Source organism: Prosopis cineraria, unplaced genomic scaffold (assembly GCF_029017545.1).
Source record: "Prosopis cineraria cultivar Desert tree isolate PC_DT_omini unplaced genomic scaffold, ASM2901754v1 PC3, whole genome shotgun sequence".
In the NCBI taxonomy this organism is placed as follows: Eukaryota; Viridiplantae; Streptophyta; class Magnoliopsida; order Fabales; family Fabaceae; genus Prosopis; species Prosopis cineraria.
The window spans coordinates 17,435,331-17,507,419 of NW_026555334.1; positions in this window are offsets into that span (position 1 = coordinate 17,435,331).

Below are 72,089 nucleotides of genomic sequence, written 5' to 3' on the forward strand. Positions count from 1 at the left end.
AATAGGTGTTTGCCATCACAATACAACTCTTAAGACTTAACTTATCTTGAATTACTCAAAAAACCTTGCTGTAATCCAGCAAGTCATTATAAACACTTGAAAAATACCTTTTCAATATTTCTAAAGAATGAAATAAACTTTCATGGAAAACTCTCTTAAATAGTAGATGAAATTATAATTGAAAGCTTATAAACTTATGAGAGATTTTTAATAATTCTTTTTAAGAACAATGAATGAATGCAAGATGTTAAAGCACAATTTGAAAGATTTTCAAATGCTCAAATAAAGATTGATTCACTCAAAGATCATTAGTTCTCTTTTAAGCTCAAAATGAATCACATATATAATTTTGGTAATTGATAGACCGTTAGACCAATGATTCTATCCATTAGTGCAATTTCTTACTAGTGACTAGTTGAATCATGTAACATCTAAAAACTTCAAATCTAGAAAAATTAACTATTAAGGGATACATTAGTTAACAAGATGATTAATTAATTTAATTATATTTTTGGGTTGCTAATTAGCTTTTTGGGTCATATTTGGCTTTAAATTGAGTTAAGATGGAATTCGAATCAAGTTAGGTGACATCAGGGGGAGCAAAATTGACATTTTGCTCACTGCATCATCAGCTATGACTTGTGTTGTGTGCACTGCAGCGTACGACACACTAGGCAGATTAAATTTTTAAAAATCATCAAAAAAAGTCAGTTTTTATGGTGGGAAACCTAGAACACAAAGGGGACAGCTTTAGGAACTGCTAGGGCATCATTTTGGGAGGATTTTGAAGAAAAATTGAGCCTTCAAACTCTTGAGTAAGTTTCTTACCTTTCTCCTCTACCTTTTCATCTCATTTTCCGTGGGATTTAAAAGTAGGAGAATTTGCTCTGAATAGATTAAGCTATGAGTCTATGTTTTAATGGTTCTATTGACTCTAAATGTTTAATTTAGGTTTATTACTCTTGGATATGTAGTAATATGAAGCTACTTTTTTGTTTGGTGGAAGTTGGATCAAGCCTTAACTTGATTATAGGGTTTTGAAGTGTAATAAGTTGAGATATTAAGTGTTATGTTGTGATAGAGTTAGAGGGAGGCTTGAAGGGATTGTGTGAACAAATTGAAATCTTAATAAGCCTCTTTATTAAGAATATGAGTGAGAAGTAAGAGAATTGAAATCTTATTAGTAGCTAATAGTGCTTGTGTTAATTGAAAATTAATATATGGTACTTGTTGATGTAAATTGTGGTGTGGGAAGATTTGCCTTGACAAAAGAATAGATTTAGTACTACGGGTAACCCTTTTAGTAACAAAAAGTTTGAGGTAACTAAATAATTTACATTATTTATTACCTTGTATAAGTTATTCTCAAGTTGTTCCTGCATGATTTATTATGTATAGATGTATGAATTTTGTAAAAGTTAACTATTTTAGAAAATGAGTGAACTATTGATTTGTAAAATGTCAAGTTTTTGAAATAAGTAGTAATATTCATATACTGGTTTAGAAAGTGGTTTATGCATGGTCAAGTAGAGAAATGTACTGAAATGTGGCATATTAGAGGATGGGAGGTCACCCTAGTAGAGTTTGTCAAGATTAAGTCCATATGGCATAGCTGGCACCTCGAGACACCAGGTGCAGCACATGTTTTTCCTTAGTGCCTAAAAAAGGGTGCGGTATTGGAGACTTACTTTCCTTAGTACCTAAAAGGGTATGGAGTTGGTGACTATGCTCCTTAGCATCTGTAGGATGCGGTGTTGGAGTAACGATACCCCAATTACTTGTAATAGGGGGAACCAATAGTCTAAAAGTGGTTTAAGACACTTTGGTCAGCAGTCCTACCATGGATTGTGAGTTTAGGGACCATATATGTGGTTTGGTTTCATGAAATAGCCTACCAGTTTGGTCAGGAGTATTGGAGGACCAGATGATTAGTAATCATGCATGTAACTTGTGGTGATTTTATATGGTATAGTTGTTTTGCTTATTTTAATGCTTGTTTATAACTTGGCATGTTAATCAATAATGTAGATTGTCTTAGTTACTGAGATTTTTGTCTCACCCCATAGTTATCATTTTATAGGTTCCACCATTGAGACTGAACAAGGGAAGGAATAAGGCAAGGATTAGTAGATTTGCTACATCCCGAATAGTAATGCCTGATTTTGGTTTGAGTGGTGTATATAAACTTGTTTATGATATTATACTTGTTTCATAGTATGTTATTTTGTATTCTAGCCCAATATTATATATGATGTGAAAATATGGTAATATTTATGGTGATGGGCTAAAATACTAGTTCAAGTGTAAGGAATATTTTATCTATGTGATGATAATATATATGTAATGTATTATGTGGCAATAGAGGCCAAATATTGTATATGGTTTTGATTATGTAATTTGGCCATATTGAGTAAAATGGGCATTAAGTGGCCAAATTTTGTGTTTGGTATATCTTTGTGTATTTTAAAGATCAATCAAGTGTGTTATTGTCCATTGGACTTGTTCAAGCCTCAAAATGGATTAATGGTATTCGTTTTGAGTTTTGGGTACTTAGATGCTTGAAAATCACTTTAAAAATTAACTTTTGCATCAGAGTGTCTAAAATTCACATACAGTGTTAGATCATGACAATATTTCTACCATTAGTTAGCTTATTGAATAAGCTTCGCGTGGGTACTTGAATTACTCCAATCGGACATTGGATGCAAAAATGGCACGTGTTTGAAATTTGTCTAGAAAAGCTGTCATGATAACATTGCTGTCATGGACACGTGCACCACAGCGCATTTCAAGCAAGTTGCGGTGCATGGTACAGCAGCCAAACTTGCCATTCTGTGCCACACGCCACGATGCATAGACCTCGAGCTACAGCACATAGACCAAAATACTCAAAAATGGCATTTTTGGCCTTGTTTTCAAGTGTTTTGCTACCCAAAACTTTTCCATGCTTCCAATACCTTTATAAATCATTAAGTTTGAGTTCAAACTATAAATTTGAAGGGTTTTTATGGGATCCTAAATATTTCATAATTATTTTTAAAAATATTATTAGTTTTAACCCTTATATATATAATGTGAGCTTGGGAGCAATTCTTGCTCCTAATTATGATTGTTTGTTGTGATGATATGGTGAATTTTGGTAATGTCAAGGTGGACATTACATTTTGGTATCAATTTCTTAGGTTTCAAGATCTGCTTGTGGTGATGTCTCTATTGGATTCATTTTCATTAGTTGGCAACTTTATGTACACACACTAGTACAAAAATGACTTTTTACAGCGGTTAAAAATGACTTTTTACAGTGGTTAACGAGACGATATTGTTCCAGGGGATGTAAAAAGTCCCTCTTTTTACATCGGTTATAAACCCGATGTAAAAATTAAATTTTTTACATCGGTTATAGAGCTGATGTTGAAAGTTATATACAAGAAAATTAAAAAAAAATTTACTTTAACTTTTTACACCGGTTGGGATAAGAACTGGTGTAAAAGGTGAATTTTTTACACCGATTGGGAGTAGAACCAGTGTAAAAGGTACACTTTTTACACCGGTTATGGTCATATTCTACAACGGTTGTGGTAATAACCGGTGTAAAAAGTATTTTATTTTATTTTATATTATATTTATTTTATCGATTTTACCCATTCCTGTGCATAGAAATTGCCAAATCAAATAGCCCAATTAATTTACAATTGTTTATCAAGTATTTATCAACTATACAAAACTATTTAACTATTAGGAAAACTAATAATTATCTAAATTGTGTCAACTATCAAAATTAAAACATGTCTAAAAGTAACAAAAAACCTCACAAGTTCTCCAAAATAGGCTGCCCAACGTATGCGGATGTCTTCAATTTTAGCTTCAGAAAATGCATCCGAATTGTCGAACATCTAAAATTTAATTCATAAAGTAGGCATATTAATCAATTTCAAATAACATAATAAAATAAAATTTTTAAAAATATATATATTTACCTCTTTTGTAAATTCGGTCATGCCTAATGTGATAATATTGAGCATGTGCCTCATGATATATAGACCGCACAAGTTCATCCTCACCGGTTGTCTATGACTCTATATAAGAACAAATCATAAAAAATTAGTAAGAAATCTTAATGGTTGAATATATTAATAAAGTATAGCATCACCTTTGGCTCAATCCATGTGGGATCCTTGAGCTCATGTCCATGCTTTTGTAAGACTACATTTTGATATGTTCTCATTGCCCTATGATCAAGATTACCAAGTTAGTAAAAATATTCAAAAAAAATTAAATTAAATAGTTTAGTAAAAGTATTCTTACAAGTCTATTGTCTTCTTCATTTCTTTCCCAAGTTTGTAATGGAGGGAGCATAAAAAGATGACAGTGTTGCTCTTCATTGAAAGAACAAATAACTGCCAATGGTCCCTGCTAAATATGATACAAGTTAAAGTAAATCCATATTAAAAAACTATTAATTATAAATTGATCCTTATGAGTGCACATATGGAGCCATAAAAACGTCCTTTTTGACTTCACATATTCTCTGTTGGAGGTACGCGGCCCTTAACTCTAGAGTATTACCTTTCTCTGTCATGTGATGAGGGCAAAGGAATCCAAACTTATCACCTTTGCCCGATATAATGCACAAATGATGAAGATACCTACAACAATGCAATTATATTAGTTTACTAAACTTGATGATTAAGTTTACTTACAACAATGCAATTATATTAAAGAAAAATATACTTACATCATAAATAGTTCAATGTGTGGTGTGGTAAGCTGATTATTTGACAGAAGTCGAACTAAATCTTCCCGTTCAATTGTCACTATCATGTCTTTCTTGCCCACAACCTCCGGATCCATTTCTAAACTCTTGAACTCGAATGATAAATCATACGCCATTAAAATCATTCGCTGATGCGGAGTCAACGAGGGTTGTGGAAGCTTTGGGAGATTCGACGAGGAAAGCTTCTACATAATAAAAAGACAAGAAATAGTTAATAAAAAACATATATTAGGAAGTTGCTACATAATAAAAATTTATGAAATTTCGTACCACAGCTTGAACTAGATTCACAAGTCTCTTGGGCCATAGGATAAAATTGCCAACAGCTTCAACCACAGTCTTCACCTCATCAGTAGGGAATGGAACCAAAGCATCTGGCACTTTTGGATCTGCAACCACCACTCTTACTTGATCATCTTGAATTTGCTTGTGGTGGATGGTTGACCCCAAGCTATAGATGCTACCAAGAGCAACCAAGCGTTTATCAGGATCTTCTAGAAATATCTCACATGGTTCACCAATGTTGTCACCAGAAGGACCCTCTGACACATGCTCAAGAATATTACTCCTTTTGTACTATGAAATGCAGGAGATGTATGAACTGGTTCAGCAGTTGTCTCCTGTCGTGAGCTCATCATGCTCATCATCTCCTCCTTCATTTGCTCTTTCATTTGTAGAAGCCGAGCTTCAAATGAAGCTTCAAACTCATCCTTAGTCTGTTGCCTCACAGTGGATATCAATGTATCAAGCTCTTCTCTAGTCACTACACCTCCTGAATTGGGACGTGCAGGTGCTCCAAAGTAGTCCTTAATGCCCACACCATATCCAACGCCCCTCACACGACCCGGATGCTCTGGCTTGCCTGTAGCAACTGTTAAGATATCATTTTTGCCCTCTGAAATGAAGCTTCCTTGGGCTTGTTGCTCCTTAAGAGTATCCTATAATATAAAAATAACAATATTAATTAATAATATATACAATTGTATAGAAATTTAAAGGGACAAGGAATAATAATTTTACTTACAATCCTCTCGGCAATCTCCCGTGCTGTCTCACTTGTATAGCCTCCTTTCTTGTACTGATGTCCATATCTCCATTTCTCCTCTCGAGAGACAGGTGATGGTGGAGAAAGGAGTATGGAAGGATCAGACTTGGCTTCTTCTTCTCTCTTCTTCTGTTTCTCTGCCATCAGTATATCATCAGCTCTAGCATAACCTCCACGAGATAAGGTGTGGGGGCATTGATTCTGCCGAGCAATTTCTCGCCCTTTAGCTCGTTTTTCCTGTTAATAAATTGAATTTTAGATTTATAATTAAAGTAAATCTAAATAAAACTTAAATAAATTAAAAGTTAACAAACCATAGCCTTTTCAGAAGTCCGAATCCTGACAAATTCTTCCCAAGTATCTTCATCAAGGAACTGGTATGTATCAAGAGGATTGGGACGAGCCTGACCCTCTGGCACCTCGATAAAGATATATCTTCTAGCAAGATCAGTCTTAAAATTTCTCCAACGTGTTCCACAGTAAGAAATCAATTTGTGTCGACAATCTTGATTAGATGGAACATCGTATGTGAGCTACAATGAAGACATAAGATAATAATCAATAATTGCCCAATAATATATAACTATAAAAAAATTTTAATTTTTAATTACTTACCTGAATACTTTCCCAAATCTGTTCCTTCACACGTTCTGGCACATCAGGCCAGTCCTCAAACACAATAGGAGGCTTGGTACGCGAGAGGAGGCCAAGAAAACTAACAAACTTGGCTTTATGTGGCCCTATCGGATTCCATCTCCGGTCAAATTGAATTGGTAACCTACGCCCAGCACTCCTACTTAATGTCAGATCTCTTAATCGTGTGCCACGTCTCCCCCTCCTCACAGACTGGCTCTGACTCGGCTCCTCACTAGGGGTGCCCTGACTTAGCTCCCCACTAGGAGCAACATCACCAATTGATTGGCTCTGAGTGTCATCACCTTGATTCTCCATATTCCTATTAATTCAAATAAATGAAATTAATTAAAAAAATAATCAAAGATAAGATAATTAAGAAAAACAATCCCACAACATAAATTTAATTGAACTAAATTAACATACTTTAATTTCAAAACTAAACTCATATAGGGATATTCTCCCATATCCCTTCATGGTGATCACTTCTTATGGCATGTTCATCATCTACTTCATCTACCACATCCAAAATTGGTAGCCCACTTGAGAAGTTAGGAGTTTCAGAAATATCAAAATTTGATTCATGATCGTCATTACTATCAATCATCCTTTTTCCTTTAAGTGCTATTGACCAATTTTTATTTGCTGGATCCGTGACATAGAAAACTTGTTTAGCTTGGTCTGCCATAATAAATGGCTCATCTCCAAAAGTTAGTTTTTTAAGATCAACCATTGTAAATCCAAACTTATCATCACGAATACTATTGACGTCAACCCACTTGCATTTGAAAACAGGAACTCTAAATTTTGTATAATCAACCTCCCAAATCTCTTCAATAACCCCAAAGTAAGTCCTGGATGCTAGTTTAGGTTTCATATCTTTTGAACTAGAAAAGTGTACGGCTTCAGCCATTATCATAACTCCACTATTTTGCACCGTACTCTTCTCATCCAAAGACTTTGTATAAAAGGAATACCCATTAATATCATAGGCACTCCAACATATAACATCAAAGTTAGGACCTCCAGCCAACCATTTAACTGTTTCAGAAACACCACTTTCATTCAAAATTTTTTGCTTGAACCAATTCACAAAAGTCCTATTATGCTCTTTCAACAACTTTTGTTCTGTCATTCTCATTCGATAATTTTTTGCCTTTAAAAGTTCTTTATGAGAAGATATGTAATCTTTAACTTCATCAATATTATTCAAGATATATAAATGTGCTTCTTGTAATTCATCATGATTCATGCTCTTCACTGATACTCCACGTGTGCCTTGACCATATTGCCTTTTCTCATGACAAGATTTAGGAAGTCCAATTGATTCTGTACTTGACAAGTAATCAGAACAAAACTCCATAGCTTCTTCAGCAACATATTTCTCAACTATTGATGCTTCGGGTCGAAATGGATTTCTGACATACCCTTTCAGTATTTTCATGTATCTCTCAACTGGGTACATCCATCGCAAATAAACAGGGCCACACAATTTTACCTCCCTTACTAGATGCACTATTAAGTGAACCATAATGTCAAAAAATGTAGGAAGAAAGTGCATCTCAAGTTGGCACAAGATAGTACAAGCTTCTTGTTCTAACTCTTCCAGTTTACGGGGATCAATAACTTTACTGCATATAGCATTGAAAAAGAAACAAAGTCTGGTTATTGTAAGTCTTAAATCTTCTTTCAATATGCCTCGAATAGCCAAAGGTAATAGTTGTTGCATCAAGACATGGCAATCATGAGATTTTAAGCCTACCAGTTTCAACTCTTTCACAGATACAAGCTTCATAATATTTGAAGAATACCCCGAAGGAACTTTGATTCCATGTAAACACTCACAAAAACTTGTTTTCTCAGATTTGCACAATGTATGAGAGGCTGGGGGACAATAAGTTCGTTTACCTTCTGGTCTTGGGTGTAAGTCTTCCCGTATTCCCATTTCTTTCAAATCCAATCTTGCATTCACACCATCCTTAGTCTTACCTGGTATGTTCAGAAGCGTTCCAATAATACTATCACAAACGTTTTTCTCCACATGCATAACATCAATACAATGCCTTACTTCAAGATTGCGCCAATATGGGAGGTCAAAAAAGATAGACCTTTTTTTCCATATGCTTTTTGCACCAGTATTCTTTTTAGTCTTACCGAAGACAATATTAATGTTTTTCACACGTTCATATACTTGATCCCCAGTCAAAGCATCTGGAGCATCATTGTGTTCTTGGTGACCATGAAAAGCTTTCTTCAATCTACGATATGGGTGATCTCGTCTAAGAAACCTCCGATGGCCAAGGTAGACTGTCTTCCTTCCATGTTGAAGTTGATGGTAGTTTGTGCTTTCTTCACAAATTGGACAAGCTTTATGACCTTTCACGCTATAACCAGACAAATTTCCATATGCAGGAAAATCATTTATAGTACAAAAGATCATAGCACGTAACTTAAAATTCTCCTTCTGATTTGCATCAAACATTTCCACACCTACCTCCCACAACACTTTCAAATCTTCAATCAGAGGTCTTAGGTAAATATCAATATCATTTCCCGATTGTTTTGGTCCCGAAATCAACATGGATAGCATCATGTACTTCCGTTTCATGCACAACTTAGGTGATAGATTGTAAATCACCAAAAGAACAGGCCATGAACTATGTATACTACTAAGACTACCATAAGGATTCATTCCATCGATAGAAAGTCTAAGCCTCAAGTTCCTTGGCTCATTGCCAAATTCAGGAAACAATTGATCAATTTTCTTCCATTGAGGAGAATCGGCTGGATGTCAAAGTTTTCCATCAGATATCCTCTCATTTACATGCCACATCAAGTTCTTTGCATCATTAGTATTTGCAAACAAACTCTTGAACCTTGGTATAATTGGAAGATACCATAAGACTTTTGTAGGAGCCCCCTTCTCTTTGTACCGTGGTGCCTCACATTTCGGATACTTTCCTCCCCTTCAAGCTCTTTTCTGTACAACACACAATCATTAGGACATGTATGTATTTTTTTATACTTCATACCCATTGGACACAAGATCTTCTTGGCATATAATAACGATTTGGTAGTACATTGCCCTTCGGAAACATTATTTGAAGTAACTCTAACAACCATGTGAAACTTTGATCACTCCACCCAGCTCTTGCCTTTAAGGTAACTAGTTTTAACACCCCAGATAACAAACTAAAATCAGTGCACCCCGGGTATAGAGGCTTCTCTGCGTCAGTGCACAAGTTATCATACACATGTGCTCGTTCAAAAGCCTCTTCCCAACATCACGGATCATGTCCTCTAATCGATCTTCATTCATTTCTACTTTATCATCAAGATTATCAACTCCCACACATTGAGATATGTTACTATAATTTTCCAATCGTTTACCATGCCAAATCCATATTGTATAATTTTTGCAAATCCCATCACAAACTAAGTGCTCTCTTATTTCGGGAACACCTAGTCTCCTCTCATTCAAACAATTAACACAAGGACAATAGAACCTTTCACTATTGTCAACAGTATTTTTCTTAACAAATTCCAAAAATTCTTTCACCCCATTATCATACTCGTCACTCGTTCGTCTAGCATTCATCCAACTACGATTCATATGTCACCTCCTAAAGAATATAACTAATGTTATTATCTTCAAACTATTTTAAAAAACTAAGTTCCTAATTAAATTAAGATTTGAAAAAATTTCGGCAGAATCTCCCTTAAAAATTGGATCTCCCAAGACTTTTAAAAAAAATTTACAAGAGAAAATTGACAATTTTAAACCAAATAAATGATCACATACAACAACCTGAGGCCTTATGAAGCCACTAACAGCACTCCCAGCAACAATCAATATCATTAAAAACTAAATTTAAAAAAATTAAAGGAAAGAATAAATTCAAAAATAATTTTGACAGAGTCTCCCCTAAAAATTAGACTTCCCAAAAGTTTTAGAAAATTTTACACAGAAAAATTAACAATTTTAAACCAAATAAATAATCACATTCAATAACCTGAGGCTTTATGAAGCCACTAACAGCACTCCCAACAACAATCAATATCATTAAAAACTAAATTTAAACATTATAAAATTTAAAAATTTATATTCAACACATACCTGGGTGGTGGCAGCTGCAGCAACAGCTCAACACTGAGAGGGAGGGAGAAGGAGTGGTGGAGGGGGGCAACAGGGAGGGAGAGGGGCAGGGGGCGGGAGAGTGAAGGGGTGGGCAAGGGGAGAGGGGGAGGGGGAGTGGGCGGCGGGACGAGGGGGAAGGGGAAGGCCGAGAAAGGTGGAGTGGGAGGGGGACAGACGGCGGGACGAGGGGGAGGGGATAGGCGGCCGAGGAAGGGGGAGTGGGAGGGGGAGGGGGCGGCAGGATGAGGGGGAGAGGGAGGGGGTTAGGTGGACTTAGGGGGAGGGGAAGGGGGCGGCCGGACGAACCGAGGGGGAGGGGGAGGGGGAGCGACAGGACGAGGGGGAGGGAGCTGGGCGAACCGAGGGGGAGGGGGAGTGGGCGGACGAAGGGGAGACGAGAGTGAGGGCACGAGAAGGAGGAGACGAGGGAACTGATGAATGAAGGGAGAAATGAATTTAAAAAATATTTTTTACACCGGGTGTCCAGGCACCCAGTGTAAAAAGTATAGTTTTTACACCGGGTGCCCAGACACCCGGTGTAAAAAGTGTTTTTTTTTACACCGGGCACCCGGTGTAACCCGGTGTAAAAACTATACTTTTTACATCAAGTGAGGGAACCCGGTGTAAAAAGGTAATTTTTTACACCGAGTGCCTGGACACCTGATGTAAAAAGTATTACATAATTCAAGATAATTACAAAAATGCCACCACCTTTATTTTTTACACCATTTGCCTTCCAACTGATGTAAAAAGTACCCCATAAATTTTATATTTTGTACTAGTGACAACCTTTCCCTTTGTCTCATTTCCTTTATTTCCTACTAATTCCCCTTCTCTGCTTGGTTTCTTCCTTAGAAGGGGAGAAAAGTGGTTAGAAAAAGCTCTTAAAATGCCAGAAATCCACCCAATTACTAAAGAATAATAGGCCTATACAAGTGGAACAACAACAAAGGCCCTAGGGTAATGATGCAATTCTAAAAGAATTGTGAGATATGATGAGGAATATTTAGAGAACTATTCAAGACCATGACACTCTACTTTGTAATAGAGGTCATGAGGAGGAATAAAGGAGACCAGAGGAGGAATAAAGGAGACCAGAGGAAGCTCATGAGAGCAGGTTGGAACCATGTCATGGTTTTGGTAGTAGACTGGGATCATTTGGGACTAGAACTGATAGAGATGCTTAGGGGATGGCTATTGATTGAGCATAGAGGACTTTCTCCTGATTTAACCCTCCAACCTTTAATAGAACTATGAAGGAAGGAGAAATGGAGAAATGGATAGAGAGAGTTGAGGCCATATTTAAGGTGGTACTGTGCTCTACAGAACAAAAGGTGATTATAGCCATAGTGTATCTAGTTGAAGTTACTAAACAATAGTAAAATTTCACAAGACCAATAGATAGACATCAGCTAACTTGGGAACAATTCAAGGAAATGTTCTTTGATCATCATTTTCTTCTAGCATTTAGAGATGAGAAGAAGGCCGAGTTCTATGCATTTTAGCAAGGAGATCTTGACAAGGAAGCATTTATTCAAAAGTTTAATCAGCTATCAAAACTTTCTACTTATTTAAATGAGACAGATGATAGTGAGTAGAAGGCCAAGAGGCTTTTGGAAAAGATTTGGCCTAAATATAGATAGTATATTGCTCTGTTAGGCATAACCATGTATACTAACATGTGTAATCGGCTCCAAATTGCAGCCAGAAAGGGTTGAAAGTAGAAGCAGAAAGGAGATGGGATAGTCATAGGATGTTCTTGTCCTCCCTAAGCCCTTCTGGAGGAGTCTCCAAGAAGACTGGTTATAGCTCAAGTAGTTCTGGAGTATCAGGCAAGAAGAGTCTTATTAGAGGATCACAGACTCAAGGAACATTTTAGAGGGGTGGATTTAGAAGTTATGATACTCCACAACCATCCCGAGAGGCTTCTAGCATGCCTGTCCCGACCTTAAGTACAGCTCGATCACCATCATGTGCTAAGTATGGGCGGTCACATCCTGGGAGGTGCTGGGTATGTTTTAAATGTAGGAAACCTAGCTATTTGGTGAGACAGTGCCTAGAGGGAAGAGTAGAGATGGCAGAGTAGAGATCTACCATTCTAGGACGAGTCTACATACTATCTCAAGAGGAGGCAAGAGCATCGCCGAATTTGATAAAAGGTATTATTTCTATTTGTGAGTAGAAAATTGAAGCACTGTTTGATTCTGGTGCTATACATTCGTTTATTTCATATGAATGTGTAAAGAGGTTGGAACTTCCTTTGCATGAATTGCCTTATGTGATTAAAGTGTCTACACTGTTTGGGTCATTTGATATGACTTGTAAAGCATGTTTGAATGTAGAAGTGAGGTTTGAAAATCATTTAATCACTCTTGATTTGATCTGAATTCCTATGAAGGGTTTGGACGTGATTATCGGTATGGATTGGTTGATGGCAAATAATACCACCTTAGACTGTGCTAGGAAGATAGTTTTGTTACAGGTACATACTGCATTGGCTAATATTCCTAGTGAGTCTAAGTTATTATTAGTAGTACAAGTAGAGAAACTGATGCAATAAGGGTGTATGGCTTATATGGTTTTCTTCTCAGTGCATGGGGTCTACGATAGAAGTATTGATAAGATTAGGGTAGTGAATGAATTCCTTGAGGTATTACAGATGATATGTCCGATTTACCTCTAGAAAGGGAAGTGGAATTCACGATAAACCTGGTGCCAAGAATTGAACGAATCTCAAAGGCATAATATCGGAGGTCACCAACTAAGCTAGCTGAGTTAAAGAAGCAGATAGAGGAGTTACTTGAAAAGGTGTTTATTAGACCTAGTGTGTCACCTTGGAGATCACCTGTACTATTTGTTAAGAAGAAGGATGGTAGCTTACGGCTCTGTGTTGATTATAGACAGTTGAATAAGGTGACAATGAAGAATAAATATCTTTTACCAAGGATTGATAATTTGTTAGATCAATTGGTGGGAGCTACAGTTTTCTCAAAAGTTGACCTGAGGTCAGGATACCATCAATTGAGAATGTGCTTGGAGGATGTGCCTAAGATAACTTTCTGTACTAGATATGGGCATTATGAGTTCCTGGTAATGCCATTTGGGTTAACAAATGTACTTGTGATTTTCATGGATTACATGAACTGTATATTTAGGCCTTTCCTAGATCAGTTTGTCATGGTATTCATTAACGACATTTTGATATATTTTGAAGATGAGGAGCAGTATGCACAACATTTGAGGATTATGCTATAAATTTTGAAGGACAATAAGTTTTATGCCAAGCTTAGCAAGTGTGAGTTTTGGCTATAAGAGGTTAGATTTCTAGGACATGTTGTGTCTACTGAAGGGATTGCGGTGGATCTACATAAAGTGGATGCGGTCTTGAAATTGAAGAGACCTAGTTCTATGACTAAAATATGAAGTGTTCTATGATTAGCTAGATATTATCATAGACTTATCTAAAGTTTCTCTAACATAGCTTCATCATTGACTAGGTTGACCCAAAAAGATCAGCCGTTCATTTGGGATGACAAGTGCAAGATCGCATTTCAAAATTTGAAGGAGAAACTAACTACGGCACTAGTATTGATTATTCCTAATCCACAATTACCATATGAAGTATATACGAATGTGTCTCTGAAGGGTCTAGGATGTGTGTTGATGCAAGACAAGCAAGTAGTGGCTTATGCCTCTAAACAGCTCAGGCTACATGAAGAGAATTACCTGACCCATGACTTAGAGCTTGCCATAGTTGTGTTTATACTAAAGATTTAGTGACACTATTTATATGGAGCAGTGTTTAGTGTTTTCAGTGACTACAAGAGCCTAAAATTTTTAGTGGATCAAAAAGAACTTAATATGAGTCAGAGAAGGTGGATAGAGTTCTTATAGGTTAATAGTTTCAAATTTAAATACCATCCGAGAAAAGTAAATGCGGTTGTAGATGCCTTCAGTCGGAAGTCATTGCATGTCGCTTGTTTATTGGTACAAGAGCACAAATTGCTGGAATCCTACTTGGATATTCAGTATGACTCATCGAAATTAACTTTGTATAGTTTTCATTCCACAGAGATTGCTAATGAGTTTCGGAGAGGGTTAAGGATAGCACAACTTGAGGATGAGTATTTGTTGGGAATTCGAGAAGATGTGGACGAAAGGCAAACCATAGACTTTGGTTTCAATGATGATGGATTTGTTGTATATCGAGATTTGGTTTGTGTACCAGACGAGGGTGATTTGAGAAAGAAAATTCTGAATGAGGCGCATAAGAGTAGATATACAATTCACCTTGGAGCAACTAAGATGTACTAGGATATGAAACAGTATTGGTGGTGGACTTGAATGAAAAGGGATGTTACAAATTTTGTATCTCAGTGTTTAATTTGTCAAAAGGTTAAAATTGAGCATCAGAGATTAGTAGGAACTTTACAACCACTAGAGATACCAAAGTGAAAGTGGGATAGTATATATATGAATTTCATTTCGAGATTAACAAGAACCCAATCTAGTTATGATTCTATCTGGTGATTGTAGATAGATTGATAAACTTAGCCCATTTCTTGGTAGTAAAAATAAGTGATTCGTTGGAGAAGTTAGCAAAGATATATATTCGAGAAGTTGTGAGATTGCATAGGGTGTTAAAGGACATTGTCTCTGATCATGATTCGAGGTTTGCCTTGAATTGTTGAAAAACATTACAAAGAGCAATAGGCACTGAATTAAGATTCAGCATAGCTTATCATCCATAGACTGATGGACAGACATAAAGGACTATACAGACTCTAGAAGACATGTTAAGAGCTTATGCCTTGGAACTGAGAGGCAACTGGGATAGCCATCTTCCTTTGGCTGAGTTTGCTTATAATAATAGTTTCCACTTAAGTATAGGGATGGCTCCCTATGAGGCTCTATATGAAAGGAAATGTTGATCTCCTCTTTGTTGGGTTGAACTAAGTGAGAGAAGCATTATGGGTCCAGATATTGTGGATTAAATAACACAAAAGATTCAAATAATAAGGTAGAAACTTCTAACTGCTCAGAGAAGGCAAAAGAGTTATACGGATAAACAGCGAAGGCTGTTGGAGTTTATGGTTGGCGACCATATTTTTCTAAGAGTTTTGCCTGTGACGGGAATCAGGAGGTCAATCAGAGCAAAGAAATTATCTCCTCGATTCATAGGTCCATTCGAGATCCTGAGAAAAGTTGGGCTAGTTGCCTACCAAATAGCCTTGCCACCACAATTATCTAGGATTCATGATGTTTTTCATGTTTCTCAACTGAAGAAATATCAACCTGATCCATCTCATGTGATTGAACCTAAAAAGGTAGAGCTACAAGAGAATATGACTTATCGAGCAGAATCAAAATAAACAGTGAATCCTAAAGATAAGCAATTATAGAATAAGACTATTTGGCTGATTAAGGTGGTGTGGAAAGGAATGGCTCCTGGTGATGTTACCTGAGAGACAGAGGACAAAATGAAGTAGTAATATCCTTATCTATTTCCCTAGGTATGTGTTGTGGTTGTTGTTGAATTTTGGGGGCAAAATTCCTTTAAAGGAAGGGAGAATTGTAACATCTGAAAACTTTAAATTTGAAAAAATTGACTAATTAAGGGATAAATTAGTTAAAAAGATGATTAATTAATTTAATTATGTTTTTGGGTTGCTAATTGGATTTTTGGGTCATATTTGGCTCTAAATTGAGTTAGGATGGAAGTCGGATCAAGTCGAGTGGCATCGAGGAGAGCAAAATTAACATTTTGATTGTTGCACCGTGAGCCACAGCTTGTGTGGTATGCGTTGCAGCGCACGGCATAGCAGGCAACTTAAATTTTCAAAAATCATCAAAAAATGACAGTTTTTATGGTGGGAAACCTAGAACATGAAGGTAAGCTTTTGGCACTGCTAGGGCATCATTTTGGGAGGATTTTGAAGACAAATTAAGCCTTCAAACTCTTAAGTAAGTTTCCTACCTTTCTCCTCTACCTTTTCATCTCATTTTCCATGGGATTTGAAAGTAGGAGAATTTGCTCTAAATGGATTAAGCCATGAGTCTATGTTTTGAAGGTTTCTATTAACTTTAAAAGTTTGATTTAAGTTTATTGATCTTGGATATGTGGTAATATAAAGCTAGTTTGTTGTTTGGTGAAGGTTGGATCAAGCCCTAAATTGATCATGGGGTTTTGAAGTGTGATAAGTTGAGATATTAAGTGTTATATTATGATAGAGTTAGAGGGAAGCTTGAAGGGATTGTGTGAATAAATTGTAATCTTAACAAGCCTATTGAGAAAATGAGTGAGAAGTAGGAGAATTGGTTGGTAGCTAATAGTGCTTGTGTTAATTGAAAATTAACATATAGTATTTGTTGATGTAGATTGTGGTATGGGAAGATTTGTGTTGACACAAGAAGAGATTTAGTACCACAAGTAACCCTTTTAGTAACAAAAGGTTTAAGGTAACTAGATAATTTGCATTATTTATTACCTTGTATAAGTTATTCTCAAGTTGTTATTGTATGATTTATTATATATATATATATGTATGAAATTTGTAAAAGTTAACTATTTTAGAAAATGAGTGGACTATTGATTTGTAAAATGTCAAGTTTTTGAAGTAAGTAGTAATATTCATTATATTAGTTTAGAAAGTGGTTTATACATGGTCAAGTGGAGATATGTAGTGAAATGTGACATATTAGAGGATAGGAGCTCACCCTAGTAGAGTTAGTGAAGATTAAGTCTATATGGCACTGCTAGTACCTCAGCACATATTTCTCCTTAGTGCCCAAAAAAGGGTATGGTATTAGAGACTTACTCTCCTTAGTACCCAGAAGGGTGCAGAGTTGGAGACTATACTCCTTAGTATCCGTAGGATGCAGTGTTGGAGTAACGATATCCTAATTACTTGTAATAGTAGGAACCAATAATCTAGAAGTAGTTTAGGACACCTTGGTCGAGTAATGATAACCATGGATGGTGAGCTTGGGGACCATGTGGTTTGGTTTCGTAAAATAGCCTACCAGTTCAGTTGGGAGTATTGGAGGACTGGATGGTTAGTGATCATACATGTAACTTGTGGTGATTTTATATGGTGTAATTATTTTACTTATTTTAATACTTGTTTATAACTTGGCATGTTAATCAATAATGTAGATTATCTTAGTTATTGAGATTTTTATCTTACCCTGTGGTTATCATTTTACAAGTTCTACTACTGAGACTAAGCAAGGGAAGGAATTAGGCAAGGATTAGTAGATTTGCTACATCATGAATAGTAATGCCCGATTTGAGTGGTGTATATAAACTTGTTATATGATATTATATGTTGCCAATTAGGAATGCATATCATTTTGATTCATTGCACTTGTTTCATACTATGTTATTTTGTATCTTAGCCTAATATTGTATATGATGTGAATATGTGGCAATTTTTGTGGTGATGGGCTAGAATACTAATGCAAGTGCAAGGAATATTTTATCTATGTAGTGACAATGTATATATAGTATATTATATGGCAATAGAGGCTAAATAGTATATATGGTGTTGATTATGTAATTTGGCCATATTGAGTAAAATGGGCATTAAGTGGCCAAATTTTATGTTTGGTATATTTTTATATGTTTGAATGCTCAATCAAGTGTATTTTGGTCCATTGGATTTGGTTCAAGCCTCAAAATTGGTTAATGGTATAAGTTTTGAGTTTTAGGTATTTAGATGCTTAAAAATCGCTTTAAAAACTAACTTTTACATTCAATTGTCTAAAATTCTCATACAGTGGCAGATCATAATGAAACTTGTACTATTAGTTAGCCTATTGAATAAGCTTCGTATGGACACTTGAATTACTCCAATCGGACATTGTATACGAAAATGGCATGCGTTCAAAGTTTGTCTATAAAAGCTATCATGACAACAATGCTGTCATGGACATGTGCGCCGCGACGCATTTTGGGCAAGCTGTGGTGCATGGTATAGCAGCCAAACTTGCCATTCTGTACCACATGCCATGATTCATGGACCTCAAGCCACGAAACATAGACCAAAATACTAAAAAATATCATTTTTGGCCCTGTTTTCAAGTGTTTTGCTTTCCAAAACTTTTCCATGCTTCCAATACCTTTATAAATCATTAAGTTTGAGTTCAAACTACAAATTTGAAAGGTTTTTATGGGATCCCAAATATTTCACAATTATTTTTAAAAATATTATTGGTTTTAACCCTTATATATATAATGTGAGCTTAAGAGCAATTCTTGCTCCTAATTATGATTGTCTGTTGCGATGGTGTGGTGAATTTTTGTAATGTCAAGGTGGACATTACAAATGACGCATGAAATTGCAGTTGGCCTTTTCTAGATTTGTATATGTGATAACTCATATGTAAACCCATGAACTCTCATGCGTGGTTTTGCATCTATGAATATGCATGGAATTCTGTATGCTAAAACTTGTAAGTGAACCTTCAGTTCTCACACGTGGTTTTGCATATGAGAAACCATCATCAGTTTGTGTGATAAATCACACATGAAACAACCATGCTCTCACATATGAAATTGCTAGCAGAATGCCAATACTGGTTGCAAAACTCACATGGAACCAAAATGCTGTCAAGCATGAAATAACCATTTTGAGACTTAGTCTATTCGAGAGGACAAATTATGCATAGATCACATCTTCACTCACGTGTGAAATAGCTAGTAATAATGAACAAACTAGTTTAGATTCATTTTAATGCGTGGAATTGTACATGACTCAAGCAAGATTTTGCACGATCAAGAGATATGGATTTATGAATCACGGATCATACAAGTGAACAAATTTAACTTTGCTTGAGATGACTTAAGGCTCAACATAGGAATATGTGATTAAATAATAAGTGACAAATCATACATGGCTACTATTAGATCTCATGCGTGAAATAGCATTTTGACACAACATAATGAAGCATAGTTGCTAAAACTTTCATGGACAATAATGGTTCTCACACATGATTTTGCATAAAGAAGCAAGATTTAAGGCATCACATAACACAAGTGACAATTTACACATGAATTACTTCCTAACTCTTATGTGATTCATTAGTTATTGTGCCTAACTTGCAAATTCTTGTGAGTGACCAGCAGAATCACCCATAATTCTACAGCTTTTAGAGATTTCAGCCACAATGGTAACACACAAGAAAGACATTACTTGGAAACTTTAATACACTTAAATGAGTCTTAATGCATATAAATAAGATATATGATGCATTCATTTTAATGATTACAAAAAGTGATTAAGCTCTTAAAGTTTTCATGTTGAATCTAAGAGAATTTAAATAATTTATCCTAAACATCTTCATCTTTTCTTAATTCTTCATGCTCTTGAGGTTTTATCTTCATCCATGATTCTTTATATTTGCACACATAACAAATACCTCTTCTCTTAGTCTTGTAATCATCAAAACATATGATCCAACAAAAGGAGGCAATTTTAGCTTTCTTAATATTGCTCCATTTGCTGCCATATGGCAGATGGCACAAAGAGACAAGGCTCTCACTGATCATTACACCGTGACATGCCTCTACTATCATGACAGTAGATAGCTATTAACTCGAAGCCAAACTTTCAAAGAGCGCCAATTTGCCATTCAATGTCTGATTTGAGTGATTTAAGTGTCTATATATAGCTCTTTGAGCCACCTAATTATTGGCATTGGTCTCATACCTAAACACTCAACCATTGAAAGGTTGGACAATCTGATAGGGATTAGTCGCTTGCCTTCAAAATTAAACTAAAGATAACCCTAATGCAATATATGGCCAACCCTAGGTCATCTCCCAAGAAATGGTTTTAAGTCTAATTTAAAGTTATCTAGTGAAATAAATCAATCAAAGTTGGTAGGAATTTAGTTACCTAGCTAATTATCTAAACTAATTACCTTTTAAATTCTTGCAAGTAATTAAAATGCTAGTGAAAGTGAGTAAAATGAACTTCCTTTTTCACAAATGTACCTTTGAGATTAGTTAATTTTGGACTCATTATCTTCTCATAATTAGGCTAAGTTTATCTTCCCTTTTCTTTTGACTAAAGCTGTCATGACTTGAGAAAATTATCCTAAGCCAATTAACCCAATAAGCTAACCTCTCTAGGTCTTAGATTAAAATCTCTAGTTCAATTAACCAATTAGTAAAGAAATTAGCTAAGTGATTCACTCAAAATCCTCCCTAAACAGCCATGGTGAAACACATAAATTGAGCAACCATAAGATTATGTCAAGCTACTCAACAACACAAGCATTAACACCACAAGATTATGCATATTAACACAAGTAATTCACTATTGAAAAACACAAGATTATGTTCCAAACAAAGAGTGGCAAAATTTAGTCATGTCTATCCAAAGAAAAAATTAAATGAAAGAATTCTCTCTCTTTACATCAACATCAAATTCAAATTAGAATTTACAAGCTAAGATGATTAAACCCTAGATTAAGGAATCTAACCATCTAGTAAAAAGAGAAGAGGATAGGAAACAAAAGAAATTTGCCAATTTAAAGCTCAAGACTCATTCTCCATCTTCATCTCTCTAGGATTCCACTAAAGAAATTAGTCAAGCTTTATCATATTCAAGAATCCTAGCGATTGCTTGTGAAGGCCAAACTCCATAGCTCTTGAATGATGGAAATGAGCTTTAATCCTTATGGAAATGGAAGGGTTAGGATGAAATTGAAGAGAGGAGAAGAATGTTGTGAGTTTTGGGGAGGTTTAATAGCTAAAAATAGAGGTTAGGGTACTGGAAAATGAAGAACAAAAGAGAGAAAATAAAGAACACTATGAACAAGTGAGAGGAAATAAAGGAGATGAATGAAATGAGTGTTGGATCTCAATTCTTGGTAAGAATGGTGTGATTATTCTATTTCCTATCAACTAAAGCTTAATTGAAAAAAAGGAAAAGAAATTAAAATGAAAATGAGAGACTTGTCATACTTGCAAGATGACAACCTCCTATTGATTGGTAAATGATTCCAATGTGTGTGTAATTTCCCTTGTGTCATCCACATTTTCAAGCTAATTTAATCCCCAAATAAATTATAATTCACGTGCAAACCATTAGCTTTGTCCTCAAGGAGTGTTGACCTCAATTGCCCAATTGATGCACAAGTCATATGTCACTTATGTCACATAAATTACATAATTCAATTAAATAGCATGTGATATAATAAAATCTAATTAATATCCAAAATTAAATTCATAATTAGAAGGAAGAATTTATTAAATTAAAAAAGTTCTAGGTAGCACAAAATTATATGAAAATTTTCATATAAAGGTAAACCAAAAACTAGGTCAAATTAAGACACTTTAGAAAGTGTTAACTTTCTATTTAATTACTCTCAAACTAAAATAAATTTTAAAATTTTAATTTCACCACTCATCAACTGAACATAAAATGAACTTTGTCAATTTTTCTTGTACATTTGCTCAAAACTTCATTTTTTGGACCAAAATGCCCCTAGTATACTAAACCTAGAAACTTAGGCAAAATTCTAAATCTAATGCAATGTGTGCACTTTGAGGTGATAAATCATTAATAAAAAGGTTCTAATTTACAAATAAAAGTGGGTAAAAAATTTTTTTTATCACACTCGAACCCAATTTGGTCTATTTTTCTTATAAATCAACAACAAGGGTGTTAAAACCATAAAACTAGTGCCAATAACCTTGGGACCACCTGGACTAACTCAAATAGGCCACAAATAATCTAATTACATAGTTAAATGAAAACAACAACATTCCATGCAAAACTTGAACTAAAACCCTAAATTCAATATAATTTTAAGGGGTAACCAATTCTTCATAAACATCCCAAAGGCCATATCAACATGCAAATCCATGCAAAATCAACATTTGCACTAGTATCTTAACCTCTCACAGCCATTACATCATAATTACAATATTCTTGATCAAGATACTCATAATTTATAACATAATTCATGCAAGTGATAACAAAATGGCTTAATGATCTTAAGTTGGCATAAACATATATAATTTGTTAGAAAACCAAAAGATAGGGAAAGGACTATCTAAACACTAGTCCCCTTAATTCTTAGTAGCACATTCCTTCCCTTTGTCCCCATTAAAGCCTTCACATGAAATATGTAACCATGGGGTGAGTTGAGGACTCAATAACTAAATAGTCTAATGAAACTATTCATGCATAAGAACAAATAGTGAGTATATGAAGTGGCACTTAAAATACATTATAAGTTACATATACATACATATAGCTTTAACATGATATGCATGATCAACACACTACCTTATACCCTCCTTATACCTTTCAATTGAATCTTTGGGCTGATAACTTGATAGAACTAAATCCATATGACTAGATTAGCCTAAGCTCACCAATCATAGGAGGTAGCCCTAGCCAAGAGTGTCTTCACCCACTATAGATCATAAATTCCCCCTATCCATGAATAACAAGGGTGTCGATACCCAATCTATCTCATATAGTAATAGGACTTCCAAACAACTATAGAACTGTGCACCGGGGCCTCAATAATGCTAGTATACTAAATATATCTCTAAATAATTTCCCTAACACCATTCTAGGGTGAACTCCCATCATCTCACAATGATCATGCCAAATATATGATATAACTCCCTCCCATATCTACCTGATATAGGAGAAGATTAATGTAAAATCTCAAATTTCTAATCCTGTATTAATGACTGATTAGGGATGAATCAGTGATTTAATGTAAGGATTAGAGTTTTGAGTAGTGAAGTGATATGTTGACTCATTGGGATATTATATGAATAGATATGAGTAGAAGAGCGGGTCCTAAAGTAGAGTATGTGAGCATAGTGAGGATTTTTCTTACTGTAGCACGTATCGCGACAAGTGGCAGATGCACCGAGGCACATGGAGTAGGAATCATATTAATAGGGACATGTCCAGCTCAAAAAATAGAAGGGAGAAATATGGGAGGAGAGGTCTAGTGTGGAGAAGAGCTATGGCTATGCTAGGGCAAGCTAAATCAGGGTGTTTCTGACTCGTTACTTATCGGGTAAGTCATGTACTACCTTAACCTCTGAATCTACCCTATTTTCTCTTAGTCTTAACTAATAAGAAAGTAAATTCAGGAGTTTTAGGAGTTGATTTCTTACTCAATAGTAATAAAAAGGTTCTTTAGAGTTAAACTAGTGCTTTGTAACTAGTTAAAGTCAAAACGATAAAATTTTGAAGCTTTAGGCAGGAATTGCCCTAATCTAGAGAGATAGTAGTGAGAGAAAAAAATTGCTAGATAATGGTGTACATAAATTTACGATATGATATTATATATTTCCAACTAGGAATGCATATCATTTTGATTGGTTGCACTTTTTTTATACTATGTTATTTTATATTTTAGCCCATTATTGTATATGATGTGAATATACAGCAATTTTTATGGTGATGGGCTAAAATACTAATACAAATGCAAGAAATGTTTTATATATGTAGTGACATTATATATGTGGTGTACTATGTGGCAATAGAGGTCAAATAGTGTATGTGGTGTTGATTTTGTGTTTTGGCTATATTGGGTGAAATGGGCATTAAGTGGCCAAATTTTGTGTTTAGTATGTTTTTATGTGTTTGAATACTCAATTAAGTGTATTTTGGTCTATTGGACTTGGTTCAAGTCTTAAAGTAGGTTAATGGTATAAGTTGAGTTTTGGGTACTTGGAACCTTGAAAATTGCTTTAAAAATTAACTTTTGCATCTGAGTGTATAAAATTCTCATACAGTGTCATATCATAATAAAACTTGTACCATTAGTTATCTTGTTAAATAAGCTTTATGTGGGCACTTGAATCACTCCAATCGGACATCAGACGTGAAAATGGCGCTCGTTTGAAGTTCGTCCCAAAAAGCTGTCATGATACCATTTTGTTGTCATGGACATGTGCACCGTGGCACATTATGTGCAAGCTATAGCATACAGTACAGCAGCTAAATTTTCCTTTCTATGCCACATGCCATGGTGCACGGACCACAAGCCATGGTGCATGTGCTAAAATACTAAAAAATGACATTTTTGGCCCAATTTTCAAGTGTTTTGCTTCCTAAAACTTTTTCATGCTTCCAATACCTTTATAAATCATTAAGTTTGAGCTCAAATTATAAATTTAAAGGGTTTTTATGGGATCCCAAATATTGCATAATCATTTCTAAAAGATTATCACTTTGAACCCTTATATATATAATGTGAGCTTAAGAGCAATCCTTGCTCCTAATTATGATTGTTTGTTATGATTATGTGGTGAATTTTGGTAATGTCAAGGCAGACATTACATACCAGCTGAATAATCATGTTCTATAATTGCTCATCTTTAACATCTATTATTCATTCTGGCTCTGGTTGATAAGTCTTATTCTCTTATAGCTGAACCTCTTTGGGTTCAATCACATGAGATGGATAAGGTTGATATTTCTTTAATTAAGAAACATGAAAACATCATGAATCCCAAATAATTGCTGTGGCGAAACAATTTGGTAGGCAACTGGCCTGACTTTCCTGAGGATCTTGAATGGACCTATGAATTGAGGAGACAATTTCTTTACTCAGATTAACCTCCTAATTCCCATCACAGGCAAAACTCTTAGAAAAACATAGTCACCAACCACAAACTCTAACAGCTTTTGCTGTCTATCTGCATAACTCTTCTGCCTACTCTAAGCCATTAAAAGTTTTTGCCTTATCATTTAAATCTGTTGTGTTGTTTGTTCTACAATATCAGGACCCATAATGCTTTTCTCACTCAGTTCAACCCAACAAAGAGAAGATTGACATTTCCTTCCATATAGTGCCTCATAGGGAGCCATCCCTGTACTGAAGTGGAAACTATTATTGTAGGCAAACTCAGCCAAAGGAAGATGGCTGTCCCACTTGCCTCTCAGTTCTAAGGCACAAGCTCTCAACATGTCCTTTAGAGTCTGTATAGTCCTTTATGTCTGTCTATCAGTTTGTGGATGATATGCTATACTGAATTTTAATTCAGTACCCATTACTCTTTACAATGCTTTCTAAAAGTTCAAGGTGAACCTCTGATCACAATCAGAGATAATGTCCTTAGGCACCCCATGGAATCTCACAACTTCTTGAATGTAGATCTCTGCCAACTTCTCTAATGAATTACTTATTTGCACTACCAAGAAATGGGCTAACTTTGTCAACCTATCTACAATCACCCAAATAGAATCATGACTGGATTGGGTTCTTGGTAATCCTGAATTGAAATCCATAGATATACTATCCCACTTCCACTTTAGTATCTCCAATGGTTGCAAAGTTCTTACTGGTCTCTGATGCTCGATTTTAACCTTTTGACAAATTAAACAACGAGATACAAAATTTGTCATACCTCATTTCATTCTAGGCCACCCCCAATATCGGTTCATATCCTAATACATCTTAGTTGCTTTGGGGCGAATTGTATATCTACTCTTATGTGCCTCATTCAAAATTTTCTTTCTCAAATCACCCTTGTTTGGTACACAAAGTTGGTCTCAATAAACAATGAATCCATCATCACTAAAACTAAAGTTTGTGGTTCGCCTTTCTTCTAATTCTTCCTGAATTCCCAACAGATACTCATCCTCAAGCTGTGCTATCCTTAACTCTCTCCAAAACTCATTGGTAATCTTTATAGAATGTAAACTATACAAAGTTAATTTAAATGAGCCATGCTAAATATCCAAGTAAGATTCCAGTAATTTGTGCTCTTACACCATTAGACAAGAGGCATGCAATGAGTTTTGACTTAAGGCAAATGCAACCATATTTGCTTTCCTTGGTTGGTATTTAAATTCAAAAACATAATCCTTTAGGAACTCCATCTACCTTCTTTGCCTCATAAAGATTTTAGGCTCTTATGATTATTGAAAACATTGAACATTGCTCCATATAAATAGTGTCATTAAATCTTTAGTACAAATATGACTGCTGCAAGCTCCAAGTCATGGGTCGAGTAATTCTCTTCACGTAGCCTCAGCTGCCTAAAAGCATAAGCCACTACTTGCTCATCTTACATTAACACACATTCCAGACCCTTCAGAGATGTATCTGTATACACCTCATATGGCAATTGTGGATCAAGAATAATTAACACTAGTGTTGTAGTTAGCTTCTAAAATGCAGTTTCATACTTATCATTCCAAATGAATGGCTAAACTTTTTGGTTTAACCTAATCAATGATGAAGTTATTTGGGAAAAACCCTGGATAAATATGTGATAATATCTAGCCATCCCTAAAAAACTTCATATCCCAATCATAAAACTAGGCCTTTCCCATTTTAACACTGTATCCACTTTTTGTAGATCCACTACAATCCCTTTCGCTGATATAACATGTCCTAAAAATCAGACCTTCCTTAGCCAAAACTCACACTTGCTAAGCTTGGCATAGAGCATGATGTCCTTTAAAATTTATAGCACAGTCCTCAAATGCTTCACATGTTGCTCCTCATCTTTAGAATATATCAAAATGTCGTCAATGAATACCATGACAAATCGATCTAGGTAAGGCCTGAATATACAGTTCATGTAATCTATGAAAATTGCAGGTGCATTTGCTAAGCCAAGTGGCATTATCAAGAACTCATAATGCCCATATCTAGTACAGAAAGTTATCTTGGGCACATCCTCCAAGTACACTATCAATTGATGGTATCTTGACCTCAGGTCGGTCTTTAAGAAAACTAAAGCTCCCACTGGTTGATCTAATAAATCATCAATCCTTGTTAAAGGATATTTGTTCTTTACTGTCACCTATTTCAACTATCTGTAATCAATACAAAGCCCTAAGCTATTGTCCTTCTTCTTAACATATAATACAGGTGATCCCTAAGGTGACACACTGGGTTTAATAAACCCCTTTTCAAGTAACTCCTCTATCTGCTTCTCTAACTCAGCTAACTCAGTTGGTGATATCTAATATGGTGCCTTTGAGATTGGTTTAGTTCCTGGCACTAAGTATATCATAAATTCCACTTCCCTTTCTAGAGGCCAACTAGACATATCATCCGTAAATACCTCAAGGAATTCATTCACTACCTCTATATTATCAATACCTCCATCGTAGACTCCATGCACTGAGAGGAAAACCATATAAGCCATACACCCTTATTACATTAGTTTCTCTACTTGTACCACTGACAAGAACTTAGACCCAGTAGCAATATTAGCCGGTGCAGTACGTACTGGTAACAAAACTACCTTCTTAGCATAGTCCAAGGTGGCATTATTTGCCATTAATCAATCTATACTAATAATCACATCCAAACCCTTCATAGGAATCCGGATTAAATCGAGAGTGGTCAAGTGATTTTCAAACCTCACTTCTACATATAAACATGCTTTACTAGTCATATCGGATGACCTAAATGGAGTAGACACTTTAGTTACATATGGAAATTCATGTAAAGAAAGTCATAATTTTTCTACACATTCTTGTGAAATAAACAAATGCATAGCACCGAAATCAAATAATGCTTCAATCTTCTACTCACAAACAGAAATGATACCTTTTATTAAATTCGATAATGCTTTTGCCTCCTTTTAGGATGGTGTGTAGACCCATCCTAGAATAGTAGATCTCTATTCTACCATCTCTACTCTTACCTTGAGGCATTGTCTCGCCAGATGGCTAAGTTTCCTATATGTAAAACATACCCAGCACCTCCCAAGATGTGACTGCCCATACTTAACACATAGTGGTGATCGAGCTATACTCAAGGTTAAGGCAGGCATATTGGGAGTTTGCCAAGATGGTTGTGGAATACCAAAACTTTTGAATCAACCCCTCTGAAATGTTCCTCGAGTCTACAATCCTCTAATAAAACTCTTCTTGCCTGATACTCCAGAACTACATAAGACATAACTAGCCTTCTTGAAGACACCTCCAAAAAGGCCTAGGGAGGACAAAAACCTCCTATGACTATCCCATCTCTTTTCTACTTCTGCTTCCCGACCCCTTCTTGCTGCTATTCGGAGCCAATTATATATGTCACCATATGTGGTTACTCCTAGCAAAGTAATTTGTTGTCTGTATTCAGGCCTCATCTTTTCTAAAAGCCTCTTGGCCTTCCACTTACTATCATCCATCTTATTCAGATAAGTAGAAAACTTTGACAACTAATTAAACTTCTGAATAAATGCTTCCTCATCAAGATTTCCTTGCTAAAATGTATAAAACTCAACCTCCTTCTCATCTTTGAATGCTAGAGGAAAATGATAATCAAAGAACATTTCCTTAAATTGTTCCCAAGTTAGTTGACGTCCATCTACTGGTCTTGTAAAATTCCATCAATGTTTAGCATCCTCAACTAGATACGCTGTGGCTAGAATCACCTTCTGCTCAGTAGAGCACGGTACCACCTCAAAGATGGTTTTAACTCTCTCTATCCATTTCTCTACCTCTCCTTCCTTCATAGTGTCGTTAAAGGTTAGAGGGTTAAACTAAGAGAAAGTCTTCTATGATTGATCAATAGTCATCCCCTAAGCATCTCCATCTGCGCTAGCCCCAAATGACCCTAATCTATTATCAAAATTATGAGATAGTTCTAATATGCTCTCATGAGCTTCCTCTGGTCTCCTTTGTTCCTTTTCATGACCTATATTGTAGAGCAGAGCATCGTGGTCTTGAATAGTTCTTTGAATACTTCTCATCATATCTCACAATTCTTCTAGAATTATATCATTACCCTAGGACCTTTGTTGTTGTTCCTCTTGTATCTCTGGCTGTGCCTCTGGTATAGGCCCATTATTGTCCAATAAATTTTTAGGTGGATTGCTAGCATTCTGGGTGCTTCTTCTAACCATTTTCTCCCCTCCTAAGGAAGAAACCAAGTAGAGAAGGGGAATTAGTAGAAAATAAAGGAAATGAGACAGAGAAAGAGTTGTGTACATAAAGTTTCCAACTAATGAAAAATGAATGCAATAGACATATCACAACAACTTGATCTCAAAACTCAAGAAAATGATACCAAAATGTAATGTCCACTTTAACATTATCAAAATTTACCACACAATTACAACAAAGAATGATAATTAGGAGCAAGCATTGCTTTTAAGCTTATATTAAATATAGAAGGGTTAAAACTAATAATCTTTTAGAAATAATTTTGGAATATTTGGAATTCCATTAAAAGCCTTCAAATAAGTAGTTTAAGCTCAAACTTAATGATTTTTAAAGATATGGGAAGCATGGAAAAGTTTTAGGAAGCAAAACAATTAAAAACAGGGCTAAAAATGTCATTTTTGAGTATTTTGGTGCATGCGCCATGGCTCGTGGCCCATGCACCACACCATGTGGCATAGATAGGCCAATTTAGCCACTATACCATACACTGTAGATTGTGCACACCACATCGCGGTGCATGTGTCCTGTCATGACAGCAAATTACTGCTATGACAGCTTTTTGAGATGAATTTTGAACGCGCGCCATTTTCACATCCGATGTTCGATTAGAGTAACTCAAGTGCTTATGTGAAGCTTATTCAATAAGATAACCAATGGTATAAGTTTCATTATGATTCAACAGTATATGAGAATTTTTGACACTCGGATGTAAAAGTTAATTTTTAAATCAATTTTCAAGTATCTAAGTACTCAAAACTCAACTTATACCATTAACTTATTTTGAGGCTTGAACTAAGTCTAATGGACAAAAATACACCTGATTAAGCATTTAAACACAGAAAAAAATACAAACACAAAATTTGGCTACTTAATGCCCATTTTACCTAATATGGTCATAAAACCAAAATCAATACCACATACACCATTTGACCTCTATTGCCACATAATACACTACATATACATTATCACCATATGTGTATAACATTCCTTACACTTGTATTAGTATTTTAGGCCATCATCATAAAAATCACCATATATTCACATCACATATAATATCAGGCTAAAACACAAAATAACATAATATAATACAAGTACGATCAATCAAAATGATATGCATTCCTAGTTGGCAACTCATGTTATCATCCATATAAGTTTACATACACAACTCATATTAAAATCAAGCTCTACAATGGTAATGTAGCAAGTATGCTAGCCCTTTCCTGATTAGACTTAGTGGTAAAACCTGTAAAATGATAACCATGGGGTGAGATAAAAATCTTAGTAACTAAGATAATCTACATTATAATTAACATGCCAAGTTATAAACAAGCCTTAAACTAAACTTAATGAACACAATATATAAAAATCACCACAAGTCACATGCATGATCACTAATCTTTCAGTCCTTTAATACTCCTGACCGAACAAGCAGACTATTTCATGAAACTAAACCACATGTGTGGTCCTCGAGCTCAACGTCCATGGTAAGACAACTTGGGCAAAGTGTCCTAAACCACTTTTAGACTACTAGTTCCCCCTATTATAAGTAATTGTGGTGTTGTTACTCTAACACTGCATCTTACAGATGCTAAGGAGCATAGTCTCCAACTCCAACTCTTCTGGGTACTAAGGAGAGTAAGTCTCTCACACCGCACCCTTTTCGGGCACTAAGGAGAAATATGAGCTACATCTGGCGTCTCGAGGTGCTAGCAATGCCATATGGACTTAACCTCCACTAATTCCACTAATGTGACCTCCCATCCTTTAATATGCCATATTTCACTACATATCTCTACTTGACCATGCATAAACTACTTTCTAAACCAATACAATAAATCTTACCACTTACTTTAAAAACAAGACATTTTACAAATGAATACTCCACTCATTTTTTAAAATAGTAAACTTTTATAAAATTTATACATATATACATAACAAATCATATAAGAACAACTTGAGAATAACTTATACGAGGTAATAAATAATGTAAATTATCTAGCTACCTCAACCTTTTTGTTACTAAAAGGGTTACTCGTGGTACTAAATCTCTTCTTGTATCAAGGCATGTCTTCTCATACCACAATCTACATCAACAAGTACTATATGTTAATTTTCAATTAACACAAGCACTATTAGCTATCAATAACATCCCAATTCTCTTACTTCTCACTCATATTCTCAAAAAAGAGGCTTGTTGTAACATCCTAAATTTCTAATCCTGTGTTAATGATTGATTAGGGATGAATTGATGATTTAATGTAGGGATTAGAGTTCTAAGTAGTGAAGTGATATATTGACTCATTAAGATGTTATATGAACAGATATGAGTATAAGAGCAGGGTCCTGAAGTAGAGCGTGTGAACATGTAAGGATTTTCCTTATTGTGCCACACACTATAGTGGGTGGCAGATGCGTCATGGCACATGGAGTAGAAATCAGATTAATAAGACGTGTCCAACTCGTGGAAAATAGAAGGGAGAGCATGAGAGAAGAGATTAGGCATGGATAAGAGCTAAGGGTGTGGTAGGGAAACCAAAATCAGGAGCAAGGGTAGTGCTTCTGACTCATTACTTATCAGCTAAGTCATATACTAACTTAACCTCTGAATCTACCCTATTTTCTCTTAGTCTTAACTAATGAGAAAGTGAATTTGGGATTTTTAAGGAGTTGATTTCTTACCTAATAGTAATAAAAAGGTTCTCTAGAGTTAAACTAATACCTTGTAACTAGTTTAAATCGAAACAATTAAGTTTTGAAGCTTTAGGTAAGAATTGCCCTAATCTAGAGAGAGTAGTGAGAGAAAATTGCTAGACAATGTTAAAGATTGAAAGGAAGGATGATTAGTGGTAATGTGCATAATCGAGTGTGAAATATGGATTTGATAGCAATTAAGTGTTTAATTGCAATAATTGACACTTTTGGTCAATAAAGGAATTGACTCTGAATGCCAATTTTGTACAGATTCTATTGTGTGATGCACAAATTATGAGAGAGGAGCTTGAATAGGGTTAACATTATACAGGTAACTCTTTCTAACGAACAGAAGGGTTGAGATAACTATATAGTTTATTATTTTTTTATCTATTATAACTGTGTAGAAGTGAATGTTAAATGTTAAATTATGAATTTATGAATTTTAGTATGAACTCTGTATTGTGAAATGAATTTGAAAAGTTATTGATTTCAATAGGTATATATATATGATGTGAAAAGGTGTATAAGTAGTGAAAGTTGTGAAAGAACATGATCATAAGGGGTGGGAGTTCACCTAAGATATGTGGGGTTGTGTGTGTGTGGAGATTTATGAGTGAAAAATCCACATGGTCAGGTTGGCACCATAGAAGATCTAGTGTAGCATTTTACGGGCTATTACTATGGGTAATCTAGTACAGCATCTTATGAGACTGTTACCATGGGACATCTAGACAATTTGGCAACTCCCTAGTGCCCGTTAGGGTATGGTTAGAAGTCAACGACACCTCTATCACGAGTGTGTGAAGAGAGTAAACCATAGTCTATAAGTGGGTTAGATTACATTTGGCTGGATGTTTCTTCCATAGAAAGTGAGCTTGGGTCAACAAGTAGTTGATCTAAAAGAGCCTATGATTTCACGATAGGGAGCTTTGGAGGATTGGTGGATAGTTGATCATGCTATGGTGTAAAAGTGTTTGAAATGTGATTTACATGCAAAAAAGATAATTTAGTATTGATATGTTATATATATATATATACATATATATGAGCTATATAATTTTTTCAGTTACTTTGATATGGTTATTTTGGATAATAGACATTTAATGAGCTATATTTGGTTACTGAAATTTTTATCTCACCTGTGGTTATTTACATTTTTTAGGTTCTAATACTAGTGGGTTAAAGGGAAAGGATATAGGCTGAGCTAACATCTCTTGCTTAAATCTTTGTAAGATATGGTGTAATGGATTTGGTTAATATTAGTCTTGTATATGTATAAGTTGCTATAGGATTTGCCCATGTGTATAATATTTGATTGTGATGTGTTCTTTTATGATTTTGAACTCCTAGCCCTTGTATATGTGTAAAAGGTGAAATGACTGAAAGAGCTAGTGGATGGATGTAATTATGTGTATATATGAAATGGGTGGGGATTATATAGAGTGATTTGGCCATATATGAGACTAGAAAAGTGAAAATATGATTTTGGCCCAAAGTGTGAAATGGGCAGATTACTTGCCAAATTTGTATATGTGTGTGTTATTATGCATGTGTATGGTTAACTAGGTGTATTTTGTCCATTTGGACTTAGTCAAGACCCAACAAGTGGCTAATGACAATCGGTTTCGAATTAAGACATTTAAGTGATAAAAATTTGATAGAAAATATTCAAAGTACACTTTAGTGTCCAATTTTTGATAGAAATATCGGATTAGGATGAAATCAGTGTCATTAATTAGATTTCAAAATAAGCTTCATGTAGGCTCTTGAACTATCCCAATTAGACTTTGTATGTGGAAATGGCGTGTATCTAAATTTTGTATCAAAAACTGCCATTTGACAGCAAATTCGGGTGTGTGTGCCGTGGCGCACGTACTTGCATGCTGCGACGCACGACACAGAGTAGGCGATTGTGGCCTCTGTACCACATGCCGTAGCGTATGTGGCACAAGTCACGGTACACAATGTAAATTTTTACTTTATTTTTAAGTGATACACATATTTTCTTGATCTTTGATGCACCAAATTTATATGCTTCTACTATGTATGTAAGTGTGTATGGGGTTAAATAACACAAATGATTATAAAATGTTTTCTAGAAATCTTTTATTGGGATCCCAATGTTTTCAATAATTTTAACTCAAAGATTAGAAGTAATTTAGTGATATTTATAGTAGAGCGTATGGTAATGTCAATGAGGGCATTACAAATTATTGGTATCAGTTTCTTTGGTGTCTTGATTCAGTTTTGCTTTATTTTTGCATTCATTTTAGTTTCTGGCAACTTTTATATTATTCATTACACCTCTTCTTTCCCTTTTCCTTAACTTTTCTCCTATTTTCATCCTTAGGAGGGGAGAAAATATGAGAAGAGGTACTCAAACTACACATAGCACTCGAGTGTCTAGGTGTCTAGTTGAGAATGAACCTGTGCCTGAGGTTCAACCGGATATGCCTCAACAAGCTAATAGAAGAGATGGTTTGTTAGAAGAATTGAGGGATATGATGATCGATATCCGGCAAACAGTTAGAGAGCATGATGTGTTATTATGGGGTAGAGATCAAGAAGAGGAAAGAGAGCTCAAGAGAGGCCAATACCCGAAGAAGTTCATAGTAAACCTAAGCTATCTCAAACTTCAAATAGTAGACAGATTGTGGGAGTTGCTATAGATTTGGCTATCAACCGAGCTTGGAAGACATATGTGAGGTTCAATCCACCTAATTTTAAGAGCAATATGAGAGAAGAAGCCGAGTAGTGGATTGAGCGTCTCAAAAAATTATTCAAGGTAGTGACCTATACTTCAGAGCAAAGAGTGACTTAGCTATGGTTCAACTGGTCAGAGCAGTGAAGAGATGGTGGGATTCAGTGAGGCTGACTGGTGGTATGAGGCATTCTTGGGAAGAATTCATAAAGGTATTATTTGACAATTATTTCCCAACATCTTTTCATACTGAGAAAGAGCAAGAGTTCTATCCGTTTAGGTGAGGGGACTTGGATGAAGAGGAATTCATAAAGAGATTTAATTACTTATTAGCCTATTCTACCTATCTGCAGCATCATAATGACACTAAGTGGAAGGCAAAACGGTTTCTAGAGAAGATACTCCAGAGTATAGGCAATAAATTTCTCTGTTCGACATCACTACTTATGAGGATATGTGTCATAAGTTGAGAATAGCTGCGAAGAGAGGCAAAGAAGTAGAGGTTGAGAAGAAAAGGGATAGTATGGGAAGATTTACACCTTCTTTAAGTCCGTCGGGTGGCATATTGAAGAAGCCCATGTATAGCTCGAGTAGTTCTAGAGCTCATAGAAAGAGGAGCTTTAGTAGAGCTTCTTGGACTCGATCAGTTCAGAGAGGATCTATATGGAGGAGTATTAGGGTCAGAATTAGGCCTTAGCAACCTTCAAGGCAAGCCTCAAACATACTAGCTCCAATTTTTAGCACTGGAAGGTCACCCTAGTGCAGTGTATGTGGTAGATTCCATATGGGAAAATGTTGGTCCTATTTCAAGTGTGGGAAGCCGGGCAATATTGCCAAATATTGTTCTAAAAATGGAGTTGAGATGGCAGAGTAGCGTGCTATGATTCCAGGATGAGTGTTTGCTGTGACACAAGAAGAGGCTAGAGCAACTCTAAACCTGATCAAAGTTTTGTTACAATCCGATACCGTATGAGAATTTCAGACACTCGGATGCAAAAGTCAGCTTTTAAAGCGATTTTCAACCATTCAAGTACCCAAAACTCATAACTTATACCATTAACCCATTGTGAGGCTTGACCAAGTCCAATAGACCAAAATACACTTGATTTAGCATTCAAACACACAACAACATATCAAACACAAAATTTGGCCACTCAATAGCCATTTCACCCAATATGGCTAAAATACTAAATCAATACCATATACACTACTTGGCCTCTATTGCCACATAATACACTACATATACATTGTCACTACATAGATAAAACATTCATTGCACTTGTAATAGTATTTTAGCCCATTACTATAAAAATGGCCACATATTCACATCATATACAATATTGAGCTAAAATACAAAATAACATAGTATGAAACAAGTGCAACCAATCAAAATGATATGCATTCCTAGTTAGTAACATATAATATTTTTTATATAAGTTTATGTACACAACTCAAAATAAAATTGGGCTTTACAATGAGAATGTAGCAAGTATGCTAGCCCTTGCTCGATTCCTTCCCTTGCTTAGTTTCGGTGGTAGAACCTGTAAAATGATAACCATAGGGTGAGATAAAAGTCTTAATAACTAAGATAATCTACATTATTGATTGACATGTTAAGTTATAAACAAGCCTTAAATTAAGTAAAATAAACATACCATATAAAATCACTGTAAGTGACAAGCATGATCCCTAACCAGCCAGTCCTCTAATACTCCTGACTAAATCGGTAGGTTATTTCACCAAACCAAACCACATGTATGGTCCCTAAGCTCACCATCCATGATAGGACTACCTAGCCAAGGTGTCCTAAACCACTTTTAGACTACTGGTTCCCCCTATTACAAGTAACTGGGGTGTCATTACTCTAACATCACATCATATGGATGCTAAGGAGCATAGTCTCCAACTCCACACTCTTTTTGATACTAAGGAGAGTAAGTCTCCAACATTGCACCTATTTTTGAGCACTAAGGAGAGTAAGTGCTGCACCTGGCGTCCTGAGGTGCTAGCAATGCCATATGAATTTAATCTTCACTAACTCTACTAGGGTGACCTCCCACCCTCTAATATGTCATATTTCACTATACATCTCCACTTGACCATGCATAAACCACTTTCTAAATCAATATAATGAATATTACTACTTACTTCAAAAACATGATATTTTACAAATCAATACTCCACTCATTTTCTAAAATAGTTAACTTTTACAAAATCTATAACAAATCATGCAAGAACAACTTAAGAATAACTTATACAAGGTAATACATAATGCAAATTATCTAATTATCTTAACCCTTTTATTACTAAAAGGGTTACCGTGGTACTAAATTTCTTCTTGTGTCAAGGCAAATCTTTCCACACCACAATCTACATCAACAAGTACTATAACTTGCTAATTTTCCTACTTCTCACTCATTTTCTCAACAAATAGGCTTGTTAAGATTAAAATTTATTCACACAATCCCTTCAAGCCTCCCTCTAACTCTATCATAACATAACACTTAATATCTTAACTTATCACACTTCAAAACCCCATGACCAAGTTAAGGCTTGATCCAACTTTCACTAAACAACAAAATAGCTTCATATTACCACATATCCAAGATCAATAAGCTAAAATTAAACCTTTAAAAGTTAATAGAAACCTTCAAAACATAGACATATGGCTTAATCCATTCAAAGCAAATTCTTTCACTTTCAAACCCTATAAAAAATGAGATAAAAAGGTAGAGGAGAAAGGTAGGAACTTACTCAAGAGTTTAAAGGCTCAATTTGTCTTCAAAATCCTCCCAAAATGATGCCCTAGTAGTACTCAAAGCTTACCCCTTCATATTCTAGGTTTCCTACCATAAAAACTATCATTTTCTGATAATTTTTGAAAATTTAAGTTGCCTGCTATGCTGTGCACTGCAGCACATGCCACATAAGCCATGACTCACGACGTAGCAAGCAAAATGTTAATTTTGCTCTCCCCAATGCCACCCGACTTGATCCAACTTCCATTCTAACTCAGTTTAGAGCCAAATATGACCTAAAAATCCAATTAGCAACCTAAAAACATATTTAAATTAATTAATCATATTTTTAACTAATTTATCCCTTAATTAGTCAATTTTTCTAGATTTGAAGTTTTTGGATGTTACACTTGAGTCCCATTAGTGCCTCATAGTTGACATTCTAGATTAGGACTTCTTAGCTTTACACAAAGTGGGCCACATGCTTTCACCTTAGACTAACGTGCCACTTTTATATGCACACACATATTGGCAACACTACGCATGCATCCTATGCATAACTTTCATATACCTTTCACATGCACCACAAGCATCACTCTAATCACATGCATTATATCAAGCAAGAAACATTGAAGTACATTTTCTAATTAGCACAATCATTTTTATAAATCATAATAAAAATGAGATATGATTTATATAAATAATTTTCATAAATTGCTTTTAAATAACTTTATAGGGTAATTAATGGAGAAGTTAATCCAGTTATCTTTCACCCTTTTTACCAAAAGTTACTATTTGCACCAGAATGCTCACGAGCATTCTTCCAAACACTCAATCTACATAAGCAAGTGTCCTTGATTAACTTCCAATCTCAATAAAACTCTAATTTGGTTAGATTACATTACTAGACACTCTCAATCATCATGCTTTCCCCTTTTGAGGCTTAATTTAGCTCATTCATCTCAACTACACATTCATAGGTTAATGCAATAGCTAAACTACTTCTAAAAATCCATACCAGTACACCACCCTATTAAAACTTCTTAATTTAGGTTAAATTGAGCCTATAACTGCAAATCTCAACTGTTAATCTCTAATATAGTCATAAAACCTTAGTTGCATATATAAAAGCCCTTTCATAGCTATTTAATTAGAAAATAACTCCTTAAAACTCCCTAATTCAGATTCTCTTTATCCCAAACCTATAGAAATTTAGGTAGTATACGATGATAAGGCGCTATGAAACTTACCCGGTAACCTATAGGTTGAAAATATTCTCTAAATGCCAAATATGGCTTGCCTTAGCAGACTAATCCATCTCCTTCTCTCTTTTATTTCTTTTTTCCTTTTTCTCTCCTCTAGTTCATCAGTTAACCATACATTATTTATCTAAATTCTATGCCTTAAGCTGTGGCACATGTTGTGTAATGTCCACCTTGACATTACCAAAATTCACCACTCACTCGCAACAAACAATCATAATTAGGAGCAAGTATTTGCTCCTAATCTCACATTATATATATAAGGGTTAAAACTAATAATCTTTAGAAATAATTGTGGAATATTTAGGATCCCATAAAACCCTTTAAATTGATAGTTTGAGCTTAAACTTAATGATTTATAAAGGTATTGGAAGCATGGAAAAGTTTTGGGAAGCAAAACACTTCAAAACAGGGCCAAAAATATCATTTTTGAGTGTTTTAGTCCATGCATTGTGGCTCGTGGTCCATGCGCCGTAGCATGTGGCACAGAAAGGCAAGTTCGCTCGCTATACTGTGCGCCATTTTCACAGCCGATGTCCGATTGGAGTGATTCAAGTGCCCACACAAAGCTTATTCAATAAGCTAACTAATGGTATAAGTTTTGTTACAATCTAATACCGTATGAGAATTTTAGACACTCGAATGTAAAAGTCAATTTTTAAAGCAATTTTCAAGCATCCAAGTACCCAAAACTCATATCTTATACCATTAATCCATTATGAGGCTTGAACCAAGTCCAATAGACCAAAATACACTTGAGTGACCAATCAAACACATAAAAACATACCAAATAAAAAATGTGGCCACTCAATGGCCATTTTACTCAATATGGCCAAAACACACAATCAACATCATATATGCTATATGGCCTCTATTGCCACATAATACATTACATATACCTTGTCACCACATATATAAAACATTCCTTGCACTTGTATCAGTATTTTAGCCCATCACTATAAAAATTTCCACATATTCACATCATATACAATATTAGGCTAAAATACACAACAACATAGTATGAAACAAGTGCAACCAATCAAAATGATATGCATTCCTAGTTGGAAACATATAATATCATATAACAAGTTTATGTACACCACTCAAACCAAAATCAAGCATTACTATTCGTGATGTAGCAAATCTACTAGTCCCTGCCCGATTCCTTTCCCTGCTCAGTCTCAGAGGTAGAACCTGTAAAATGGTAACCATGCGGTGAGATAAAAATCTCAGTAACTAAGATAATCTACATTATTGATTAACAAGCCAAGTTATAAACAAGTATTAAAATAAGTAACATAATCATATCATATAAGATCACCATAAATTGCATGCATGATCCCTAACCATCTGGTCCTCCAATACTCCTGACCAAACCAGTAGGCTATTTCACAAAACCAAACCACATGTATGTTCCCCAAGCTCACCATCCATGGTAGGACTACCCAGTTAAGGTGTCCTAAACCATTTATAGACTATTGTTTCCCCTTATTACAAGTAATTGGGGCGTCGTTACTCCAACACCACATCCTATGGATGCTAAGGAGCATAGTCTCCAATTTCATACCCTTTTGGGTACTAAGGAGGGTAAGTCTCCAACACCGCACCCATTTTTGGGCACTAAGCAGAGTAAGTGCTGCATCTGGCGTCTCAAGGTGCTAGTAATACCATATGGACTTAATCTTCACTATCTCCACCAAGCTGACCTCCCACCCTCTAATATGCCACAATTCACTACATATCTCCACTTGACCATGCATAAACAACTTTTCAAACAAGTATATCAAATCTGCTATTTACTTCAAAAATATAGAATTTCACAAACCAACACTTCACTCATTTTCTAAAATAGTTAACCTTTAAAGAATTTATGCATATATACTCAACAAATCATAGAAAAATAACTTGAGAATAACTTATACAAGGTAATAAACAATGAAAATTATCTAGTTACCTCAACCCTTTTGTTACTAAAAGGTTACCCATGGTACTAAATTTCTTCTTGTGTCAAGGTAAGTCTTTCAACACCACAATCTACAACAAGTATTATACGTTAATTTTTAATTAATACAAGCACTATTAGCTACTAATAACCTCCAAATTCTCCCAGTTCTCACTCAAATTCTCAACAAATAGGCTTGTCAAGATTACAATTTGTTCACACAATCTCTTTAAGCCTCCTTCTACTCTATCACAACATAAAACTTAATATCTCAACTTATCACTCTTCAACACCTTATGACCAAGTTAGGGCTTGATCCAAAATTCACTAAACAAGAAAGTAGCTTCCTATTACCACATATCCAAGATCAATAAATCTAAATTAAACCTTTAGAGTCAATAGAAACCTTCAAAACATTGACTTATGGCTTAATCCAATCAGACCAAATTCTCACTCTTCCAAATCCCATGAAAAAAGAGATCAAAAGGTAGAGGAGAAGGGTAGGAAACTTACTCAAGAGTTTGAAGGCTCAATTTGTCTCAAAATCCTTTCAAATTGATGCCCTAGCAGTGCCCAAAGTTGCCCCTATAACATCCCAATTTAAATTTTAATAATTAATTTGGGTTAATAGAAATTTTAGAGAATATTTAGAGGTAAATAAATTAGTAGGAGATGATTATTAGATCTAACTTAGCATATAATTCTAAGTTAAGATTTTAAATATTATTATTATTATTGTTGTTATTATTATTATTAGTAGTAGGAAAGAAGAAAGAAAAATATAATAGAGAGAGAGATTGAGAAATAAAATGTAAATATATATATATATATATATGAGTGTGTGTACTTAATGATGCTCGATTGAAAAATATCCTACTTGAAGAGGCTTATCAGAGTAGATACACCATTCAACCAGGAGCAACTAAAATGTATTATGACTTAAGACATGGTTGGTGGTGGCCAGGGATGAAGAGAGATATAACTGAAGATGTAACTCATTGTTTGACTTGCCATAAAGTCAAAATTGAGCATAAAAAACCCGCTGGAATGCTACAGTCTTTTGATATTCCAGAGTGGAAATGGGACTGTATTTCTATGGACTTCATTACGGGATTGCCTAGAACATCTTTTGGTTATGACACTATATGGGTAGTTATGGATCAACTTACTAAATTAGCTCATTTTCTTGCTACCAATATCACTTATTCTCTTGAGAAATTAACTGAAATCTACACAAGAGAAGTGGTGAGATTGCATGGAGTGCCAACAAATATCATATCTGATCATGATCCAAGGTTCACATCAAACTTTTGAAAGTCATTACAGGAAGCCATGGGCACTCGTCTGAATTTTAGCACCGCTTACCACCCCCAGACTGATGGGCAGATGGAGCGAACCACACAGACTCTTGAAGATATGTTGAGGGCTTGTGCCATTGAGCTTAGAGGTAATTGGGATAGTCACTTGCCATTTACTAAATTTGCCTAAAATAATAGTTTTCACTCTACTCTAGCATTCAAATGGCACCTTATAAGGCATTATATGGAAGAAAATATATATCGCCACTGTGTTGGATGAAATTGAGTGAGAGAACTATTTTGGGGCCGGACATTGCTGATGAGACTACTCAAAAGATTGCATTGATCAAGCAAAAATTACTCACAGCTCAGAGTAGATAGAAGAGTTATGCAGATAAGAGGAGGAGACCGCTTGAGTTTGAAGTAGGCGACCATGTATTTTTGAAAATCTCTCCGGTAACTAGTATTGGAAGAGCTAAGGTTTATGGGACTTTTTGAGATCTTAAAATGAGTTGGATCAGTAGCGTACCAAGAAGCACTACCACCCTAAATTACTGGTATTCACAATGTATTCCATGTGTCACAATTGAAGAAGTATCAACCAGATCCTTCCCATATAATTGAACTCGAGGAGATTGAACTTAAGAAGAATTTAACATTCAGAGCTGAACCGGAAAGGATTGTGGATTACAAGGACAAGCAATTAAGAAACAAGACTATTAGATTGGTTAAAGTAATCTGGAAAGGCACAACTCCTGGTGATGCTACATACGAGACTGAGGACAGTATACGACGTGATTATCATCGTCTTTTTGATTAGTTACGCAGTTAATAGTTACTAACTTCAATTTTGAGGACAAAATTTTTAAAAGGAGGGGAGAATTGTAACATGCCAATTTAAATTTTAATAGTTAATTTGGATTAATACAAATTTTAGAGAATATTTAGAGGTAAATAAATTAGTAGGAGATAATTATTAGATCTAACTTAGCATATAATTCTAAGTTAAGATTTTAAAGATTATTATTATTATTGTTATTATTATTATTAGTAGTAGTAGGAAAGAAGAAAGAAAAATATAATAGAGAAAGAGATTGAGAAATGAAATGTAAATATATATATATATGAGTGTGTATGTGTGTAGGACTTAAATAAAAAGCAAATAAAAAAATAGAATGGAAAAGGCAGACATTTTCGTACGCTGTGATTACATACAAATATATATATATATATATATTAAAAACAAGAAAGGAAAGCAAAAAGGGGGTAGGACCCCACGTTTTGTTGATCTAGATCAGCCCCTTTTTCCTTCTCATTTTCCAAACACTCTCTCCTTTCCCTTCGTGCAACGTGAACAGTGAACAGAGCAAGTAACAGTGCACGATTTTGTCGATACTGTGAGCTACGTTTTAAAGGTGAGACTTCCTAATAGGATATTTAGGGTGAGATTTCAAGCTTTTCAAGCTAAGTAAGTGTTCTAAAAATTTTTCTTAGCCATCCTTCCTCTTTGGTTTCAAATTTTGTGATGGTAGAAAATCTAAGGATTGGAAGAGGGATGAATTTATATTGAATAAATGTGATTGTTGAGGTTGTTAGTGGTATAATAAATGTTCTAAAGTATAAATTTATTGATGAACTTGGAATTTAAGGCTTATGGATCAAACCCTAGGCTAGATTTTTATTAAATCCAAAAATATATGTTGATTTATTGAGGTTTAAATGATTATTTGGGATGAGAAATAGATTATTATGGCTATAGGGTGATGATTCTAAGCTTGAGACTCAATTTCTAATTTTTGGATATTTTAGGTGCGAATTTATGAAATAAAAAGGAAAATTTTGATAATAAAAATTGGTTTAGAGGTTGATTTTAGCTTATTAATATTTATTGATCACTAAAAGAGGAGTTAGAAATTTTACTTAATAGTACTAACTCTAGATCTGTATTAAGATTGAGATTAAAAATTATGTTATATTCTCTAATCCTATTATTAGAGTTATTTTATTAGTTTCAATAATTGAAACTAATATTTATAAATAATATGTTATTTGTAGATTGTGTTATTGGTGAAGATTGTGGTGGGAGAGAAATTGTAAGGAATAATTTATTGAAAAAGCTACAAGGTAACCATGCTTTTAATTTGTGCTTAGTGTTGCTTCATGTTAATTGGGTGATTATTGAGAAAATTATGAATTGTTGTTGAGAAATTACCTTATTATGTTTATGGAAAAATTGTAAAATTGTGGATTTGCATTTTGAAGTATTTTTGCCAAGTGGGATATAATATTGTAATATTGTTAAAAATGAGAAAATTGTGAAGATTGTAATATTGTATAATTGTACAATATTGTTATGAATTTGTTTGATTAGTGTGGGAGGTGTTGGGAGACTTGTTTTTGTTATTGTATTTATGTGCCACATGGTACGCCTCTATTGGAGCCCAATAGGTGGCTTGTAAGAGCTCGGGCTAATCTACCTTTGGCCGGGTAATTTAGCATCAAGTAAGGGCTACGGCTCGAGGTTAATGGAGGGAGATAAGGATGGTTGTTTGTTTTGTATTATAATATTTCTTGTATTTTTGTTAGAATTATATGACTATTATTTCCCCACTTAACAAGCACATATTTAACTATTTGTATACATTATCAAAAATTAGCATTGGTTACTGGGACTTTTGAGTCTCATTATGTGGTTAACAATTTTCAAGAGAATAGCCACAAGTGGTGCGTGAAGAAGTCCCTGAGGCTTAGTGGCATAGGTCCACTGTCTCCTTTGGGTATTTGATTTATGATTTTTAATGTGTTATATTGTCAATACTAGGGCTTTTGTTTATCGACAATTATATGAATGTAATGATGTAATCATGCCTTTCAAACTATTTCTACTTTTAGTACACTTCGGATGACTGTAACTTTGATCTCTAATTTATTTTGGATGGTTTGAAATAGAATGATTATGAAGCTAAATAATTGGCTTGTTTTGGGAATTGATTAAGTTGTTAGTTATTGGCTTATGGTTTGCACTTGTTGGGAGTATAAGGATGGAAAATGTGGTTTTAGCCTAATGGTATGTAGGAAGTAAGAACTTATCTGAGATGTTGTATTGTGCAAGCTTAAACCAATTATAAAATGTTTTATATTGAATTTATTGATATAAAATGTGTTGGATGGATGTAACCCAACTATGGTTGTAAATGTATATTAGTTGTATAAAATTATTTTGTATTATTTAAAAAGGGGTTAAATTTTTTCTACCATGGTAGTGTTTTAAATTATAGAATTGTTTCAAAAAAAAAAGGATAAGTTGACTTCTGTTTACCATGATAGACACTTTTCAACCATGGTTGAGTTAAATTGTTTTTGAAAAAAAAATTTAGGGTGTTACAGCCCCCTTCGTGCTCTAGGTTTTCTACCTTAAAATCTATCAATTTTTGATCATTTTTGAAATTTCAAGTTGTCTGCTGTGCCATGCGCCACAGCACACACCACGCAAGCTGTGGCTCACGACGCAGCGAGCAACAAGTTGATTTTACTCCCCTTGATGCCTCCTGACTTGATCCGACTTTCATCCTAACTCAATTTAGAGCCAAATATGACCTAAAAATCCAATTAGCAACCCAAAAACATAATTAAATAAATTAATCATATTTTTAACTAATTTATCCCTTAATTAATCAACTTTTCCAAATTTAAAGTTTTAGGATGTTATATGTTGCATATGTCATAATGTGTGGCACAGTGAGAAAAATCTCACGACCAACCACATGAACTTTTCCAAATTATCATTCTCCTAGTTGATCCTATTCAAACATTAACCTAATAAGTTAGAACACTAATTTAACTTTTGAAATCTTAATTATTCAATTAATCCATTAATTTATTAATTTGCCCCTTAATTAGTAATTAGTTTTTGGATTAAAAGTTCAGGATGTTACACAAACCATATGTTATTTTCTAACATTGTGTGTGGCACTAATGTTTAGTTTTACATTTATTTCTATGTCCTTGCACATTACATATGGCAGTAGCTAAGCATGCAACAACATGATTATTAAAAAAAAAAAAAGGAAAGTCATGGTTAGAAAGTGGAATGGAACCTTGGCTGGGTTGCCTTCCTTATTCGATAAGCATAGGTCAGTCTAATCACATAGACTTTCCCAAATTGTGTTATTAGTTCATAGATTCAGTCACCAATGTTAAGAAGGTTAAGTTGGAACTGTGGATCATGCTTATTATGACTTGTCTTGCATGTTATTGTATGTGCCATAATCATGTGTTATATTTTGTGCTCCCACTTTGCATACTCATTCATGTTTTAACTTGCTAGTAAGCAGTATAGCTTATTTTGTTACTAAGACTCTATCTCACCCTGTGGTTACAATTTTACAGGTAATAATGCTGATAAGAGCAAAAGGGAAAGAAATCAAGGGAAGAAGTAGATAAACCTCTACTTTTTTTTAATTCTCTTATTGACTTTTGAGTTATATGTGTAATGGAATATGCACATACACACATGTATACATTACTAACTAGGAGCATATAATTCTTTTAGTGTACTTGCATGAATTGTGTGACTAATATTGTTGTAATTTAGCCTAAGTTGTGTGTGTTAAGATAAGATTGTGTTGTGTCAAATTACCCGTGAAAGTGCATGTTTAATTATATTGAATTTGCTTTTTTGTTATTTGGATATGGTTGGATAGCCAAGTGGGAATGATGATTAAAGTGCCTTTTTTTTAGTAATTTGTAATGTGGTTATGTGGCCAATTTATATTTGGGTTGTGATAATATGAGTATGATTTCTCTATTAGGTATTGGTTGATCCCTTAGACTTGGTTCAAGCCTCAGTAAAGGCCAATGACATGTGGTTTAGGTTTTGGGGTGTTTGGATGTTATAAATTTTTATCACAATGACCTTTTCACAATGGGTGTCCAACTTTTAATTAGGTTACCAATTCGGTGTGAAAATTATGCCATTGACAAGATTACTAAGTGAGTTTTGTGTCGACAATTGAACTACTTTAATTGGACATCAGACGATAAATTAGTGCATATCAAAAGTTTTGTTTGGTATGCTTTCATGATTGCAAGATGAGCTGCGGTGGAAAGTGCTCATGCCATGGCACATGGCATAGCATAATGTCATCTACCATAGTAGATAACTAGTTGGCCACAGTGCATGTTCCTTTTTTGTGGTAAACTATAGTTTCATCTTGGTTTTAATTATTTCTTTTTGATTTAGTCCTCATGCTTCCCTAATCGTGTGTTATGTAACATCCTAAATTTCTTAATCTTGTAATTAGCCATTAATTAGGGATAAAGTGGGAATTAGTATGGGATTAGAGATTTGAATGATTACTTGATAGTTTGACTCATTAGGATATTATGTGAATAGGTACGGCTGGAAGGATCGCATTTCAAGTTAAAGCCTGTGCGCATAGTGAGAATTCTTCTCATTGTGCCACGTGCCGTGGCTAATGCTACATGCACTGTGGTGTATAGACTAGAAAGCGACCCCATAAGTCAAGAAATTGGTGTGAATTTCAAAGAGAGAAAATAGAAAACACATGAAAGGAGAGGAGTAGAAGCTGAGTTATGCTAGGACAAGCCTTTTTGGAGCATTGGAAGGCACTTCTAATAAGTTACTTATCAGGTAAGCTACATATAAACCTTCCCATCCATTCTACCCTAATTTCTCTAAATATAAGCTATAGAGAAATTGAATCAGTGAAATTTAAGAGGTTTGATTCTTACCCAATAGTAGTAAGAAAGTTTTTGAGAGTTAAATTAAAGCTTTACAATTGGTTTAGAGCTAAACGATAGAGCTTTAAACTCATAGGCTCAATTTGGCCTTAATTCATTAAGATTTTAGGGTGAAAATCATGTTTGAGTGAAATAACACTAGTTGAGATAATGTAAAGTAGTAATTGAGTAGTAATAGACTAAGAACAGATAAGTGGAAAAGAATAGACGGCTAAACGTAGCTATAAGTAATAATTATGTGCTTTTGGTCAAATTAGACCAATTGACTTAATTGTGTCAATTGTATTTAGATTGGCATATCACACATTTGAATTGAGGAAGGAAGCTTGTGACAAGCTATAATGGTAGTTGAAATCTACGAGTAACCTTTCTAGTGACAGAAAGATTAAGGTAATCGAATAACTTCCTTTGTTTGACTATTTGTCATAACTATGTATGAGTATGTTATGTAGTACATGAAATTGTTTTGAACTAAGCGTTTTTTATAGCATTGAATGTTTATTGTATAAAAAGGGATTTTGGTTAAACAAGTAATGAAATTGTGTAATTTGATATGGAAATGTGTATATGTATATATATGAGTAAAGTGGTGATTGGGAACTTATGAATAGTTCGAAAAGCATAATCGTAAGGGTGGGAGTTCACCAGTATAGAGTGTGGCAATAAGACCATATGGAATATTTTCCTTAGTGCTCGATGAGTTTCGGTGTTGGAGAATTATAACTCCTTAGTGCCTTTTAAGGTGCGGTATTAGAGATAATCTTCTTAGTGCCTATTGAGGTGTAGTGTTGGAGATTTAGTGTCTGTGTGAATTGGTCTAATTTCACAAAAAGCATATAATTATTACTTATGGCTACATTTAGTCATTCATTCTTTTCTATTTATCCGTTCTAGGTCTATTACTACTCAATTACTACTTTACATCACCTCAACTAGTCTCATTTTACCTATACAAGATTTTCACCCTAAAATCTCATTGAATTAGTGCCAATTTGAGCCTACAGGTTTAAAGCTCTATCATTTAGCTCTAAACTAGTCGCAATGCTCTAATTTAACTCTTGAGAATCTTTTTACTACTATTAGGCAAGAATCAAACCCTTAAAATTTCACCAATTCAATTTTTCTATAACTCATATTTAGAGAAATTTGGGTAAAATGGAAGGTAAGAGTTATATGTAGCTTACCAAATAAGTTATTAATTAGAAGTGCCTTACACGACTCTGAAAAAACTTGCCCTATTAGTAAAGCCCTTCTTCTCTTATCCCTTTCACATTTTTATAGTTTTCCCTTTTCAACTTCACCTAAATTTCATGATTTCAGGGGTTTTTTTTAGTCCATACACTACAATGCATGTAGTATAAGTCGTGGTGCGTGGCATAGCGAGAAGAATTCTCACTATGCACACCTGCTTCAACCCAAAACATAATCCTCTCACCTGTATCTACCATTTAACATCCAAACAAGTCAAATCATCATATTATCACTCAAAACCTTAATTACTTCACAATTACCAATTTACCCCTAATTAACAACTAAACACAGGATTAGGAAATTATGATGTTATAATTCTCCCCTCCTTTTAAGAATTTTGCCCCTAAAATTCGTAAAACACTAAAATATTACATATGGAAATAGATAGGGATGTTGTTGTTTCATTTTATCCTCTGTCTCCTAGCCTAGCCAAAAACATTTATTAACTGTATGGTTTTGTTCCTCAATTATTTTTCTTTCACATTTATCATTCGCTCGGGCCCAAACTTATAGGTGAAATTCTCTTAAAGTTCAATCTCCTCTAGTTCTATCACGTGTAAGGGATTAGGTTGATATTTCTTGAGTTGTGATACATGAAATATGTCATACACACCAGACAACTATGATGGCAAAGCAATTCTATAGGCCCTAGTCCAATTTTCTCCAGAATCTTGAATGGACCAACAAATTAAGGAGTTAATATCTTGGCTCTTATCAACCTCTCAATTCTCATCACCATTATAACCACTTAAATACATGGTCTCCCACCAGGAATTCTACTGGCCTTCTATGCATATCAAGGTAATTGTTTTGCCTACTCTGAGTTGTTAACAACTTTTTCTTGATCAACTCAATCTTCTAAGTTATTTGATCCACAACATCTGGTCCCAACATACTTCTCTCACTCATTTTTGTCCAACAAAGTAGCAATCTACATTTTTTCCCATACAATGCCTTATACGGTGCCTTTTAAATATTGGAGTGGTAACTGTTGTTGTAAGTAAACTTAACTAAAGGAAGATGGCTATTCTAGTTACCTTTCAACTTTAATACACAGGATCTCAACATATCCTCTAGGGTTTGCACGGTTTATTTTGTTTTCCCATCCATCTGTAGGTGATATGCTGTATTGAATCTCTACTTAGTACCCATGGCTCATTGCATAGCTTTCCATAACTTAGAAGTATACCTCAAATCTTTATTTGACACTATACTCTTCAGCACACCATGCAGTCTCACAACTTCTCGAATATAGATCTTTGCCAACTTTTCTAGAGAGTCACTAATTTGAATAGCCAGAAAATGAGCTAATTTCTTGAGTCTATTGACTACAATCCATATGGTATCATGCCCTGATTGAGTCGGCAACCTAGTTATAAAATCCATGGACATGTTGTCCTATTTTTACTTAGGAATATCTAGCGGTTGTAACATTCTTGGTAGTCTCTAGTGTTCTATTTTAACCTTCTGACAGGTCAAACATTGACTCACAAACTCAGTTACATCCCTTTTCTTACCAAGCTACCACTAATACCACCTTATGTCCTGGTACCTCTTTATAGATCCCGAATAAATTGTATATTTGCTACAATGAGCTTCACTCAAGATGACCTTCCTTAGATTAGTATCATTAGGTACATAGATCCTATCCCAGTAAATAATAAAATCATCATTATTGAAACTAAAATCAACAACCTGATTCACTTTAATTTCCTCTCTAATCTTTAAGACACATTCATCTTCTAGTTTTGCCACTATCAATTCTCTCTAGAAATCATTGCTAACCTTTGTAGAATAGGAACTAACTAATGCCTTTAGTGGTGCATCCTGCTGTGACTCAATAAATGATTCCATCAATCTATACTCTTTTATCATAAGACTTGCCATATGCAAAGTCTTCTGACTCAATGTATTAGTAACCACATTCACTTTACCCAGATCATATTTCAATTTAAAGTTGTAATCTTTAAGGAATTCCATCCATCTCTATTTCCTTATTTAGCTTCTTCTAATCTACCAGGCATTTCAGACTTTTATAGTCACTAAACACAGTAAATACTACACCATATAGGTAATGGTGCTAGATTGTTAAAGCAAACACCACTGCTACAAGCTCTAAGTCATGCATAAGATAGTTCTCTTCATGCAATCTCAACTGTTGAGAAGCATAAGCTATAACCTAACCATCTTACATTAAGACACATTCAAGACCTCTCAATGATGCATTCGTGCACACCTCATAAGGTAATATCATATTAGAGATAATCAACATTGGTGCTGTAGTTAACTTCTCTTTTAGTTTTCGAGATACTACTTCGTATTAGTCATCCTAAATGTAAGGCTGATCTTTCCACGGTAACCTAGTCAAAGAAGATGCTATATAGGAAAATCCTTGGATAAATAGTCGATAATATCCAGTTAGTCCTAGAAAACCACATATCTTCGTGACTGAACTAAGACGTTTCTACTTTAAGACTGCATCAACCTTATGCAAATCTATTGAAATCCTATCCGTTGACACCATGTATCCTAAAAATCACACTCACTGAGCTTGGCATACAACTTCTTATCTTTTAGAATCTAAAGCACCGCCCTCAAATGCTCTGCATACTACTCTTCATTCTCTGAGTAAATTAAAATGTCATCTATAAAGACCACCACAAATTGATTCATGTACGGCCTGGATATTTAGTTCATATAATCCATGAATATTATAGGTGCATTAGTCAAACCAAATGGCATAACCATAATTTTATAATATCCATATCAAGTTTAAGCTATCTTGAGTACATCCGTTGCACTGACTCTCAACTAATGGTACCTTGACCTCAAATCTATCTTAAAAAGGACTAAGGCACCAACTAACTGATCTAGAAGATCTTCTATCCTCAATAAAGGATACTTATTCTTCACAGTCACCTTATTCAACTACCAGTAATTGATGTAAAGATGCAAACTATCATCCTTCTTCCTCATAAATAACACTAGTGATCCTCAGGGTGAGATGCTCGGTTTAATAAACCCTTTATCTAGTAAGTCTTTAATTTTCTTCTTCAACTCAGCCAATTTTGATGGTAACATTTTATACACGACCTTTAATATTGGTTTAGTTTTAGAAACCAAATCAATACAGAACTCTACTTCCTTATTAGGAGGTAATCCCATTACCTCATTTGAAAACACCTTAAGAAACTTGCTCACTATCTCGATCTTCTCAACTCCACCATCATACATGGTACTAGAGGCAAAGAACACCATATATGCCTTACAACCCTGCCAAACCAACTTCTCTGTACTTACTATCGACAAGAATATAGGCTGTTAAGAGGAATCCACTATTGCACACAATATCGGTAGTGAAACCACCGTTCTAGTACAATTAAGTGTAGTATTATTCACCACTAGCCAATCCATGCCAATAATCACATCTATTCCTTTCATAGAAATACAAATCAGATCGATCTTAAAAGTTCTATCCTCAAATCAAATTTCCATATCTTGACATTCTCTACTTGTAATACTAGATGATCTAAAAGGTGTCATCACTCTAATAAGCATAGGCAATTCTTGTGAAGAAAAACTCATTCTATCTACACAGTCCTCAAACACAAAAGAATGCATGGCACCAAAATCAAATAGTAACTTTACTTAATGATCACACACATAAATCATACCTCTGATCAAGTTTGGAGATGCTCTAGCCTCTTCTTGCATGACTACAAATACTTAGCCAGGAATCATGGAATGCCTCTCAGTTCCCTCAACTTTACCCTCTGGGTATTGCCTCACTATGTGACCTGACTTGCCATACTTAAACCAAGTCTAACATCTTCCCAAATGAGATTGGCCATAAATCTTGCTATTAGGTGTCTTTCATGTACTCAGAGTCAATGCTGGAACATTCGACGCTTGCCTCAAAGATTATAGAGGCCTAATTCTCACACCTCTACTTCTCTAAACTAACCCCCTCTACACTGATCGAGATTGGGATCCTTTACTAAAACCTCTCCCTCTGGACAAATTAGAATTGCCATTACTAAACTGAGGCCTCTTTGAAGCTTCCCAACACTTAAGGAAAGTGTAATGTGCTTCCTTCTTCTTCTCTGTTTCTATTATTATGAAAAGTTGAGTTACGATTTAAGTGTTAATGGTAATTTTTGGTCCATGTGAGTTATGGGTTTGAATCCATTAGTTAAAACAGATATAATATGAGTTGTTTAGGGTATCTAAACCCTACATTAATGATTTTATAAATGGTTAGTTAGGAGGAGCCATAAATATATGAAAGTTAGAATTTATGAGGTGGTTGGGAGTGTTTGATGCTCATTAATAGAGGTTTAATGACTCAGTAAAGATAATGTAGGTTAAAGGAATGCAGTAAACCCATTAAGTATGATTAGGTATGATTTTATGATTTTCATGAAAAAGGGATATGTGGAGTTTGATATTAGTAATTGCCTAAAATGGGATAATAATTCTATCCTTGTAAATTGATTGTAGACCATTGATATTGGCACCTTGGAAAGAAGCTTTAGAAGTTTGTATTGTGAGGCGTAAACCTTTGACCCCTTAAAGGTTTGAGGTAACTGAGGGAAACCTAACTTATATAATTGTACGTTAATTAAATAATTGTTGACATTTAATGATTTGAAACTTATTTGATGTTACAAAAATATTGATGCAATTTTGGCAATGTGATGAGCTTGTGAAATGATTTTGGAAATGAAAAATCTCATACATGTTACACATTTATGATTAGACTTTGATTAATGCCATATTGTTGTGAAATTGATAAAAATGGGATATTTGACATGTGGAATGTAATAAGTATGCAAGAGAGGATATGTGAATTCATATGAGATGAATTGTTGATTAGATTGCATAATATGTGTAAGTTGTGCATATAGCATGATCATTGGTGGGAGTTCGCCTAGGGAGAGGGGTAGATTGATAAACCCATATGGTACTAGCACCTTAACATTAGAATCGAAAGCTTATCCTAGCATTGATTGTTGGAATCGGGAGGTAGCTCTTATCCCATGGTTGATTCGAGACTGTCCCACTTATTCTATGAGGGATTCAAACTTAATGAGTCTCCACTGGTTCATGAGGATAGATTAGGGGTACGACACCCCATGGTTGTTAGTTTTAGGGGAAACCGTGATACACAAGTGAGTGAGTTAACTCTGGCTTAATAGCTTCTCACAAATGGAAGGCTAGGTTACTCTATGATTGACTTAGCTACTTAATAACCACCAATTTCATGTCAGAGGTAATAGGAGGGTATAAGACTAGCATTTGATCATGCATTTAGATCCAACTACATGGTTGTTATTATCATAGTTCAGCATGTGTTAGGGGCACATGGTTGGTATTTTTATGACCCTAAGATGTGCATTGTTGCTAAATATGATTATATGTGTTTTAGACTGGGTCATATAGTTAATAGTGTTGTGAACCATCGCTATAATTGTCATACATGCATTATTTGTGAAGTTATTGCCATTTGCATATGTTTTTAATTGATATGCAACTATATAGATTACTTGAAACATTGTTATTGAGTGGTTGTACTCACTCCTTAATTCTTAATATTTTCATGGCCTAACCCATCAGATTCAGATTAGGAAAAGCATATTGTGGCTTAGGATTTCAATCTAAATCCTATTTGTATGCCTCTTTTCTTTGTTCATATGTATTTAAGTTGTTGAATTGCCAACCAAGACTTATTCATCTGTTTTTGTGCTACTTGCATTATATTTGTGTAAAACTTGTGTATTTTATGTAAGGCCCTCACGATCATTACCATGCAACCTTCTACTCAATCTATTAATCAATATAAAACATATTTGAAAGTTTGGCATCCCAACGTAAACTATTGAAAATCTCTTTATAAAAATGATTTAAATCATATTAATAACACACAGCTGAAGCATTCGATAATAAATAAGTAAATCTTAACGAAAACCAACCTAAAACACTGAAACTTGCACAAATTTTGAGCCATGTGCTATGACTCATGCCATATACACTGCGGTATGTGGCACAGAGACATTATCGACATGCTCTGTGCCATATGCTATGGCACACACACCAGAATTTGCTATCAAATAGAAGATTCTAATGTGAATTTTGGACGTGCACAATTTTCGCATTTGATGTCTGATAGGGTGATTCAAGTGCTCACACGAAGATTGTTTAATAATCTAACCAATGATATTGGTTTCATTTAAATCCAATACTCTACTTAAAATTTGGATATCTAAGTGCATTTTGACTATTTTATGTCAAAATTTACCACTTGAGCATCACCATTTAAAACCACAAGTCATTGGCACTTTCAGGGCCTTGACTATATCTAAATGGACAATGTACGCCTGATTGAACAATTATATAAGCAACATAACATGCATACATATATTTTGGCCTGTAAACCACCCATTTCATACTTTTAGGCATAATTTCATTTTCTCATCTGTTTTCACAATAATAGCCATATTCTCCATATACAGTACATATACAATATGTCTATACATAAATGTATTCATTCACTAGCCTAAAATGTCATTTTCACCATAAACACACATATACACTAGTATATATGCTATGGGCTAGGACACCACAACTATAATTACATATATAACTAAAATCCTTATGCACAATATATCTATCCCTATGGCAACTTATAAACATACTCACTACTACTAACACACAAATTCATTAAACCATCTTACAATGGGCTTTTAAGAGGAATCTTTACCTAGCCTATTTCATTTCCCTTTATACTACTAGCACCAAAACTTAAAAATGTAAATAACCATAGGTGAGATCATCTCAATAACCAAGGTAGTTCATTTAATGTCCATTAACACAGATGACCATATATAAGGAATCAAACCCAAAATACTAGCTTGTGTGTTTCAATAGAATGTAGTTTTCCCTTTTTTGCACTTTTCACACAATTACATACACTAGCATGATCATCTATCTACCAATTCTCCAAAGGTATCTTAGATCAATCGTAAATTGACGAAGCACACCTTTATAGTAGAAATACTCAGTCAAAGGTATTCTATCCCACTTTTAGACTATGGTTTCCCTTATTTCACACACTTGTTATAAAGGTATCGTTGACTCATAACATCACCCTGACAGGCACTAGGGAGTTGCTATACTACTCGGATGTCTTATGGTAACATTCTTAATGTAACGTTGTATCAGATGTCCCATAGTACTAACTCAAATATAATGTTATATCGGATGTCCCATAGTGCCAGCCTAACTATATGGATTTGTTTACACCCATATCCACATACTTACATCCACACATACCCTGGGTGAATCTCTCACCCACTATGATCATGCTTTTCACACATAATTCACCACTTTTCCATACTTTATACCACACACATATATACATATGTATATAGACTAATCAAATTCAGTAATCCTCCAACTTTCATTTTACAAATCAATTTTTATGCTAAAATTAGTTACAATGCAAAATCATTCATAGAAATGTACAAAACAATAAATTCACCATTACATATTTACTTTTAGACAGTTATAATAGCTACTAAACATAACGAACTATATAGTTACCTTAACCCTTCTATTCATAAGAAAGGTTACCCATGTTTCACAACTTTACTCAAATTTGTTCTACTACTGAACTCTTCACCATAGAAATTTACGTAATTAAGGCACCTAGAGTCAATTCTATTATTGACTAAAGTGCCAGTTATAGCAATCTAGTACTTAATCATTATCATTTCCCTTATTTCTCCTATTCACATTCATCCACACATATCATGACTAATTAGCACTCATTATAAGCATTATCCTACTCACCATTAAACTTCTCCAATTACTCTCTCTAAATTCAATCAACTTGAGCCTACAGCTTTAAGGTTTTATCATTTTGACTCAAACCAGTCTTAAATCCTAGTTTAGTCTCAGAGAACCTTTCTATTACTACAAGATAAGAAATCAACTCCTTAAACTTTTAAATTTAATTTTTTACTAGTTTAAACTAAGAGAAAATAAGGTAGAATCGGAGGTTAAGGCATTATGAGACATACATGGTAAGTAATAGGTTGAAAACATCATCTTTGATCCTAAAATTCATTGCCTTAGCAGAACCCCCCTTCTTCCTCTCCCTCTCATGCTTCTTTTCTTTTTTCTCTTTCTATTTCATGAATAAGATACATTCTTATTCACCAAGGTTCTATACCATATGTCATGACGTGTGGCACAGTGAGGGAATTCCTCACAACACTCACACGCTTTACTTTGCAATGTCATTATCTCACTTTAATTTGTATGCATAACATCCCCAAGAGTCAAATTAACATTTTACCATCCAAAACCCTAATCTCACATTAAATTACTAATTCACCCCTTAATTAGCATTAATACAAGAATTAAGAATTTGGGATGTTACATTTTATACCCTAAGTTAGTGAGTTTTGGTTATAGACACTATATAGGGCCAAAATGCTTGTGCAAGTAGTGTTATACATATTTGGAGTTTTTTTAAAGTGAAAATGGATGGTTTGTGCAAAGTTTTCCTCCCCTTTATATTTTATGAAATTAGGGTTGAGAGGTGAATTTGTGATATATGTGTATTTGTGTGGTTGTGGTGTATTGTACAAGTCCTATAGGGTCCATTAAGTATGGTTGAGTGGTCAATGTAGGCTCTTAGCACTTATGTGTAAATTTGTATACCCTTGTTAGGGATTATTGTGAAAAAGAAGTGAAAATGCTTTTAGATGTTCAACTCTTTATAGAAAATGAATTTAAGTGTGAAACTTATGCCTTTAACTAGAGTTAGGAGAAAACTCTATGTAGACATCAAAACCACCTTAATCGGATGTTGAATGGAGATTTTAAACCTAAGCCATAGCTTTAAGTCCTATTGAAGTCACATTAAACTTGTGCCCTTAGCTAGAGGAAACTTGATGTTTGAGATGGGCTTCCAAGACTTCTCTATTAGATAAAGAATTTAGGTTAAAAGGTTAAGTGGTAAGAACCATAGCCTAGGTGGAAGAATCATTAGGATCCATAGGAGGAATTAGATCCAATATAGTAGCTGAGCCTTCAGTATCTTGTGGAGAATTATATGGAAGCTTTAGATCAAGATCTTTAATTTGACTTTAGTAATCAAAGGGGCTTGAGTTTGCTGAGGTAGGCCTTTATTACCTTGGTCCTCGGGCTCTTCAGTGATTATTTCCTTAACAACCAGGTGTTCTTGGTGAAGGAAAGGCTTAGTGTGTTTGTGTTTTGGAATGGATAGTTCTTATCTATGCAATGATGGAAGAAAAAATGAAAAAGGATTTCCATTTCACATCTTAACTCTTCTCTTAAAATAGAATGATGCAATCATATCACATCTCAACTGGGTATATATATTCTTAAGCTTCCATAGTTTGGTTTGCATATTGTCAAGTTTTATATCAACAAAATGAAATAAGCTATTTTGTCGATCAGGCGACGCCTGGATTTGAACTGGGGAAAAAAGACTTGTAGTTCCCCGGCTTTCACATTAATAATTGCATTGATAGTTATCTTTATTCTCAAATCTGTATTGATGGTTACATTTTAGGCGATAGTGACAAATATAATGACAGTTACATTTATAGTTACATTTATGGTAAAGGTAGAAATATTGTGCGTCAAATAACTTCAAAAGTATTGGTTTCAGAAGATGGAATGTCTAATGTTTTTTCAAAAGAAAAAAGGTGAGGGTAAGGGGATCTTTTAAGATTTAAGAATGGGATTAAGAAAAATGAAATTGAAGATACAAACAAATGAAAAAATATGTTTAGAACTCCCTTTTCTAGTTTTTGGGGGGTATTCAGTACCGGTGAGATTATTAACAATATGCTTTTTGGAGAATGTTAATAAATTCCAAAACCTATTTCATCATCTAATAGTGATAATTGTCTTTTTGATTGGTACTATAATGGCCTTTTCGTTGGGTATTTTGAGAATATGCCTTAACAACCAATGGCTAACGATGGCTCTAATGATGATCCCCCCAAACAAGCACAAGCTTATTACTAAATGTCTCTTCTATTAAGAAGACTACAGGGTTGAGAAGCTTATCTAGGAGATGTTTTTTATTTTCATTCATGCCTTTTGGAAAAAGCCGTTAAATCAAGTTCTCAGTAAGTGTAACCAGCCTACTATTAAAGATATGGCAGAAAGAAATAATAAAAAAAGAGCTCTAGTATAAAGATCCCCATTAGTACATAAATCGATTGTATATATCATAACGATGCATTGCCATTTAAAATCAAGATATTGGGATTGGACTTGTCAATTGATTCATAACCTTTCAAGCACAACCAATATCTATTCGAACCCTTTTTACTTATGGGAGTACATCTTGGATCTACCAGTTGTGTTATTGTCGAAGTCTTACTTATGGTGACCTGGTAAAACTGGGAGAAGCTGTAGGTATTATTGCGGGTCAATCTATTAGAGAACCAGGAATGGATAGCTTTCCCCCCCTTTTCACTTAACTTTTTGGTCTTAAGAATGCTAGTTTTAAGAATGAGTAATTGCTCTTCTCTGACCCTTACTGTCCAACCTGAGAGTAGGAAGCTAAAGTTGCAAAAATAAGAGCTTGAATACCACTTGTAAATAACCCAAGGAACATGACAGGTATAGGAACCACTAAAGGAATTAAATCAATTACATACCAGCTCCAAACTAGAGGAATGTTATGGTAAAGCTTCATTTGAAACAATGTGGTAAAAAGCAACGTGTGACTTGAAACATATGATTATATTAGTTGTTGATTCTATACTAGAAATAATGGTATCTCTAAAAATAACTTCTCTAATCGGGGAACGCATTAGATATTTACCTAAACCCATAAGTCCTTGAGTAGATCCTACATTGGACCCAAGATGTTGGTCTCTAACTAGAAAAGTAAATGCTCAAACTTGAAAAGCTTCTGGTCTAGTGGGCCTGTAAAGCTCACTAAGATAAGTGGTATTACTAAACTAGACAAAGCAAGAAGCAGTAAAACCAAAAATAGATAAAGTACCTAAACTATAAGATAAGTAAGCTTCTCCAGACTATACAAGTGCATGGCGAGCCCATGCAAAAGGTTTGGTTAAGATATGCTAGATTCCACCAAGTATACAAATGGAACCTAACCATACATATCCTCTAATTATAGATCTACCCATTGTTGATTGGAAACTGGAAACTGATATTCCAAAGAAACAATTGCTTAATTACATTATTGGTTCTGAGATTGTGTATTTTGTGGTAATATATAAATAGAACATTTACATATTCAAATTTTATATACAATATAATTTGATTCCTTATTGGTCACTTAATTAGTTATTACTTAGACAATTTTCTTACAATTACAATTTTCTAGATATAAATAGATAGATATAGAATATAGAAATTCCTACTATTACTAAATCACCACCCCCAAGTTAAATTGGTGCTTGTTGTTACACCTTTAGTGCCGTAGCGCCTGGTACTCAAACATTAGTTCCAGGCATTTTCTCTACCCCTTCTTACCCTAAAAAAGTAGGGGCACCTTGCATCCTTAAACCAATAATCATCTTTTGGCTAACCTAGCCTCCTCTATCCCTCGGGACTAATAAAGGGTAGTACAAGAATATTCACCTGTTGGGATAGCATTATATATGCTCAAGTAATAAGAGGCTTTTTATTAGTAATTCAATCGATTATTAGAAGATATATTTTATTACCCTCATTGATAATAACTAAAAATATCATTCATATACTATTATTTCATTGATTTATAAGAGAAAGCACCAAATTAATCAAAGATACCAAGAAAAAAGCTACATTGATAAGAAAAATTTGGATAAGTCCACTAAGAAATCCATTACAAGAACAAGAGATCAAAAACTTACTAAAAATAAGGAAAAAAAATCATTATGATTTGCTTGTTTATAGTTTCAAAACTATTTCAAACTACTCGTTCATATAAAGAATTAGATTAGTCCTATAATTGTACCTAGATGAATTCATACTCCTTAGGATTTAATTCAATTAGGAATTTAGTATATAAAATTTTTTCCTGGTCGTATCAATAAGGTCATGAAATTTTAATTTATTTATCTTTTATTTTAAATCTAATGGATTTACCTAAACCAATACATGATTTTCTTTTAATCTTTCTGGGCTCAGGTCTTGTATTAGGAAGTTTGGGAGTACGTTATCATGTCTATGATAGATGAATGGAAGTGAAAATTCCCGAATCAAACACCTTACCCCTTTTTTTGTTTTTTGTTGGCCTGGCCCCCTTACTTAAACGCGAAGGGAGTCAAAATCTCTTGTTATTTTAGTTAGGTTTAAGCTCGATGAGAATAATATTCTATAACCAGCAATTCATTTATTTTCAAACCAACCCATTTACTATCTATTCACTCGTCTAGATAATATTTTTCCCTGTTCACTAATAAATCGACTAATTAAACTCATGTTTTTATAATCAATTCGATCCCCTGATCCTCAATACAGGTAGTTATATAGTTTGGAGCTGGCATGTAATTAATTCAATTCTAAAATCATAAATAGTTATTGATTCAATCGATACATAATAATTCATATTTTTTCCTTCTATATGAATGGCAAATTTCTAAAGTAAAGAAGTATAAAAAAATGGAATAGAATCTAGATTCTATTTCTATTCTATTTATTTTTTAGAAAAATTGAGATTTGAAATATTCTTATTCTTAAACTTAAAAAAATCTAAATAGAAAAAAAATAGAATTCGAATTTAAAATCTTAATACAAGATTTTTTTATTATCAAATTCAATAAATTAAATTTAGAAATATATAAATGTTAATTCAAAATTCAATATTCAATATATAAAAATAATTTTAAATAATAGAAACAATTTTATTCAATATATTTTCTTAAAATGAAATTTATTAAAATAAATTTGTTTTTGTTAAAATAAAAATAATGATATACATTTTGAATATACAATAACACGAACACAAAAAAAATGTTCTTTTTGAATCTACATTTTTCAAAGTGACTCAGTCTAGAGACAAATCATTAAAAACAAAGAAGAATTACATTCTACCTAATATAATAATTCATATTTTTATTGATCAGTATCAATCTCAAAAATTTGATTTTCAATATCAAAATATATAGAATAACTGTCCCTATTACCATCCCTAACTAAAAAAGTGTCATCATATATTAAATTCCAAATGTTCCCAACACTAGCTAAAGTTGTAAAAATAAGAGCTTGGATATCGCTTGTAAATAATCCAAGGAACATGACAGGTATAAGAACTACTAAAGGTACTAAAGAAATAAGAATAACAACTACTAATTCATCAGCTAATATATTTCCAAAAAGTCAAAAACTAAGTGATAAGGGTTTTGTAAAATCTTCTAAGATGTTAATCGGTAAAAGGATTGGGGTTAGGAGATTCTTTAGAAAAATAAGGGGTTCTATTTCTGGCGGCAACATGCTATGGGGTGAGACCGAACCTAAACTTGTGTTCGAGAGATAGTTGTCCATATATTGATAAGGGATGTATAAATTCTTGAGGAGAGACGAGTCGTGGTTGTCCCCCTCAGATTACCCAGATCCCATAAGTGAATAGAAAGTTGGATCTATACTAGATCTCACCTGAATCACCCTATCTATTCTCCTCAAATATAGAATAAAAATGGATGGTTTTATGTCATTAAGATAAGAGATGTTGTGTCTAGTCTATCTGTTTCTATTTCTATATATATGGAAAGCTTCAAAATCATCATATAATAATCTAGAAATTACAATAGAAAAGAAAAAGGAGGTTTGTGATGATTTTGAAATCTTTTATACTTGATAATCTAGTATCCTAATCGAAAATGATGGGTTATTGAGAATTCTAAAGAAGTATTTAATTAAATCAAAGAATTCAATTATTTCTCAACAAATTCAAATTATCAAGGGATGAGATCAATTTAAAAGTACCTTTTTGTATTTATTATTATAACAAACAGAATTCAATTGGTCTAATGCAGGACCGTCCAATTGATTTGAATCCTATCTATCCTAAAAGAGGTCCTGCGGAAAAATAGCTCGGTGCCAGGATGATAAAAAGCTTACCACCTCTCATTCTTATCACTTTTTCAATACCCGCTATGGTAGAATATTCATGTGGTATTTTCTCAGATTTTGCATGTGTAATACATGTTCCCTCTATTTCTCCAAGCAAAGCTCTTCACATTGCAAAAGAATACTAATAATAATAAAATAATAAATAGAGTGCTTTTATTCAAAATGCCCTGTGATCTTCAACCAATTTTGCGCTTCAATATAATTACTAGGGGTAAGAGCTATAGCTTGTTTCCAATTAATAACATCCTCAACATCTAGACTTGTTTCCAATCAATAACATCCTCACCATCTAGAGTAACAATAATTCGAAGAACACCATGCATTGATGGGTAGTGAGGATCCATATTGACTATCATGAGGTCTTTTCTTGTAGTTGGGGCATTCATAGGTTTTTCCTTAATTCATTCTTCCATGAATTGCTCAAAAAAAAATTTGGTCATAAAAATTCAAGATCTAATAAATTGAATAATTCAAATGACTCTTCAAATTAATTAGTTTGTGGCTCTTGAATATCCAACTAATTAATTAATTTTTTATAACGTATTCCATTTTTCTTTAACAAATAAGACAGGAGTTGTTTTCATTTTTCTAGAATTTTATGTAAACCCCTTTGGGAAATAGCAGAAGCTTGGGATAGCATTATATATGCTCAAGTAATAAGAGGCTTTTTATTAGTAACCCAGTCGATTATTAGAAAATATATTCTATTACCCTCATTGATAATAACTAAAAATATCATTTGTATATTATTATTTCATTGATTCATAAGAGAAAGCACCAAATTAATCAAAGGTACCAAAAAAAAAGCTATGTTGATAAGAAAAATTTGGATAAATGCACTAAGAAATCCATTACAAGAACAAGAGATCAAAAACTGATTGAAAATAAAGAAAAAAAAATCATTATGATTTGCTTGTTTATAGTTTCGAAATTGTTTCGAACTACTCATTCGTATAAAGAATTAGATTAGTCTTATAACTGTACCTAGATGAATTCACACTCCTTAGGATTTAATTCAATTAGGAATTTAGTATATAAATTTTTTTCTTGGTCATATCAATAAGGTTATGAAATTTCAAATTATTTATCTTTTATTTTACATCTAATGGATTTACCTGAACTGATACATGATTTTCTGTTAATCTTTCTAGGCTCATGTCTTGTATTAGGAAGTCTCGGAGTAGTATTATTTACCAACCTAATTTTTTCTCCAATGATCGTAGTTCCGAAAACTTCTGGGTGAGCTCTAATATGATTCGATTTATAAGTAAGCATCTCTTGTAAAACATGAGCAACACCAAATTCCTACGATCAATGAGGGTCCCTTTACCATGCTATATAAATGGGTTATTCTATTTATACAGATATGGTAGAGGGGCACTTTCAATCCTCGTTTGTCCATTAGTTCTCAAATCTTCTCTTTATCATGGGGTAGAGCAGCTTGGTAGCTTGCAAGGCACATAACCTTGAGGTCATTCCAAGCAAATAATAACCAAACGATTTCTTATAATGCCAACACGTGTAAAAAAAAAAATTGGATATGACAGACGATATTCCTATCAAGAATTATATAGTAGAAGATTCTATTCTAGATATGGAAAAAAATTAGGATAGAAAGTATTTTGGTTGGAGAATTCTGAATTTTTGTCTTAGAAAGAAAGTGCATTTTAATGGTTTAATCGATACTAATTATTATTTTACGCTTCATTAAGAAATCAACCTATCCAATAAAAAAAAAACTTTTTGATTGGATGGAAATGAATGTAGAAATACTAAATTATTCTATAGCGAGTTGAGAATCTTTTTTCTTCTCTAAATTTTTTATATTTTATAATGCATATACAAGAAATCCATGGATCATTCTAATCAAATTCCTTTTTTTCAATTTTAATAGAAATCAAAATGTTAGTGAAAAATGAAAATAACTCGTGAAACTTCAAGCTCATATTGATCATGGGTTGAGAATGGGAATTGTGAGACTGGGATCTTGGGTAGAGACGGGTGATATTTTAGGAGGTAAATTGACGCCTCAAATGGTGAAAGAATCGAGGACTCCTTCCCCTTCTTCAAACTCTGATTCATATTTTTTGTAGAGAAATCTCTAATCAACAATAGAACAAGATCCATTTTGAATCATATTTAACGGATTCCTTGGTTCGAGCTAAAGAAGCAATGTCACTCGATCATTATTAAACTGACTGCAATCTTTTTTTATTTGTGAGGATCCCACCAGAGCGCCTTCTACTTCTAATAGGCCATGAACTAGATCAAAATCATTCTCAATGAGTCCATAAGAAGTGATCCCATTTTTTTATCAGGTCCGAGTAGAGACCAAAGGTCTTGAGCTACTAATCTGGTGGAACAACTCAAAAGATAAAAAAGTATTTTTAATTTCTTCATGCTTTTTCCAAGTTCAAAGTACCATTTGTAGAAATAAGAATCCCCCTCATTACATGACTTCTTCTTCATATAGATAGATATAGGATCTATGGAGCAACTTACCCTCTATTTTTGTGTCTTTAGTAGACCTAGTATTTCCGACAATTACAATGGCTTCTTTATTTCTCCATATTCAAAAAAAAAAAGACAAGATTTTTTAGATATGGGCAGCAGTAGGGAAAAATCTCATCTATTTTTTTTAGATCTAGAAGAAATTTGATGAGAAACTCAATTAAATCCTTTTTTTAAATGGAATGAACTCCTATAGTCCTATGTTTAGTAATTCTTGAACTCTTTTTTCTGTATTAAGGATCATCAAAATAAGCCAGAATACTATTTCTAGTGGAACATCTTTCACAATCCCTGGAGAGATGCCTAACATTTACAATGCTTTGGTAGTTAAGGGTAGAGATATTGTTGGTCAACAAATTAATGTGACTTGTGAAGTACAATGATTATTAGGAAATAATTGAGTTAAAGCTGTAAAATAAAGACGAGTGAGCTAACTTGAGATTTTGGCATTATAACCACAAAGAAGAACATTCGGATCTCTATTTGATCATTTATCAAAGAATGACTTTGGTTATCAAATGATTGAACAACTTGGATGATAAGGGACGCGGAAGCAGAATTGTACTAGTTTAAGGACAGAACCCTGAAATACAACAAAAACACAAGAACAAAAAGAAAGGGACAAAATTTATGATGAAAATAAAGAAAGATATGAAATAAATAATGGAATAATGATCAAGGAAAAGATCCTCTAGGGCACCTACCTTTAGGAACCTTAACCTTTGAAGACACCACAAGAGTTGATCACACTCTTGATCACGTCTATTTCTCACATGGGATGCCACCACAAAGCACTAAGGCTCACAAGAGTTATAAACTCTAAAATGAATAATTTCATTCAACTTCTATTTCGTTTACAAGAGGGAGCATGCCTAAATTATATAGGCTCATAGAGAAGAATATTTCCTAAAATTAAAACCCTAATTTCCTAATACTAAAAGGATAAATAATATAAAATAATGATAAAATATTCAGCCATGCTCATGATTTCCATCCTTAAGCTTTGTTGCCATTAATGCCATGTCATCCGTGCCATGAGGTCCATCATTCCCTCCCAGTTGGAAAGGATTCATCCTCGAATCTGCAGAATCATATAAAGATAGATCAAAAACATTAAATGTGGCACTAACATTGCCATAAGAGCTAGGCAAATCAATCTTGTAAGTATTATCGTTAATTCTTTCCAAAACTTAGAAAGGTCCATCTCCTATAGCTTGAAGTTTAGACATCCTTTGATTAGGAAATCTCTCTTTCGTTAAATGTAACCAAACCCAATCTTCGGGCTCAAAGATCACATGTCTCCTGCCTTTATTAGCTTGCTTGGCATATTGCTCATTCTTTCGCTCTATGTTTGCTTTAACCTTAGCATGTAAGTCCTACACAAACTCAACTTTTTTCTTGCCATCAGTGTTAGCACACTTTAGAAAAGGCAAAGGTAAAATATCAATAGGAGATAATGAATTGAAACCATAAACAATTTCAAATAGAGAATAAGAAATAGAAGAAAGAACAGCCCTGTTATAAGAAAATTCAATATGAGGTAAACAATTCACCTAATTTTTCAAATTCTTCTGAATTATTGCTCTTAATAGTGTAGTCATAGTTATGTTAACTACCTCATTTTGACCATCAGTTTGTGGATGGGCAGTAGTAAAAAAAAAAGTAACTTAGTCCTTAATTTATGCCATAAGGTATGCCAGAAGTGACTAAGAAACTTCACATCCCTATCACTCACAATAGTCTTAGGTAAACCATGCAAACGAACAATCTCTTTAAAGAATAAGTCAGCAATGTTAACAGCATCATTAGTCTTAGCACAAGCAATAAAGTGTGTCATCTTAGAGAATCTATCAATAATAACAAATATGGAATCTTTGCCTGTAGAAAATTTAGGCAATCTAATTACAAAATTCATAGAGATATGTTCCCAAGGGTGAGAGGGGACGAGTAAAGGAAAGTAAAGTCCATGAGGTTGGACCTTAGATTTTACCTATCTACATTTAATGCATTTATCACAAATAAATATGATATCTTTTTGCATGTGAGGCCAAAAGAAATGATCAGACAAAATAGCCAAAGTTTTCTCTACACCAAAGTGTCCCATCAAACCACCACTATGTGCTTCCTTAATAAGCAACTCACATATAGAAGAAATAGGAATGCATAATTTATTTTTCTTAAAAGAAATCCATCAAATCTAAAGAAATCACCAGATCCATGATTTTCATAAGATTTCTAAATATTTTTAAAATCAGAATCAGCTTTATAAAGATTTTTAGAATCTTAAAGCCAAGTAATTGATCATGGAAATAGGAAAGTAATGTATACCTCCGAGATAAGGCATCAGCAGCGATGTTTTCTTTACCTTTCTTATGCTTAATCACATAAGGAAAGGTCTCAATAAATTCCATCCAGTGAGCATGTCTCTTGTTCAACTTACCTTGAGACTTGAGAAACTTTAAACTTTCATGATCAGAATGAATGATGAATTCCTTGGGCCACAAATAATATTGCCACGTTTCTAAGGCCCTCTTTAGAGAATAAAGCTCTTTGTCATAGGTGGAATAATTCAAAGCTACACCATGAAGCTTTTCACTGAAGTAAGCTATGGGCTTAGAATCCTATATTAAAACAGCACTTATACCAATACTAGAAGCATCACATTGAATTTTAAATGTTTTAGAGAAATTAGGTAAAACAAGTAAAGGGCATTAGTCAATTTATCATTTAGGGTTTGGAAAGCCCTTTCTTGTGTCTCACCCTATTTGAAGGTCACATTCTTCTTAACAAGTTTATTAAGAGGGGTAGCAATGCTAGAGAAATCCCTAACAAATCTTAGATAGAAGCTTGCTAAGCCATGAAAGCTTCTCACTTTACTTGCATTCTTAGGGGTTGGCCATTCACGAATAGCCTTAACTTTCCCCTCATCCACACAAATTCCATATGATCTAATAATAAATCCCAAAAAGATAACAGAGTCCATGCAAAAGAAACACTTTTGGAAATTAGCATATAGCTTATATTCCCTCAAAGTGTCAAATATAGTTTTAAAATGATTCATATGATTAGTTAAAGATTTATTATAAATTAGAATATCATCAAAGTAAACCACAACAAACTTGCCTATAAACTTTCTAAAAGCATGATTCATTAATGCCATAAAAATACTAGGCAGCATTAGTCAAACCAAAAGGCATAACTAACCATTTATATAATCTAAATTTAGTTTTAAAGGCAGTTTTCCATTCATCACCCTCTTTCATACAAATTTGATGATAACTACTTCTAAGATCAATTTTAGAAAAGATAGAAGCACCATGCAACTCATCAAGCATATCATTAAGTTTAGGGATAGGATAATGATACTTTAGAGTGATTTTGTTGATTTCTCTACAATTAACACACATCCTCCAAGATCCATCTTTTTTTGGTAACAAGATAACAGGGATAGCACAATGGCCAAGGCTCTCATGCACAAAGCCTTTCATCATCAATTCCTCTACTTGGCACTAGATCTCCTTGGTCTCTTCAAGGTTAGCCCTATAAGCAGGCTTGTTTGGAACAGCAACTCCGGGCAAGAAATCTATTCTATGCTCAATTCCTCTTAAGGGAGGAAGTCCATCAGGAATCTTATCAGGGAATGGATCTCCATAATCCTGCAACAAAGAGACAACACTAGAAGGCAAAATAGGTTTAAGAGTGTCAGTAGAAAAATAAATATTCTTGAGAATTACAATAAGAGCTTGCTCTCTCATCAAAGCCTCTTGAATCTCAGTTTTTCCACATAATAATATTTTCTTTTCACTATTTTCCTTTACTCCTACCATTCTATTTTTTTCTTTTCTCACCTTCTCACCACTCTTTTTCCTTTCTTTTGATTGATTTTCAAGTAAAGTAATACTCTCTTTCTTTTCTCTCTCACCCATGCCACAATCAAGGAGATCTCTCCTTTGCTTGTAATCTTGAGCAATCTTTAATTGATCTTCATAGGCTTGGATGGGCCTAAGAGGATTTAATACAATAGTTTTGCCTTTAAAAGGTACCTTGTAACAATTTCTAAAACTATCACGAGTAGCCTTACTATCAAATTGCCAAGGCCTACCTAATAACAAGTGTCCAGTAAGCATAGGGGCTACATCACATAATATATCACAAGTATAAACCCTAATAGAGAAAGTAATCAACACTTGCTTAGAAACCCCAATTTCAGCACAATCATTCAATCATTACAATTTGTAGGGCTTAGGGTGTGGAATTAAAGGTAGAGATAATTTATCTACAAGTAAAGTGCTAGCTACGTTAGTGCAACTACCATAATCAATTACCATGCTACATACTTTCTCTTTGATCAACCATCTCGTATGAAAAATAGGCTCGCGTTGCTCATGTTCATTATCCTCCTTTGGTTGAATATTGAGAGCTCTTCTTGCCATCAAGACAGAGTCAACTATACTATTGCATTCAAGCTCATCATTTGATTCATGGGAGGTAGAATCATCATCAACATTATCAACATCATCTTTATCACTTTCATGCACACTATCATAGCCACCATCATCTCTCAAGGTCATGACTCTTTTATTGCTACAATTTCTCACCATGTGGCCCATACCATGACATTTGAAACACTTAATAGGAGAAGTGTTAAATGAATAAGAAGGTTTAGGGTTAGAATTTTTACCCTTACACTTGGTGTTTATTTCTTCCTTAGCCTGGGATGTATCTATGGCTTTGGAATCCTTCCATTTGGAAGTTGTCTTGGAGTCTTTCCAAGAGGACTTGGAATGTTCGTTCTTATTTCTCTGCTCCAACTTTATAGCCTTGTGTATGAGCTCTTCCTTATCTAGAAAAGTGTACAAGTCAAGCTTATCTCTTAACTCTGGCCTCAAGCCATCCATAATTCTTGACATTACTTCACATTCATTTTCTTGAATGTTTGCATGAAACTTTAAGATATTCAACTCGTGCACATACTCCTTTACTTTCATAGATCCTTGAGAAAACATTCTCAATTTTTTATTCAGCTCTGTGTAGTAGTAGCTGAGGACATAAGCCTTTCTCAAGTACCTTTTAAGCTTCTCACACATTTTAATGGGCTTTTTCCCAAGTTGGCTTCTTTTGTACTGTAAATCTTGCCACCAATAAACAGCATAGTTAGTGAAATTCAAAGAAGCAGTTTTTACCTTCCTTGACTCAGACAAATCAAGAGTCATGAAGATTTAGTCCATCTTCATTTCCCAATCAAGATATTTTTCTAGATTTTTACTACCCTTAAATGAAGGATACTTTACTTTCTGGTCTGGTAAGTCAACATCATGCTTTGAGGATTTCTTTCCCTTAAGAGAAGGGGGCTCTTCATACTCCTCATCATCGCTGGGGGTCTCACGCTTCTTTCCTTTTGAAGAGGAAGTCTCCGGCTTATCTTTATCCTCCTTATAGAACCTATGATCAAGTTCTAATCGAAACTACTGCAACTGTGTTTTGATAAGTTCTAAAATAGAGTTCATATCAATATTAGGAGATTCATCCTTGTTACTCATGTTCACAGAATCATTAGAAACCATATAAGATAAAAATGGATCCTCACACATACAAACTCATGTGTTTACTCTCAAGATAAATAAAGTCACTCGTGTTTCATTAAAAAAATTAATGGCTTTTTTTAATGATGAAAAGCACACTTGCCTTTTACTACTCACTAAGCTTGTGGATAGAATTTAATGGTGAAACCAAACACAAATCAAGAAACTAAGAAACAACCAAGTGGATATCTTCTAAATTAAGGAAACTAGAAAACAAGCACAAGATGAAAAGAGGATATATATATATATATATACTTTGTTGCAATTTTGAAACAAATAGGAAAGTAAAATTTTCAAATAAAATTAAACTTGCAAAAGAAAAAATCACACGTGACAACAAAAATAAGAAAGAAAGAAACAAAAATTAAAGAGTCAAATACTCAAAGACAAAAACAGAAAACTAAATAAAATAGGAGAGTAGCACAAATATCAAATAAAAGAGTAGAGAATTTAAAAAGTGTTACCAAAAATAAAAAATAAGAAAGTGATTAACGTAAAAGACTTACTTATCACCCAAGTTGACTTTTCTCTTTAGGCAACCTCTTGGTGACTTGGAGTTCAAGAATAACCTTTTTCTACAGTCATAACTCATGGCAATATAATTTTTATAATTTTTTTGAATTTTTGGATTTTTTTTCTCTTTTTATTCAACACATTAACACTTTTTTGTTTTTGCCTTTTTTTGCACGAATTTCTAGGTATATATTTTTTTAGAAGGCTAATAAAAT